The 72,089-nt window shown below is 42.3% G+C and overlaps 2 protein-coding genes across 2 annotated transcripts in view; both read right to left on the bottom strand.

The window, feature by feature from the left end:
- Positions 1-37,172: 37,172 nt before the first annotated feature.
- Positions 37,173-55,997, bottom strand: si:ch211-251b21.1 (uncharacterized protein LOC571720 homolog). Its single transcript, XM_031733300.2, has 10 exons — positions 55,837-55,997; positions 55,602-55,674; positions 53,612-53,643; positions 45,607-45,786; positions 44,819-45,042; positions 41,435-41,532; positions 40,082-40,299; positions 39,757-39,976; positions 37,698-37,948; positions 37,173-37,622 (listed from the first exon to the last, which is right to left on the bottom strand). Exons 2-10 carry the CDS (start codon positions 55,663-55,665, stop codon positions 37,524-37,526), a joined length of 1,386 nt encoding a protein of 461 aa, XP_031589160.1. The 5' UTR covers positions 55,666-55,674; positions 55,837-55,997; the 3' UTR covers positions 37,173-37,523.
- A 3,606-nt stretch (positions 55,998-59,603) lies between these two features.
- plch2a (phospholipase C, eta 2a) overlaps positions 59,604-72,089 on the bottom strand; it is a 75,225-nt gene continuing 62,739 nt past the window's right edge. Inside the window, exons 21-22 of the mRNA XM_039603910.1 lie at positions 70,196-70,553; positions 59,604-60,297 (exon numbers count right to left, since the gene is read on the bottom strand). Coding sequence (XP_039459844.1) covers positions 59,939-60,297; positions 70,196-70,553 — 717 coding nt within the window. The 3' untranslated portion in view covers positions 59,604-59,938. The remainder of the gene's footprint in view (positions 60,298-70,195; positions 70,554-72,089) is intronic.

The following is a 72,089-nucleotide window of genomic DNA, read 5'->3' on the forward strand; positions in this document are numbered from 1 at the left end:
CACACACACACACACACACACACACACACAAACAAAAGGTTGAGTTTGCTCTGTGCCCCCACTTTTATTTATAGACTAACAGTGTTAGAAGCTTCTCCAGTGGAGGCTTTTATCATGCGCGCAAACACATCTATACACATCAATAAGTAAGGCAGGGTGTCAAAAATGTCTTAGGGTCAGCTCTGTGGGGTGCCCCCAGTGTCAGCAGGGTCCCTCTAACACTGTCACAGCCTTTCACAAGGGTATCAGATAACAAATAGACCCTCTTCTTCTTTGTTTAACCATAGCTGTCAGTCAGTCTGTTAGTGGTGCAAGACAGGAGCAAGGGGCCTCTCTAGGACATGTATATTAGCAGGAGAGAGGGCCAGTAGCAGCTTCAGAACATTCTCATTAGGAGTACATCTTAGAATGGAGTTTAAAAGAATACATGACTGTAATGTATTCACATTTATAGACCACTTTCCTAGTTTTACTGACCACTTAAACACCCTACTTTGCATCAATGCTCAATTCAGAACCAACTAACTTAACATGTATGCCTTTGATACGTTTGAGTGAGCTAGGAAGTCAGAGCATCTTAGAAGGAAACACAGGCACAGGGAGAACATGCAAACTCCACATAGAACTGCACGAGCTGGGGTTAAAACCAGCTACATGCTATATGGTGACAGTGCTAACCACTCCACCACTGTGCTACCCAATGGAGTGGCTTTGTATATTTAAAAATGCTGATTGACACCCAAACAGAGGTCAAGAAAACTGTTTTGTGAAAAAAATAGAGTTCAAGTTCACACTCAAATTTAAAGTCATTATAATGAAATCTCAGCTTTGACTTATGTCTATAGTCTAAATGTGTGTGATAAATACATTATATAATACAAAATGTCACAAATTTTGCTTGTTGATAAAAGTAATTGCATGCTTTGGGGGTTAGAATCTTTTCCCATTTGATTCTAGTGTTAGCCATGTTAGCATGTTACGTTCAACAGGTGGTTTAGCTCTCCATTTCCCTTTGTAGTCTTCATATATCCATATTGGACAGAATGTCACGGTCCTGGGTCAGTGACCCAGTGTTTTGTGTATTGTTTTTGTAATTTGTTATTTCTATTGTTTAATATGAATTTAGTTCAGTGCCTTTGAGTTTTGGTTTATGGATTTCCTGTGTTATTTTGAAAGCCTGTGTCTTATGTCAATGTTTCTAGTTTTGTGTCTCCCTGTTAATTTGTATCAGCTGTGTTGTCAAAGGAGTTTGCAAAGAAAAGCGTCTGGACTTCTTTGAGTTGCTTGAAGACGTTTCACCTCTCATCCGAGAAGCTTCTTCAGTTCTAAGGTCAAATGGCCGAGAGTCCCAGATTTAAACCCAGTGGGAGTATCCCCCCAAGGAGGGACAAAGGACCCCCTGGTGATCCTCTAATCACATGCGCCAAGGTGTGAAAGTGGGTGTGGGTGTGGGACCTAATCAGCCAGGGTTTCGGGTGAGCTCGGGAGAAATGGGTAAAGAACTTTTCAGACCGGAATCTCACTGAACCTGAAAAGAAGGTTTTAGCCAAAGGACTCAATTTCGCCATTTCTCCGCAACAGTTGCCCATAGTGGACCTCATCACAGCCACAGAAACCGCCATACGGATTAATAAATTATCACAGACAGAAGCAGAGCAAATCAGGATGAAAGTCTCAGCCACCCTCTCCAGTGCCAAAGTCCCTCCGTCTAACCTCACACTACAAGAAAAGAAGGCCATCGCTTCCTGAGCAAAGACCACAACATCACTATATTACCAGCGGATAAGGGAAGGTGCACCGTGGTCCTAAACACAACAGATTACCACACAAAGATCACTACTCTCCTCAGTGACAACAACACCTCTGAAGCTTTAAAACGAGACCCCACAAGCAGCTACAAAAGAAAGTTATAGCTTGCCTTCAAGACCTTGAAAAGGACAAAATCATTGACCGCCTCACATATCACCGCCTTTATCCAGGGGATGCCATACCCTGCATTTATGGACTTCCTAAGATCCACAAGGAAGGGGTCCCACTCAGACCCATAGTCAGTAGCATAAACTCAGCCACTTATAACATTGCGAAACACCTTGCTACCATCCTGGCACCTCTCGTGGGACACACCCACACCACATCAAGAACTCCACCGACTTCACCGACAAGGTCCAGAAACTTACCCTGGATCCAGATGAAACCATGGTGTCCTTTGATGTAGTCTCTCTCTCACTTGCATACCCACCACGGAAGCAGTGGAGACTGTCAGAAAACGACTACAAGAAGACAGCTCCTTGGAAGACAGGACCAACTTCACACCCGATCAGATTTGCACACTGTTAGACCTCTGCCTTACCACAACATACTTCAAATACAACGAAGGCTTCTACAGACAAAAACATGGCTGTGCCATGGGCTCCCCGTGTCACCTATTGTAGCCAACCTTTACATGGAGGAAGTGGAAAGAAAGGCTCTTGGCTCTTTTAAAGGGAGAGTACCCAGCCACTGGTACAGATATGTAGATGACACCTGGGTCAAAATCAAGACACAAGAAGTGGAATCTTTCACTGCGCATGCTTAACGCCGTGGATAAAAACATCAAGTTCACCAGGGAAGACACTAAGGATAACTGTTTGCCTTTCCTGGACTGCGCTGTGCACATTGAAGAGAATGGCAACCTCAACATTGAAGTTTACCGGAAGCCCACACACACGGACCAGTACCTCCTCTTTGACTCCCATCACCCTCTGGAACACAAACTTGGAGTAATTAGGACCCTACACCACCGGGCAGAACATGTTCCTCTAAGCCTGAAGGGAAAAAGAAGGAACACACATGTAAAGGAAGCACTGAAAACATGTGGTTATCCTAACTGGGCGTTCATAAAGTCAGCAAAAGGCACAGAAAAGAAGATCAGACACCAGCGAGGGAGGATAAGAAAGACAGACGCAACAACGTTGTCATCCCCTATGTAGCCGGTGTATCAGAGAAACTCAGGAGAGTTTTCTCCAAGCACGACATCCCAGTGTACTTCAGACCCAGCAACACACTCAGACACAAACTGGTTCACCCGAAAGACAAAACTCCAAAACACAGACTGAACAACGTGGTGTATGCTGTACAGTGCAGCGAGGAATGCCCAGACCTCTACATTGGAGAGACCAAACAGCCACTTCACAAGCGCATGGCACAACATAGAAGAGCCACCTCCACAGGACAAGACTCAGCAGTCCATCTGCATCTTAAGGATAAAGGTCACTCTTTCGAGGATGCCAATGTTCACATTTTGGACAGAGAGGACAGATGGTTTGAAAGAGGAGTGAAAGAAGCCATCTATGTCCACTGTGAGCGACCATCTTTGAACAGAGGCGGTGGTTTACGACACCAACTGTCTGCCATCTATAATCCAGTTTTGAGTTCCCTCCCAGACGCCTTAACGCCCACTCACATCCTGGGCCATCTGACCTCAGGAAATCACATGATAGGGTGGGGCCAGGTTTCACAATGAGCTCACCCGAAACCCTGGCTGATTAGGTCCCACACCCACTTTCACACCTTGGCGCATGTGATTAGAGGATCACCAGGGGGTCCTTTGTCCCTCCTTGGGGGGATACCCCCACTGGGTTTAAATCTGGGACTCTCGGCCATTTGACCTTAGAACTGAAGAAGCTTCTCGGATGAGAGGTGAAACGTCTTCAAGCAACTCAAAGAAGTCCAGACGCTTTTCTTTGCAAACTCCTTTGACTACGATGACCTGGATGACTGAGAACCTTCACAGACATATCAGCTGTGTTCCTCACCTGATCCTCATTCCCATGTTTTCCTCTGGTATTTATTGTCTGCGTTTTTCTCTGTTCAGTGTCGCGGCATACCCTCATTCTGGCCTGTGTGTTTCAGTTTTTAGTTCAGTTTCATGCCCTCCTCGTTCTGTTCTGTTTCCTGATTTATGCCTGCAATAAAGCAATGGACTTTGAGTTTAAATTCCGCCTCCGCAAGTCTGCATCTTGCGTTCTTTTTCCTGCTTGCCAGCACACAGCCTTGACACAGAATGTGGATACCAATTCGGCGAAATGCCCTTTGTAAAAATACACACACACACACAACTTTTCCGGTTTCAGCTGAAATAACTTCAGTATTTCAAACCATATTCCAGGGTTTTTAGTTCACCATTTATGAGGTTTCAACAAGAAAATAAAAGACAAATTCAAAACTAAATTATCTTCAGTTACTTCACAGAAAACTCCACTGATTCCCCAAATAGAGAGAAACTCTTCAGTGTTAGACACCATTTTGTAATAAACAAACTCTACGTTTAAACGTGCAGCTACTAGCCCTTTAAACATAATTTCAGAATTAACAGATCCTGCCCGCTTCACTTTCTTCCTCCTTGTGAGCCATATACTCATCGTAGCCTGATCTATTAAAAAATTAATTAAGCAAACTTTCCTACGTGTACTGCAGAGTACCTCGGACCCAGGATAAAGAGACCCTCTTCTAAAACAATCCCAAGACCAGCAAGCCACTACCGCAGCAATGAAAAAAGGCCAGCTAGCCTAGGACAGCCAAGTAACAGTTGCTGCAGTGTTCCCTCGGTCCGACAGAAAAAACAGTGGCTCCCTGTTCTTAGATCTATATGTGCCACGTGTCTGTTCGTAGCCATGGACAGATGCACTATTCTCCAATGGAGATCCATACTGCGTTTCTCTATGGGAGGTTTGTAGAAGGACCTCCAGCTGCCCCTTGAGGATGACTCCGGAGCCAACACACCTGACCACCTCGACTCGGGAACACCAACCAATAATCTTCTTTTCAAGACTTTTATAGCCACCTCATATAGGTAGAGGTGGTCGCCCCATGATCGGAAGGTCGGGGGTTCGAATTCAATTCAATTCAATTCAATGTTATTTATATAGCACCAAATCACAACAAAAGTCGCCTCAAGGCGCTTCATAGATACAGAGAAAAACCCAACAATCATATGACCCCCTATGAGCAAGCACTTTGGTGACAGTGGGAAGGAAAAACTCCCTTTTAACAGGAAGAAACCTCCGGCAGAACCAGGCTCAGGGAGGGGCGGGGCCATCTGCTGCGACCGGTGGGGTGAGAGAAGGAAAACAGGATAAAGACATGCTGTGGAAGAGAGACAGAGGTTAATAACAGATATGATTCGATGCAGAGAGGTCTATTAACACATAGTGAGAAAGGTGACTGGAAAGGAAAAACTCAATGCATCATGGGAATCCCCGGCAGCCTACGTCTATTGCCGCATAACTAAGGGAGGATTCAGGGTCACCTGGTCCAGCCCTAACTATATGCTTTAGCAAAAAGGAAAGTTTGAAGCCTAATCTTAAAAGTAGAGATAGTGTCTGTCTCCTGAATCCAAACTGGAAGCTGGTTCCACAGAAGAGGGGCCTGAAAACTGAAGGCTCTGCCTCCCATTCTACTTTTAAATACTCTAGGAACAACAAGTAGGCCTGCAGTGTGAGAGCGAAGTGCTCTAATAGGGTGATATGGTACTACAAGATCATTAAGATAAGTTGGGGCCTGATTATTTAAGACCTTGTATGTGAGGAGCAGGATTTTGAATTCTGGATTTAACAGGAAGCCAATGAAGGGAAGCCAAAACAGGAGAAATCTGCTCTCTCTTTCTAGTCCCTGTCAGGACCCTTGCTGCAGCATTTTGGATTAACTGAAGACTTTTCAGGGAGTTTTTAGGACTTCCTGATAATAATGAATTACAGTAGTCCAGCCTGGAAGTAATAAATGCATGAACTAGTTTTTCAGCATCACTCTGAGACAGGATATTTCTAATTTTAGAGATGTTGCACAAATGGAAGAAAGCAGTCTTACATATTTGTTTAATATGTGCATTGAAGGACATGTCCTGGTCAAAAATGACTCAAGGTTCCTCACAGTGTTACTGGAGGCCAAGGTAATGCCATCCAGAGTAAGAATCTGCTTAGATACCATATTTCTAAGATTTTCAGGGCCGAGTACAATAACCTCAGTTTGATCTGAATTAAGAAGCAGAAAGTTAGCGGCCATCCAGGTCTTTATGTCTTTAAGACATTCCTGCAGTTTAACTAATTGGTGTGTGTTACCTGGCTTCATGGATAGATAGAGCTGGGTGTCATCTGCATAGCAGTGAAAATTTATGCTATGTCTTCTAATGATGCTGCCTAAGGGAAGCATGTATAATGTAAACAGAATTGGTCCTAGCACTGAACCCTGTGGAACACCATAATTGACCTTAGTGTGTGAAGAGGACTCTCCATTTACATGTACAAATTGGAGTCTATTAGATAGATATGATACAAACTACTGCAGTGCAGTACCTGTAATACCTACAGCATGTTCTAATCGCTCTAATAGGATATTATGGTCAACAGTATCAAACGCAGCACTGAGGTCTAGCAGGACAAGCACAGAGATGAGTCCACTGTCAGAGGCCATAAGAAGATCATTTGTAACCTTCACTAAAGCTGTTTCTGTGCTGTGATGAGCTCTGAAACCTGACTGAAACTCTTCAAATAAGCCATTCCTCTGCAGATGATCTGTTAGCTGTTTGACAACTACTCTTTCAAGGATGTTTGATATGAAAGGAAGGTTGGAGATTGGCCTATAATTAGCTAAGACAGCTGGGTCTAGAGATGCTTTTTAAGTAAAGGTTTAACTACAGCCACCTTGAAGGCCTGTGGTACATAGCTGATTATTAGAGATAGGTTGATCATATTTAAGATTGAAGCATTAATTAATGGCAGGACTTCTTTGAACAGTTTTGTAGGAATGGGGTCTAAAAGACACGTTGATGGTTTGGAGGAAGTAATTATTGAAGTTAACTCAGAAAGATCAATTGGAGAAAAGAGTTTAACTTAACATCGATGGTACTGAAAGTAGCTGTAGATAATATTACATCTGTGGGATGATTATTGGTAATTTTTTCTCTAATGATAAAAATTTTATTTGTGAAGAAGTTCATGAAGTCATTACTAGTTAACATTAAAGGGATTGTTGGCTCAGTAGAGCTCTGACTGTTTGTCAGCCTGGCTACAGTGCTGAAGAGAAACCTGGGGTTGTTCTTATTTTCTTCAATCAGTGACGAATAGTAAGATGTTCTGGCTTTCATGGAGGGCTTTCTTATAAAGTAGCAAACTATTTCTCCAGGCTAAATGATGATCCTCTAAATTTGTGACACGCCATTTCCTCCCAGCTTACGAGTTATCTGCTTTAGGCTACGTGTTTGAGAATTATACCACGGAGTCAGGTACTTCTGATTTGAGGCCTTAGTTTTCACAGGAGCTACAGTATCCAGAGTCGTGCGTAGTGAGGAGGTAAAATTATTAACAAGATAATCGACCTCTGTTGGAGTAGCGTTCAGATAGCTGCTCTGCTCTATGTTGGTACAGGGCATTGAAGATGATAACAGTGGGTGGATTATATTCTTAAACTTAGTTACAGCACTTTCAGAAAGACATCTACTGTGATAAAGTCTACTCTCCACTGCTGTGTAATCAATTATTGTAAATGTAAATGTTATCAGGAAATGATCAGACAGCAGAGGGTTTTCAGGAAACACTGTTAAATGTTCAGTTTCTATGCCATATGTTAAAACAAGATCTAGAGTGTGATTAAAGTGGTGGGTGGGTTCTTTTACATTTTGAGAGAAGCCAATTGAGTCTAATAACAGATTAAATGCCATGTTGAGGCTGTCATTTTTAGCATCTACATGGATGTTAAAATCACCCACAATAATGATTTTATCTGAGCTGAGCACTAAATCAGATAAAAGTCTGAGAAATCAGAGAGAAACTCTGTGTAAGGCCCAGGTGGACGATAGATGATAACAAGTAAGACTGGTTTCTGAGTTTTACAGCTGGGGTGGACGAGGCTAAGCATCAGGCTTTCAAATGAATTAAAAGTCTGTCTTGGTCTTTGGTTGATTAATAGGCTGGTGTGAAAAATTGCTGCCACACCGCCCCTCGGCCTGTGCTTCGAGGTTTCTGGTAGTTAGAATGACTCGGGGTGTTGATTCATTTAAACTAACATACTCATCCTGCTGCAACCAGGTTTCTGTAAGGCAGAGTAAATCGATTTGTTGATCAATTATTAAGTCATGTACTAACAGAGACTTGGAGGAGAGAGACCTAATATTTAATAATCCACATTTCACTGTTTTACTCTTTGGTTCAGATGTGGATACTGTATTGTTCTTTCTTTGTGATTTTTATGTTTAAGTTGTTTATTGCTGGTTTTAGTTTGTTTTTGTCTGTTTGGGAGCTGACACAGTCTCAGTGGAGATGGGTTTTTGGGGGGGTAGCAGGAGGAGAGAAGCTGCAGAGAGGCGTGTAGGACTGCAACTCTGCTGAGAGTCATATTTTGGGGGGGGTTAATAAATTGGTCCATATTTCTAGAAATGAGAGCTGCTCCATCCAAAGTGGGATGGATGCCGTCTCTCCTAACAAGACCAGGTTTCCTCCAGAAGGTTTGCCAATTATCTATGAAGCCCACATCGTTTCTGGGACACCACTCAGACAGCCACCAATTTAAGGAGAACATGCGGCTAAACATGTCACTCCTGGTCTGATTGGGGAGGGGAGTGGGAATCCACTGAACGGCTACCCTGAGGTACCCCTGAGCAAGGTACCGTCCCTACACACTGCTCCCCGGGCGCCTGCTTAGTGGCTGCCCACTACTTCACTGAGTGAATGGGTCAAATGCAGAGAAAAACAAGTAATTTCCCCACGCGGATCAATAAAGTATACATTATTATTATTATTATTATTATTTTTATTATTATTATTATTATTATTATTATATATAGCCTTCTTTGACACCTTTGACAGGTCACCCAGAACAGGTGTTTGAAAGCACAGAAGAGATCCTCCTTCCTCATCTTGCTCCCCAACTGCGGCACAAATAGACAGCGATGGAAAGTCAGATGACCTTGGCTGACTACCTGCAGAGTGAGTCCCCAACGCAGCCCTTAAGAGTCCAGGAAGACCACCCATGACCTCTTCCACCAGATTCTTCAGAAGGCGCAGAGATCTGACTCCAGTTTCCTGAGCCAGCTTGGTAGCAGTTTTCCACTGCCCTGCTGTCCTCAAGCCCGCCAGCTTGGTTAGGCCAGCATGTATGAAGAACCTCTGAACAATAGTAGTGCTGAGAATCCTACTTGGTATGAAAAGATTGTAAAATAGAGGCTCCTCACCAACATTACCATACAATTAAGAACAGTCTCTCTGTACTTTGAAAACAGTCTTCCAAGCATTCAAAACAGACTGGTCAAAACAGGAGGTCTGGAAAAGGTCTATGGCAGTTAGGTTTATGAGAAACAGGTGCTTGTCATATGCAAGGTCCTTTATTCTGTGAAGCAGCGTAGATGCAGTCTTGAACCAGGGTGGTGGTTGTTTTTGATAAAGATACCATTGTGCTGTCTGAAGACGGAATGCTGTGATGCGGCTGTGAAGGTCAATCAAATCCTGACCCCCCTCTGACACAGGTAGAGACAGCACAGCAGACCTGGTCCAGTGAAACCCTGCCCAAAAGACATTAACCAGTCTTTTTTTGTATCTCCTTGATAAGAGAGGCCGGAGGTTCAACAACAGTAGCACGGTGCCAGAGTAGAGATGCGGCCAAGTTGTTAACAACCAGAGTCCTTCTCCTGTAGGACAACTGTGGCTGGACCCAAGTCCATCGAGACAACCGGGCAGTAATTTTTTTCAACAACACCCTCCCAGTTCATCCCCTGAAAAGCATCAGTTCCCAAAAACACTCCCAAACACTTCAGTCCCTCCCTGTTCCACTGTATTCCTGCCGGTAACACCGGCTGCTATTTATCAACCCACCCTCCCAAAATGAAACCTTCACACTTTGACCAGTTAACCTTTGCGGAGGATGCTCGCTCATATAAGTCCAGTTTCTGTCTGAGTGTTTTAATATCACTTTGACTGGTTATGAAAACCGTAACATCATCAGCAAAAGCTGGCAATTTTACTGTGCTTCCTGCTTCTTCGAAGGTCAAACCTGAGAGTCCCTGTCTAAGATTGTGTAAAAGGGGTTCAATGGCCAGCGTATACAACATACCAGAAAGGGGGCACCCCTGCCTGATGCCTCTCTGAACTGGAACAGGCCGACTTAACCCTCCCCCCACCTTTAACATGACAGCAGCGCTTGAGTACAACAGTTTGATCCAAGAAAGAAGTTTTAAACAGATAGCGGTGATCAACTCCATCAAAAGCTTTTTCTTGATCCAGAGATAAAAACCCCATATCCAAGTCTCTGAGCTTGGCCAGATCAATAATGTCTTGAATTAAAAACAAGTTGTCCATTATAGTTCTTTCAGGAACACAGTATGCTTGGTCCACATCGACAATCATGTTGATACAGGTCTTCAACCTATTGGAAAGACATTTTGCAATAATCTTGTAGTCCGTACAAAGCAGAGAAACTGGTCTCCAATTTTTAAGCAAGCCCAGGACCCCTTTCTTTGGTAGTAAAGTCAAAACTGCCCTTGTGCAACTTGTTGGCAAGATCCCAGTGGTCATACAGTATGTTAAAACCTCATGTATGTCCTCTCCTAGCAGCGACCAGAATTTCTGATAAAATTCCGCAGGAAGACCATCAACTCCTGATGACCGACCACAGTTGAGTTGTTGAACCGCTGAAGACATCTCATCAAAAGAGATCTGTCCCACCTATAATCTTATCCTCTTGCATCTTGAGCTCTCGTTCTAAGTCCTCAAAGTGGTCTTTAACAGTGGCCGTTGCATGTGATGTGTATTGACAAAAAAGCTTAATCTGCATTTTCCCCACCTCCCACCATTGAGCCAAATTGCAAAAGTCAATTTTCCTTTGTTTCCAGAGGCACAAGAAGTCAGAAACAGCTCGACAGAACTCTTTGTCATGAATCAGCTGCACGTTAAAGTGCCAGTGCGAACAGATGTTAGAATGCATCAATAAAGAAATATCTGTAGTCACTAAATGATGATCAGAAAACCCAACAGGTGAAATCTCTGCTTTAACTAGTCTATTATTATACATCTGGTTGATATATAATCTATCAAGCCGAGCTGCCTTCACATTGCCCTCAGAAACTTTCACATACGTGTATTGTCTAGTTGTGGGATGGAGCTTTCTCCACACATCAGTCAGATCATTCTGAAGAAAGATTATGGATAAAAGCGAGCCCGAAGGTGGGTGAGGCTCTCCTGTGTTTCTGTCAACTGATGGGTGGGTTGTGCAATTCCAGTCCCCTCCCACCACCACTGTTGAACCACTATGTAATTTTGATAAGTTATCATTAATTTTACGAAATAACCGCACACGACCTGCAGCTGAGTTATGGGCGTATACATTCATAAAAGCAAAAGGTATTCCCTTGATGGTTGCTTGTAGAGATAAGATAAGATCAAACTTTATTAATCCCTCGGGTGGGTTCCTCTGGGAAATTCAGTTTCCAAAAGCACAGCACCGACAGAAGTTACAGAGCATGAGCAGAATATTATATATATATATACACACATATAAATACAGAGACATATATAAATAAAATATACGAAGGGGATAAATAGAATAAATAGGAATAAGAATACATGTGAATTGCACATTTCAAGTATTGAAGTCTATTGCACCGTTGACTATTAACAAAAAGTACTGCACAAAAAGTATTGCACAGTGAAGTGAAGAGGCACTACAGCTTAGTTGTCCCCCCTCCTTTGTCCTCCTGTCTCCCCTCCCTCTCCCCTCCAGAGAGGAGTTAAACAGTCTGATGGCGTGTGGGACAAAGGAGTTTTTAAGTCTGTTGGTTCTTGTCGTTGGGAGAAGCAACCTGTCACTGAACAGACTCCTCTGGTTGTTTATGGCCGTGTGCAGAGGATGCCCAGCATTGTCCATAATGTCCAGCAGTTTTTTTAGTCTCCTTTTCTCTGCCACTGACACCAGAGTGTCCAGCTTCATGCCGACCACAGAGCCAGCCTTCCTGATCAGTTTTTCCAGCCTGGATGATCCTTCTTTGCTGTGCTGCTCCCCCAGCACACCACAGCATAGAAAAGTACTCCAGCAACCACCGACTGATAAAACATCCTCAGGAGCTTCCTGCAGATGTTAAAAGACCTCAGCCTCCTGAGGAAGTACAGTCAGCTTCAGGAGGTCCAGAGAAGGTCCACTGCCGGTTCAGATAGAGGGGGAGGAGGTGGAGGTGGTCAACAAGTACAAGTACCTCGGGCTGCGGGTGGACAACAAACTGGACTGGTCATGCAACACAGAGCACCTGTATAAAAAAGCCCAAAGTCCACAACCAGTTCCTTGGTCTTTGTGGTGTTGAGTTGCAGGTGGTTTGTGTGACTCCATGTGACGAAGTTCTTCACCAGACTTCTGTACTCCTCTTCCTGATCATCCCAGATACACCCCATGATGGCTGTGTCGTCTGCAAACTTCTGAATATGGCATAATTCAGAGTTGTAGCAGAAGTCAGAGGTGTACAGGGTGAAGAGAAGGGGGGACAGCACAGTTCCCTGTGGTGCTCCTGTGCTGCTGACCACAGTGTCAGACGTGATGTCCTTCAGCCTGACGTACTGTGGTCTGTCAGTGAGGTAGTCGGAGATCCAAGCCACCAGGCAGGGGTCCACCAGCATCCTGTTCAGTTTTTCCTGGAGCACACAGGGCCGGATGGTATTCAAGGCACTGGAAAAGTCAAGAAACAGGATCCTGACCGTGCCTTTTCCCGCGTCCAGGTGTGAGTGGGCTCTGTGTAGGAGGTACAGGATGGCATCCTCCACTCCGACATCTGCCTTGTATGCGAACTGTAGTGGGTCCTGGGCATGTTGTACCTGTGGTCGGAGGAGGTTGAGGAAAAGACGCTCTAGAGTCTTCATAAGATGTGACGTCAGTGCCACCGGTCGGAAGTCATTCAGCTCATTGGGCCGGTTCCTTTTGGGGACCGGGACGATGCAGGATGTCTTCAGAGGGCGGGCACTCTCCCAGTCGCAGACTGAGATTGAAGACTCGTTGTAGCGGCTCCCCAAGTTCAGCAGCACACGCCTTTAGCATCCTAGGACACACCTTGTCTGGGCCTGCTGCCTTTCTGGGGTGAAGCTTCCTCAGTTGTCTCCTGACCTGATCCACTGTGACACTGGGAGATGATTGGAAGGAGGGGGGGGGGGAGATGTCCTGCTGTTGAGAGAGGGGTTGGAGAAGGAGGAGGGGGATGTCATAGTGTCAGGGAGGGGGGGGGGGGGAGCGAGGGAGGTAGGAGAGTAGGGAGAGGGCTCTGTAGTAAAGGTGAAGGTGAGGGTGGGGGGGTTGTGGGCTGGTCAAACCTCTTGAAGAAGTAGTTGAGTTCGTTTGCCTTCTCCACAGTCCCCCCCACTGTGCTGTTCTTGGTGTTGTGGCCTGTGATGGTTTTCACACCATTCCAGACCTCCCTCATATTGTTCCTCTCCAACTTCTGCTCCACCTTCCTCCTGTAGGTGTCCTTTGCTTCCCTCAGGCAGCGTTTCACCTCCCGCTGTGCTGCTTTCATCTCCTCCTTCACTTTGCTCCTGAAAGCCTTCTTCTTCATGTTGAGGACAGCTTTGACTTCCTGTGTTACCCACGGCTTGTTATTAGGATAACACCGTACCGTCTTAGCAGGGGCGACCGTGTCCACACAAAAGTTGAGGTAGTCTGTCAGACAGTGTGTCGCCCCCTCTATGTCCTCACCATGTGGGCTCAGAAGCACATCCCAGTCTGTGGTGTCGTAGCAGTCTCTCAGAGCATCCTCCTTTTCTGGGATCCATCTCCTGATGGAGCGTGTTGTGACAGGCTGCCTTTGGACGAGGGGTGTGTATTGTGGCTGTAGGTAAACCAGGTTTTGGTCTGACTTCCCTAATGGGGGGAGGGGGGTGCCTCTGTATGCATCTCTCACATTAGCATACAGTAGGTCAATTGTCCTGTTGCTCCTTGTGGGACAATTCACAAACTGGTGAAAAGCAGTCAGAGTAGAATCCAGTGTGGCATGATTAAAGTCTCCAGATATAATAATGAAAGCCTCTGGGTGTTGTGTCTGAAGTCTTGCTGTGACTGTGTGTATTTTCTCACAGGCAGCTGCTGCGTCGGCCCTCGGAGGGATGTAAACACACACACAGATCACATGACTGAACTCCCGAGGTAGGTAATATGGCCGCAAGCTAACAGCTAGCAGCTCCAGGTCCGGACGGCATACCGAAACTTTAACGGAGACGTGTCCAGGGTTGCAGTATCTGTTGTTAACGTAGACAATGAGTCCCCCACCTCTGCTTTTTCCACTGGCCTGCGTGTCCCTATCGGCTCTCACGGATGTGAAACCGCATAGGTCTAAGTTAGCCTGTGGCGTTAGCGTTACTACCTGTGCCCTTCCCTGCTCTATCTCACATACGGAGACAGGTGCCTAGAAAATAAAATTGCTACACCTGCACTGAGGTTAGTACCATGACTTAAAAATGTCCACTCCAACTCATTCCCCATTTCTGTCTCATTATCTACAGTACTATGTGTTTCCTGTAAAAAAAAAAAAGAACACATCAATGTTTTTGTTGATGTTTTTGTTCCACTAAGACTGCACGCCTTTCTCTATCCCTACCCCTGTTTATGTTGAGTGTACCTACTCTCAAGCTTGTCATATAAGACAGAGAGAAGAGGAAGAGAAAGAGAGAAAAGACAGTGAGACCCTTCCAGAAAGACACCCTTAATACTCTGAACATTTTACTACACTTTTAATGGAGTTTTTCCTCATTTTTCCCTCCTCAACTTAGTCAGGATCTTTTTCAAGCGGAATCTTTTCTGTTTGCTCAACTGTTCATAACCAACAACTCTTCTTATTTTCAGAACAGATTTTATAAACTGATCAACATCTGGAAAAAACTCTGTGACTTCCACAGACTGTCTGCCAAAATCTAAAAAGTGGTTTATGTCCTCCAAGGAATATGATTGCTGATGTTCATCTTGTGAAACAATATCAGAAAATTGTGACAGGGAATCATCTTCAAACAAGTCTTCTTCCTCATTTTCCGCGCTCAAAGAACCTGAAATTACATTTTCATTTCCTACCTCACTTGCCGCTGCTTCTGTCTGTCCACTGTCCTGATTTTTCTGTACACTTTTCTTTTCCTGTCTGTCATCACTTCCATCCTCCACCTCACTGGTCCCCTGTACTATCCCCTGTTCTTCTAGCGCAGCCTGTGGAGCACTGGCTGCGACCTCCATTCTGTCACCCAGCGCCGCTAGCGGCTCGCTGTTAACAGCGCTGCTCATAGCCGGCTGCTCGTCCGCACCGCTACTAGCGGGCTGTTCTCTCGAACCGGCATCTACAGCACGCTCCTGCTCACTTGCTCCACTAGCATGGGCTGCTGTTTACCTGTGTCATCGCGCACTTCCTGCTCTTCATGAGGGCAGGATGAGCGTTTATGGCCAACATCACCACACTCAAAGCACTTCATGCTACCTGCACTTCCGTAAAAAGTATACAAGCCGTTTTGGTATCTCACTTTAAACGACACTTCCAGTGTCTGTGAAGGATGGTTCAGGTACATGAAGGCCTGCCTTCTTAGTGACTGAACGTGCTGCAGTCTTTATAGCCAAGACGAACAACCCTGAACCCACTAGCAAACTTTCCAAAGCAGGTCAGTTCCTTTTCAAGAAGTTTATTTGGAATGAACGGCGGGACACCGGACACAGTGACCCGCGTAGATGGCACAAACAGTGGTGAAACAGCCACAAACAAATCATCCAAAATGATCCCCCTTCCAACTAACAGGTGAACCAAACGCTCCTCGCGGAGAAAGGCAACCACAGCCTTGTTCATCCGAGAGCCATGTTATCTTCTCATGGCCCACCTGTTTACCAACAGCTAGCAGAACCTGCTCCACGGTGTACTGTTGGGCAGCCACCACCCTGGCCCCATGTCTAATAGACAGGGGAGGTGAACCCTCATTAGGGAGGGACGCCATGACTCAACGTAAAAACGGCTAATTAACTAAAATTCTTCACTTTACACAACAATGAAATAAACATGCCTTACTTGTTAACCACCCATAAAGCCCAAAGTTTTCTGGAAAAAAACAGTCCAAACGTCCCAAACTCACTCAGCAGCTCCACGCACTCACCAAACACCTTCACACACCCATTCATTCACACTCCCGGCATGCATTGCAGGAAGGAGAGGAGAGGTGAAAATATAAGTTGGAACAGAGGTGGAGGATGACGAGGCTACATCAGGCAGTTGATACAAAATCAGGATTTAAAACCAAATCAAAACTACTTGTTTTTATGCTTAAGATGAATTATTCTTGAATGAAGACATCGATCGGATACACGCAAAATGTAGCCTATTGTGTTTTTTTGCCCCCCCCCCCCAACCTGTGTTCACGGAGATAATGAAGGAAATGAAAGGGGGGGAGAGTTGTACAGAAGAGGGTAAAGGCAAGGTAGAAGGAGGAAAAGAGGGAGGGAAGGGATAGGAAGAAGGAAAGAGACAGAGGGGAGAAAAGCCCAACAATCCCCTCTGAGGAAGCACTAGGCGACAGTGGGGAAGAAAAACTGCCTTTAAACAGACAGAAACCTTCAACAGAACCAGGCTCAGGAGGGGGCAGTCAACTGCCAGGACTGATTGGGGGGTGTGGGTGAAAAAAGACAAGGGATGAAGAAGGGAGGGGAGAGGTGTTAGGGGAGAAAGATGAGGCTACATCGGGTGAGGAAGTAGCAGTGTCCCTCCTCTGGAACAAGCGGAAGCGCTTTTTCTTCTTTTTCAGGCACTTTTCCATGAGTGCTTTTTTCCCCAGGATGAGGGTTCTCAACTCATCGATTTTTTCTGCATTTTTGTGCATCTCTTCTAACTGCTCATTTCTTCTCTGGATTTCTTGGAGCGTACGCTGCAGGTCTTCATGCATTTTCTCTTGTTGTTGCTTTTGTGCCTGCATTTCAGTGTGTTCACACCTCAAGTTGTTGAAGTTCAACAACATCCCATTAATGAGCTCTGAGTTGTTTCTCGCCATTCCATTGATCCTATGCTGCATCTCTGAGTATCATTTTTCCAGTTTTTCCTTCCCTCCTTCCAGTTCAGTTGTTTTGTCCTTCATTTCATTACAAAATTCTTGCAGTTTTACATTTTTCCTCTCAGAGTCCTGGAGAAGAAGTTTCTCTTCTTTCTGTCTTTCTTGCTGTTCTTTTTTTTCTTTTTTTTTTCTTTTTTTTGTCTGTCCCATTTGGTTCTTTAGCCGTCAGAATTGTTGTCTGAAGACCAACAAGGATACCAAATGGATTTATTTTGCCAAATGGATCATCATGGCATTGCCGTATTGGTCCATTTGATCAAACTTTGGTGTTATTATTTATTTTATTTTCAGTTGTTACAGATGGGACAGACATGACTGGGGGATAGGAAAGGGAGAAAGAAAGAGAGGAAGGAAAAGAAAAACAGAAGGGAAGAGGGACAGTGAGAAAGGGCACTTACAAAGACAAAGAGAAAGAGAAAAAAAAAATCTCCTGGATCACCTGTTGAGAGAAAAAGAAGAGAAGACAAGCAAAAAAACCAAACAAAGACAAAGCAACATACTAAACTCAACACCATCACGTTAATCTAGCTAAGTGTGAACAGCAGTAAATACTAAATATTGAAAGTTGTTGTGCAGCACGCAGGACAGACAGCGCACAATGTGCTTTGAAGTAGCAGCTAAGAAAGGTGTAGTTTATGTCTACGAACAGTGAACACCCGTGTGCACACCTGTGTGGATCAACGCGCTTGTATACAAAAGGTTTCCCCATGTAACGGTCTGCTAGAGGGTGTGGAGGCCCATAGCCCCGTCCCCCAGGGCATGAAGCAGGTATGGAGGAGATCCAGGCTCCAGACATCCAGAGGCCCCAGAGTGCGAGAGCCCAAGGAGCACCACCGGAGGGGCATTGTTCTTTTTTTTCTTGAAGAAACTTTTTCTTTTGGCGCAGTGTTTGATCAAGCTTTACTTCCAGCGCTCTGTAGTTTTCCTCCATGACTTTGAGTTTGCCCTGCCTCTCGGAGGATTTCTTTATTTTTTTCCAGCGCTTCATCGAGCTTTCTTTGGAGCGCCTGATTTCTTTGATGTATGTATTGGAGATCCCAATGTATCTTCTCAACAGTAGCTTTCCTGTCTTGAAGCTGGTTGGACATTCCTTGTAATTCAGCGCTCTTTTCCTCGTTCTCTTTAAACAGGAACATAATCTGTTTTTCTGCTTGACCAAACATTATATCCCAGCCCTCATTAATGATTTGAATGCCGGGCTGGCTTTGTCTTTCTTCCAGGTGTTTATTTTATGCTTCCATTTGTCTGCACTTCTCCTCTAGTTGGAGTTTCAAGTCTTTACTTTGTCTAATTTTGTTCTGTAGGTAGTACTTTTCCTTCCTAATTTCCTGTAATGCCCTTTGGATAGATAAGACGCCATCTGCGGAAATTGTCCGGCCACGCCAGGAAGGAGAGGCGGCATAATCTTTGTTGGTGTGTTCTTGGATACATATTGGAGTCTGTACACGGTGACTCTGAAAAGGTTTCAGAATGTTTCTCTCGTGAACGTTTGAAAGCTTCGAACACAACTGCTGCGAACAAACCGACTAAAAAATTGCTGCTTCTAAATCCTCTTTATGCAAAAACTTCAAAGGATTGATGATTCTAAAGGTGTCCTTATGACATCATCACCCTGTAAGCTGACGAGATTGTAACATGATATTTTAGAATGGGGATTTTTTTTTAAACCATTTTCAAATGTAACGTATTATTTAGGTGTTTCTTAGTTTCAGAGTAGTTGGTTAGTTTACTTTTCCCTCTGTTGTTTAGCCAATTAAGAAATTCCACGAACATCCGTAGTGTTATTTTTGAAAATAAAAGTGTTATTGCAATAACACACAACAGTATACTACATAATAGAGCTATAATAAATGCTGTTGTTTTTTTAAATTGTTGTACTTCTATAAAAGGGAAAGAACATGTATTTAATGTAAAAATCTCTATTCATCTAAAGGGTAAAACAAGAAGGGGTAAAGGAAACAACCTTTTTTTGCTTGATTTAATGAATAAAAATAACTGCAAGCAAAGTAGTGACAAAGATACTTGGGCAGGTTGTCATACTATAGAAAATAGAGACGCAGGCTGCCCAGGTGGAAGCCATGGCCGAATAAAGTACTGGAGCAATAGGAATGCAATCTCTAAAAGCTCTGTGCTCATCTGAGCCTCACAGTGTTATGAAACAGCTGTGTGCAGGCAGGAAAAGGAGCCAAACTGCAGACTCCAGAGACAAACATGAACTCAAACAGCTTTAATGCTAAACTCAAACAGAACAAAACTACGACTCCAAATAACTTACACAGGGATACAGAACACACAGCATCAATAAGGGTAGATAAGGCAGATCACAACACAGACCAAAGAGAACACAGGGCTAATATACACAGAGGGAACAATCAGGGAATGAGAGACAGGAGGGACACCTCAGACACTTCACACCTCCTCTATTCACCCTGCTCACTCCTCCCCACCCCCAACAACAGCATCCAATACACACTCAACACAAGGCTCCAGCCTGTCTCTCTCAACCACCCAGGTTAGGAGGGAACTGAGGAGGATTAAAGCCAAGAAGGTAGCGGGTCCAGATGGCATCAGCTCGAGGGTCGTCAGGTCCTGCGCGGACCAACTGTGTGGGGTGATGGAGCACCTCTTCAACCTGAGCCTGAGGCTGGGACGAGTCCCACAGCTCTGGAAAACCTCCTGTGTTGTACCAGTGCCAAAGACTTCACGCCCCAAGGACCTCAACAGCTACAGGCCGGTGGCTCTGACATCCCACCTGATGAAGACCCTGGAGCGGTTGGTCCTGGCTCAGCTTCGGCACCTGGTGAGCTCATCACTGGACCCACTTCAGTTTGCCTACCAGCCTGGCATTGGAGCGGATGATGCCGTAATTCACCTCCTACATCGTTCCCTCGCTCACCTGGAGACCGCTGGGAGCACTGTGAGAATCATGTTTTTTGATTTCTCCAGTGCCTTCAACACTATTCTTCCCTCGGTTCTGAAGGACAAGCTGGAGAACTCAGGAGTGGACCATCACCTCACTACCTGGATTTTGGACTACCTCACCGACCGACCACAGTATGTGAGGACTCAGGGCTGTGTGTCGGACAGGGTCGTCTGCAGTACGGGGGCCCCACAGGGAACGGTTCTGGCTCCGTTCCTCTTCACCATCTGCACTGCAGACTTCTCCCACAACTCCACCCAGTGCTTCCTGCAGAAGTTCTCTGATGACTCTGCAATAGTCGGCCTCATCACTGATGGGGACGACAAGGAGGACAGAGGACTGACTCAGGACTTTGTGGACTGGTGCCAGCTGAACTACCTCCAGATCAATGCCAGTAAAACCAAGGAGCTGGTGGTAGACTCCGCAGCAGCACAAACATCCTCCACTGCAACCACTGAACATCCAAGGTATGGACATCAAGGCTGTGGACAGCTACAGGTACCTTGGTGTTCATCTGAACAACAAACTGGACTGGACTCATAATTCAGACGCCCTCTACAGGAAAGGGCAGAGCAGGCTGTACCTGCTGCGGAGACTCAGGTCGTTTGGAGTGGAGGGCCCACTCCTGAAGACCTTCTATGACTCTGTGGTGGCCTCAGCCATCTTTTATGGTGTGGTCTGCTGGGCGGCAGCATCTCTGCTGGGGACAGGAAGAGACTGAACAGGCTGATCCGAAGGGCCAGCTCTGTTCTAGGATGCCCTCTGGACCCAGTGGAGGTGGTGAGTGACAGGAGAATGGTGGCTAAGCTGTCATCCCTGTTGGACAACATCTCCCACCCCATGTATGAGACTGTGACAGCACTGAGCAGCTCCTTCAGTGGGAGACTGCGGCACCCACGGTGTGGGACGGAGAGATTTCGCAGGTCTTTCCTCCCCACTGCTGTCAGACTCCACAACAAAGACTTTAACTGATCAAACACACACATCCACACATGTGCAATAACACTAATGTGCAATAATCTTTTCTGGCATCGTTGTATTTTTACTCAGTTGTATATAGCATTTGTATTCTATTTTCATCTCATTGTATATTTTATTCTATTTTATTCTACTGTATATAGTATTTTATTTTATTCTATTCTGTACAGTTGTGTACTGTATTTATTCTTATTTTATTTTATTCTAATTTTTGCTTCATAACTTTTGCACTGTCCACTTCCTGCTGTGACAAAACAAATTTCCCACGTGTGGGACTAATAAAGGTTATCTTATCTTAAATACAGCTGGGACAAATCAGGGCTGACGAGACAAAGGAAGCAAAACCAGACACATTAACATAAGACATGGACCTTCAAAGTAAAACAGGAAACATAACACAGAGATGCAGACTTGACACAGGGATACACCAACTATGGAACAGAACAGAAACCAGAAGGCACAACTCTGACAAAGAAACCAAAAGACTAGAAATGATAAATAAAGGCAAAAACCAAAGTACAATAATAATGAAAACTCTAAACTCTGGGTCAACGACCCAGGCACCCTAACACACAGCTAACTGAATTAAATGTACAGCTGAGTAGTATGCTCACCACTTTTATGTATTCAGTATGAGGGTTGGGGTGAAAGACAAATGATCAGGCATGACAATTGTTTAAAAAAAAATCAGATAAAACATTGCAAATAATTATTTCTGTTTTTTCCGCATTTGTGCCACTGAAATGAATTGAAAATGTGTATGCAATTAAAGTGTTTTAAAGATTTGGCCTTTTGGACAGAATAATCCTAAACATGATGACCTAAATAGTGACACACACACACGTATGAATTCGCTGGTTTCAGCTGAAATAATTTCAAAAGCCAAAACAAATGAAATAATCACACCATGTAATCACTTTAATCACATTTCTCTAATTAACCTACTCTGAGCTAATGCTGATTTTGAGAGGAAAGGAGGGGAGTGGGCATGCCTTGGCCACAGCACATTTATCTCTGTTCTGTGCAGATATAGTCCAACAGGAAAGCAGCAACCCTTGGAAATTCAATCCCCCAGGAATACAGTTGAAATCAAAATATTCTTAAAGATAACAGAAAACAGTGGAAATTCTCGGAAGCTGCATCCAGAAGGAAAGCAATGGAAATTCAAATCCACCTATATTTCCAAATAACACAAGAAAAATGAGCAGAAAAAAGCAAAAAAGGCGTATCTGCTGAAATTTCACAGAGTACAATAACCTCAGTTTGATCTGAATTAAGAAGCAGAAAGTTAGCGGCCATCCAGGTCTTTATGTCTTTAAGACATTCCTGCAGTTTAACTAACTGGTGTGTGTTACCTGGCTTCATGGATAGATAGAGCTGGGTGACATCTGCATAGCAGTGAATATGTATACTATGTCGCCTAAGGGAAGCATGTATAATGTAAACAGAATTGGTCCTAGCACTGAACCCTGTGGGGCTCCATAAATAACCTCAGTGTGTGAAGAGCTGCACTGCAACATTAAGTTAAGTTTCATTACTAAGATGGAAACAGAGGATTTAATGGGATCGAGTTGTTCATGTTTTCCTACACTATATTGCTGAAATTATTCACTCACACATCCAAATCATTGAATTCAGGTGTTCCAATCACTTTCATGGTCACAATTTTATAAAATCAAGCACCTAGGCATGCAGACTGCTTCTTCAAACATTAGTCAAAGAATGGGTCACTCTCAAGAGCTCAGTGAATTCCAGCGTGGTACCATGATAGGATGCCATCTGTGCAGTCAAGAAATTTCCTCACTACTAAATATTCCACAGTCAACTGTTAGTGGTATTATAACAAAGTGGAAGCAAATGACAGCAATTTAACCATGAGTGGTAGGCCATAAAAACTCAATGGATGCTGAGGTGCATAACACGCAGAGATTGCCAACTTTCTGCAGAGACAGTCACTACACACCTCCAAACTTCATTTGGCCTTCAGATTAGCTCAAGAACAGTGCACAGAGAGCTTCATGACATGGGTTTACTTTGCTGAGCAGATGCATCTACGCCTCAATCTGGCACCAAAATGTTATCAACAAATCCTTTAAGTTCTGTGTGTTGCAAGGTGGCGCCTTCATGGATTGGACATCCCACAAATGCTCGATTAGACTGAAATTTGGAGGCCAAGTAAACAAGTCAAACCATTCCTGAAACATTTCGCCTTTGTGGCTAGGCACATTATTCCTGCTGAAAAAGGCAATAGCCATTAGAAGAAAGGGTGTATGTGGTCTGCAGCAATGCTTAGGTACTTGATATGTGTCAAAGTAACATTCACATGGATGGCATGCCTCCCCATGTAAAACGTTGAGCCTTGGCTTCCCATAGTTGGTTCACCATTGTTCCTGCTTTGTAAAACTTTTGGAAGATACTGACCACTGCAGACCGGAAACACCCCAATAGATCTGCAGTTTTGGAGATGCTCTGACCCAGTCACATCAATTTGGTCCTGACTGTACACATTTTACTTTTCCTATTCATTCATGTTCATGGTACAGATATCAGTAAAGCTGCACTCCAGACAGGTCAGTATCTCTCTGAAATGAAAAAGGGAGTAAGCATTGCATAAACAGGAAAACAATTACATCACAAGAGTGACATAATTCAAATACAATGTTTCATCAATATCCCCAATTTTTTTTTAATAGTTTGAATCACAGCTCATCTTGCAAGCTAAACGTTGTAGTTATATTTAAATTCTGCTATGCCTGTGGTTACCATTATATATCACAACTGAGTCACTGTGCAAGATATGTTTTAATGAAAAAGTGTTTTGAGATTTACGAAAGATTAAATCAGATATGACAGCTGTAATTAGGTAAAAACAGTTTAAAATTTGGTAAACAAATGAGTTTGAAGGATACAGTGAATCAGTCAGAGACAATATAGAAACACTGGTGGTGCTCCCAGCCATGAAACAACATGTTCTTATATAGTGCTTTTCTACTCCACCTGAGCTCTCAAAGTGCTTTATACGTGCCTCATTCACACAAGTACTTTTTTTTCCATCCAATAGATTTATTGGAGAGCAATGTGGGCTTAGTCTCTTGCTGAAGGACATTTGCATGCAGACTGGAGCAGCCAGGGATTGAACCTTATTAGATTTTGTCAGCTTATCTCATTAATACGAATAAATAGAGGATATTTAGCTATGAACTCCTTTTAAATAATATGTTTACAGTATGTTTGAATTCGGGTCTCATTTAAAACAGTATAGTATGTAGACTTTTGAAGAAATAAAAAGAACATTAATCTCTCTCTCTTGTTTTCTACTGTGGCCAACATTCCACTGAACTTGGTCTGTCAGGCGTAGACCTGTCGATGCAATCTAAATTAGAAATTCTAATGCGCATATCACCTCTTTGAACTTCAGGCTTGAAGAAGTTTGAGTTTGGCACTCCCTTGGATATGCAGGCACAGTCTGTGCATTGATCCCTCTGAATTTGTTTGGCTTTGACAGGCTAGTTCTTTTCACTTTCTCCCTTGCTCCCTTCATTTGCTCACTGACTCGCTCATTCTCTTTCTTCTCTTCTTTCTGCAGAACACTTTTGACTCTTCCTGTTTAACATGAGCAGAAGTCAAAGATGTGAACACACACACAAACACACACACACACACACACACACACACACACACAGAACAAAAGATGCAGACTTCAGTAGTTTTACTGAAGTTGATAATGGAAGGGTGTGCATGATAACACGTTTATGCTAACACAAGCCAAAGAGGTGCGAAACAAATCTTTTCTACTGGTATTTCTAGATAATACGAAACAAGTCTCTAGTGCCAGGAGATGGTATGATACCAGAACTGGGTCATTAACGGGTAATTAGACTTGGATACATATTTGGATACATTTTTATAGTACCAGGTATACTGAGGTAAAATGCACAATTTATTTCTCAGTCATTACTTTGTTGTTTTATGAAACAACAGTATGAAGGTCTGAAAATAAAATGTGAACGTCACACCACAGTGATTCTGTCATTTAGTACAACATTATCCAGTAGTGCAATACCATCCTGTCTCTAAGACTCTAGCACCTGCTGCTACACCCCAATTAGGTGTTTTTGTTTGATGACATCATCCAGGCAAGTAGTAGTATATGCAGCATTGGGATGCAGCACCTGATTTGTGAGGAGCTGAAAGGTGGTTGGGTTACCAAACAACCTGTGTGGTGCTGTATGTGGCTAATGCAGCCTGGCAATCAAGAGAACACATCCTATGGGCAGCCCTGCAATTTGGCAATATCTGCCCTGAGATGGACATCATCTCAACGACCGGCTGAAAGGTTGTTTCACCATGCTCACCAGAGAGAAAAACTCTGCCTCCTTCCACAGTTTTCAGAGGTTGAGGTTGGTAAATCTGTGTTGCCTCTGTCAGTCCACACAATTTCATAGATGACATACCCCGCTCTGCACCTTCTTGACGTCAAAGGAATCTTACCACCTGATGAGTTGAGCCATTCAGGTGTAATTAGTAATACAGCATCAAACTTGTTTTTTTCCACTAAAAAACAGTCGCAGCACATTCATGGTTACAGCCAGGTCAGTGTCATAGTCAGAAATACACAGCGGCAGTACAGATTAAAATGTTTACAGTTTTACTACTGTTTGTGTTTACTGCCACCATCTTGGGTGGTTAACTCGGGGTTTCCACACAGGAGGGGGCATTCCAGGTTGTTTTTTTTATGCTCTAAAAACCACAAACATGTTCAGCGTTTTTTAAACAATAAAGTTATATACAACTATTTACCTAAAAACGCAGACAATGCCTCTGGCAATTATTTGTGCCACTCCAAAGAATAGTTTGTCTGCCAAAAGACAGAGAACATTGCAGGTGTAAAACCTGCAGGCCTAACAACGCGAGGTGTATCACTCCTCCTCTTTTTCACCTGAAGACAGTGTTTACACCGCAATCTGCCTTTGGTGGCTTTTTAGCAGCAACTGTGACATTCACTCATTTTTTGACACACAAAGTAAAACAAATGACAAGACAACACACTAACTACACACTCCAAACACACTAAATGTCTCACATCTGAAACCTCACCATGGATGTCTCTTTCTTGCCGTCGTCACTCCCAAAACTTTGCCCTTTTCCTGAACAACCAATTCCCACGTGTTGCCATATAAATCCACCAATGCTGTTTATTCTGCACTAAACATGTTGATACTATTCAGAAAAAAACATTGTGTATATTTCTTTAACAGAAGTTTGGTTTTGGTGGTGTTAGGGTTCAAATATTAAGGAGGGATATAGGAGGAAATCCAAATAACAACACTGATCCGGCCAGGTGGAGTCAAACGATGATTTTTAATGAACACGCGTGGGGAGATGTACACTGCAAAACATCAGCTGTAGATCTCCACCCAATAACTACACAGGAATGGTTTTATATCATCAGGGTATGTTTACCGACGCCCCCTCATACGTCATCTGATACAATACATGCATACGTCAAGTCAAAACCACAAACGTTCAGTTAACTTTTGACACAGTCTAAAAGAACATTTGCTTCATCTCCTCGCCAAGTGCTTCCTGTTGAACTTCCCACTTTCGCTTATGTCTGGAACAGCAGACGCACGTCCTAGAACAAACTGTCACTTATGCAAGCACAAAATGCAGTTACAAGTAAAATATGTTTGAACTCTTGCCTAGAAATGAGTCTACCGACTATGTGTGTGTGTGTGTGTGTGTGTGTGTCTCGACCTCAGATGCACTCTGTCTCACCTCCCCAACTAAACTTATGACCTCTCACCAAACAGAGAGACAGAAGCCACTCTCATATGTGTAATAACCGAACTGAAACTATGTATATGTAATCTATTAAATAAATGTTTTAATCAAGGACCTCTACTAAAAGCTTAATCAAAAGATATAAATGAATAGAAGACAATCATGAATAACCTAGTTATTCAAATAGCATCATCCAAAGAGCTCCTCAAAGTAACTTGCACTTAGATTCTGCTTTAGTTTCACTTTCACAAGCACGCTCAAAAGCCTGCACTTCCTGTCTACTTTGGCACAGAGTGTACTCAGAGTTAGGCCTTTCTTTTATAAGTAATGTAATCTGCATATAAACATTTAAGATTATAAATTCAACTCAACAGTTTAAAGTGGTTATAACTGGACCTGTAATAAAAGGTCAACATGATACCAGTATGTTTAAACATCTGAATGCGATATCAATGCAATGGTAATGATGATGATCACAAACAATAGCAGTAAAATATTTCCCTGATCCCCACAGTGGCCTATCAATACAACTTATAAACAGGTGTGTAGTTAGAATCTTTTTGCTATTTCATTTAAATCGGTCATGTTGGTGTTCATTCAAAACGTGCTATGGCACAGTCATAGGAGTCAGTTGCTACTGGCAACAAAAAAATCAAGCTCATCTGTGCTATGGGCTAAACCATAGATAGAGGATCAGACCAGAGCCTGGATCTCACCTGCCTCCTTTCCTTTCCTTTCTTGTTTGTTTGTTTGTTTGTTTGTTTGTTTGTTTGTTTGTTTGTTTGCGTGTGTGTGTGTGTGTGTGTGTGTGTGTGTGCGCGCGCGCCAGGGGGGGGTTATATGCAAAACCATATATTATACTCTCTATAATATCCCAGCGCTAGCTGTGCACCAGAGTGCACACACACGTTTTGATAGTGGAATGAAAAGTAGAGAGCTAGAGGTTGAGAGATCATATGATCACATGACCATGACAGCTAAAGGAAAAAAAAGTGTGTAAGTATTGTTTTGTGTGGTAATGTATTGTTAAAGCTAATTTTTTTAAGGGTTGGTAGTAATTTTATCTAATTTCCTGTAAAATACTTGTAATTTCAAATAAAGTACCTTGAAATTACATACCATTAAAGAGTAATTATGCCCTTAGTTGCAGGTTGTATTATAAAGTGTTACCTACAAAGCGCTTTTCTACTCTAACTGAGCACTCAAAGCACTTTACACAACTTGGATCATTCACATCAGGACCTTTTTTTCCTATGTTCTTTCTAACTTTTACACACATGCTCTGATGGATGGGGTTAGTACTTTGACATGCAGACTGGCGCAGACGGGGATCGAACCAATATATAAACATGTCAACCCTCATATAATCAAATAAACCAAACTAGAAAGTCAAAAGTCAAACACTCTGAATATAAAATGAAAATAAAGAAGAAAATATTAGACATTAAGAGAAATAATATTAAAAGAATGCGGGCTTAGTAAACAGTGCTAGAGGAGCTGGGGCTAGAAAAAAAGCCTCTCTCATCTTAACAGCTGTATTTTATTGACAATGACCTTGAGGAATATAATATGGTGGTTGCTGCCAATAGCTTGTAACTGTTCAACCAGATTTAACATGGAAAACTGATCCTGGGACAACAGAGAAAATCTACTTTAATAGAGAGAAACCAATATTCACCAATATTCCTCACAGCTGTAGACGAAAAACTAGAATGTTTTTCAAATTGTTAAGATATGTAATAAGAAATCTTTGGACTGTAATATCAATAAGAAAGTGGTTGAAAATTGTTGAGGGTATTTTAAAACCCTTGTTGCACTTCTGCATAAATCAACAATAAAAACTCTTCAGAAAATGAGGATTTCTCTCTTTAGTACCTCAATTCTCAAAAATGATTTGTAACCTGGACGTGTGTCTCTCTATCTATAAAGAGATGATCTATACTGCTCGCCCAAGTGCAATGTCTACAATATCTGAATCTAGGTTTGGGAAGGAGATTGGCGGTAGCAACTCTGTAAAAGCAGTAAGACTTCCAACCCACATAACACGCACGACCACAGGTTTGTGAAACAAAGTTTGCTTTATATATATTTTCTTTGGATCAGTTCCCTTTGCTCATTCTCAATGTAGGGATACCTTCAAATGCAGTAACCATCTCAAATGCATCACAAAAATAATTGAAACAATCAAAATAGATGTAAGACAAGAAAGAAAATACAATATTTCAACACCGCAAAGAAAAGGAAAAAGAAAAGAAAATGTGGTACCACTAGACTTTTACTGGTTGTCAACTGTCAGTTTTTATGATGTCAGTTCATTTAGTTACCAGTTTATTTGGGTTTGAGAACAAAAAACAACCTGAGTCCCAGGCGAAGAAAAAAGTAGCAAAAGAAAATGATAAAGTATCTCTCAGGTGGACTTCCTTTTGTTTTTTTCCCTACCACCCTCCTGGTACGGCAGGCATCAACGTGTCACGTCCTGACACACAGAAGGCCTCCACAGCAGCAACAGTGTCTTAGATCCACGATACCAGCTCCTCACTCAGCACACATGGAACTGTCCCTCAAAAAAAAAAACAGTCTGCACACAAACATGCAGAACATTAGATGTCCACATTCCTTAAATGTCCTCGGTTATTTTTAAATATTAAAATAAATTGCATCTTGTGACAGATTAAAAGTAAATACACTGGCATTACTATGCATCACCCGCAGTTACAGCTACAGCACACCTACTGCACGTGAACTGTGCATAACCATTTAGCTGGCCGCGGCGGAACTAGCAGGCCCAAGAAGGTAAAAACGCTAAACACTCATAATAAACAAAACTGTCACAACATCGCAATACTATGAAAACACATCTTAAACATCATTAAACAACATTTACTACTATTCTGACTGGTTAGTGTTTTTTTTAGTGCATTGAACTGCAATAGCGGTGCTAAGTGAGCTAGGCTAACTCACCAAAATAGTTCAAAAAGTTCGAAGAAACACTCCGACTCCTTCGAGGTAGGTACCCGTCTGTGGTTCACCGCTTACGACAGCTCTCTCACAAATGTTAATGGAACCTCTTTTCTCTCTTTCAACTGGAAAACTGTGCTTCACGGCAGCATGGAGTTTTTCCTTGCCGTCTTTTTGGATGGCATTACCTTGGCCTCCAGTAACACTGTGAGGAACCTTGGAGTCATTTTTGACCAGGACATGTCCTTCAATGCACATATTAAACAAATATGTAAGACTGCTTTCTTCCATTTGCGCAACATCTCTAAAATTAGAAATATCCTGTCTCAGAGTGATGCTGAAAAACTAGTTCATGCATTTATTACTTCCAGGCTGAACTACTGTAATTCATTATTATCAGGATGTCCTAAAAACTCCCTGAAAAGCCTTCAGCTAATCCAAAATGCTGCAGCAAGAGTCCTGACAGGGACTAGAAAGAGAGAGCAGATTTCTCCTGTTTTGGCTTCCCTTCATTGGCTTCCTGTTAAATCCAGAATTCAAAATCCTGCTCCTCACATACAAGGTCTTAAATAATCAGGCCCCATCTTATCTTAATGACCTTGTAGTACCATATCACCCTATTAGAGCACTTCGCTCTCACACTGCAGGCCTACTTGTTGTTCCTAGAGTATTTAAAAGTAGAATGGGAGGCAGAGCCTTCAGTTTTCAGGCCCCTCTTCTGTGGAACCAGCTTCCAGTTTGGATTCAGGAGACAGACACTATCTCTACTTTCAAGATTAGGCTTCAAACTTTCCTTTTTGCTAAAGCATATAGTTAGGGCTGGACCAGGTGACCCTGAATCCTCCCTTAGTTATGCTGCAATAGACGTAGGCTGCCGGGGATTCCCATGATGCACTGGGTGTCATCTTTTTAACTTACACTGTGTTAACAGACCTCTCTGCATCGAATCATATCTGTTATTAATCTCTGTCTCTCTTCCACAGCATGTCTTTATCCTGTCTTCCTTCTTTCACCCCAACCAATCACAGCAGATGGCCCCACCCCTCCCTGAGCCTGGTTCTGCCGGAGGTTTCTTCCTGTTAAAAGGGAGTTTTTCCTTCCCACTGTCGCCAAAGTGCTTGCTCATAGGGGGTCATATGATTGTTGGGTTTTTCTCTGTATTTATTATTGTGCTATCTACTGTACAATATAAAGCACCTTGAGGCAACTGTTGTTGTGATTTGGCGCTATATAAATAAAACTGAATTGAATTGAATCAAACATAATGAAATGGGGAGGAAGCAAAACTGAAAACATTAACACAAGACTTTCAAAGTAAAACAGACATTCACAAAGACACGGACTAGACACTGAGACATAGAGACATGACTGACTGGGGAGACAGAGGGAACATGGAGACAAGAGTGACTAGACATGGAAAGGGGGACACAGGAAAAGTACAGAGTAGACATGGGAACAGACACGAAACACAGGCTAACATAAATACTAAGGAACGAAGGACTCCAATCACTAAGAACATAAGAAATAAAGATAACCAAAACCAGGAATAACAGTAGTCATGGAATATTAAATCAGAATCTGAAACCCAAATACTGGCTCGCAGACCCAGTACAGTGACAGCAAGACACAGAATAGATTTGTTTGAGCCAAGAAACACAAAAAAATGGGCATTAGACAAGTCTAATCTGAGAATCCTTATTTGAGATCTTTGGTTCCACTCACCGTGTCTTTGTCCGTTGCAGAAAAAGTGAACTGATGGTCTCTACATGCATGGTTCCCACTGTGAAGCATGGAAGAGGAGGTGTGATGGTGTGGGGGGGCTTCGCTGGTGACACTGTTGGGGATTTATTCAAAATTGTACGCAAACTACACCAGCATGGCTACCACAGCATCCTGCAGCTCACGCCATCCCATTGATCACTCATTTTGAAGCAGCTGGATAATGTAGTGGTAAAACTACACATCTTTGGATTGGGAGTCATAAGTTCAATTCCTATCCAGTAAGGGTCCTGGCTAGACCTTCCCATGCTAAAAACCAAGCCCTAGAATGGTGCGGCCACATCTGCAGTCTGTCTGCAGCTCAGACACAAAACATTTCACTGCATGTTGTACTCTGTATGATTGTGTATGTGATGAATAAAGCTTGGGGGTGGGTGGGGGTATTTGGAAGACTCTGAAATATAAAACATGTTTTGAGTTATATTACACTTTTTGTAATATTGTACCCGTCTACAATACCTGACAACTATTTTGCATTTTTGCTCCATTGCAGTCCTTTCATTGAGCTTGTTTGTTCACTTGTTTTACCACTGATCTAACAAGAGGATAACAAGAAGGAAAAAAATGTTACATGCAAGGATTCAGTGTAATCATAGTAGAGCAAAAGATCCAATCCTATTCCCTGTCTTTGATACTGTCTTTACATACTGAGTTGCAGTTCTTTACTCCACCTCACAAAAGCATTGGAGTGCATGAGTCAAATCCTGCTGAGCTTCACAGCAAAAACAATCTTGTAGCACCTCCAAGTGGTCATATCAGCCCGCATCAGGTTGTGTACAAAAGAGTGAGGTGTGGGCAAACCAATTTAAATAATTTTACCTATGCTCAGTATGTGCAGACATTTCATAAAAGGTCAGGGATCCACAGGCTGATCTATGTTTACAGCACTTCTGTTTAACATTTTAAAGTTTCAACCTGTCAGTGTCCAAGTAACAAAACCTTTATTTTTGTCTGCTTCTGCAAATTCAATAATCACATTTACAGTTTTTTCTGATGGCTTGAGCACATTTTTGTTACTATTGGCTATTTTTGCAAAACTCTACACACAAATAAGAAAACTCTTCACCCAATCAGCAAAACATTGCAGTTTTCTTGTAAAAGCGAATAAACCTTGCTTAACTCTCCACACCTTTGTAAAAATGGTATTTTCGTATCCAACAGTTAATACAAGCCATCATATTAATAAGCACACAATGCACCAACTACACACTGATGGTATGAATAAAAAACACATCTGGCTTTTGCTTTCTCTGTGCACAAGGTAGGCTATGTCAGTTTGAGCTCATACTTTTGTCATAGATCCATAAGCATAGAGGGATCCAAACTTCAAGTACTGGTGTTTATTCACACACATCAAAACAAACACAAGTGTTTATTTCCAAGTCAAAACAAAATAGTAATTTCACTGAGGAAAAAAAAGAAATCAGTCTACATTGTGTCATCTCTGTGGATCTGGCCACAAAATTTCATCTACATCACATGAAATGTCCTCTAGTCCAAGGCGCCGGGGAAAATATCTCCTGGAATGGCGTATCCAGGCCTGACATGATGCCTGGTCAGTATCCCCACATGCCTCCTCCATTGCCTGTAAAAGGGCTATGCATTGAAGGGGATGACGGTCATAGACCTTCCAGCGCCAGGCAGAGAAGAACTCCTCGATGGGATTTAAGAATGGAGAGTATGGGGGGAGGATGAGTACAGTGAAGGATGGGTGGTCTGTAAACCAGTTGTGGACCAAAGCAGCCCTATGGAAACTAACATTGTCCCATATGATGAGATATCGGGTCTGCTCTGGTCTCTGAACAGTGAGCATGTCATGCAAGGTGTCCAGGAATGCAATAATGTGTGCAGTGTTGTATGGGCCTATGGTTGCATGATGGTGAACAACACCATTTTGGCTTATAGCTGCACACATGGTTATGTTACCACCACGTTGTCCTGGGACATTGATGATGGCACGGTGTCCAATAATGTTCCTGCCACGTCTCCTGAATTTACTGAGGTTAAAACCGGCCTCATCCACAAAAAGTAGCTCATGTCCCATTGCATCTGCTTCTAGTTCCATCACTCTCTGGACAAGACAAAACAAATGCAACACATCAGGCCCATGCACAGCACTACAGTATGCACTTCCACATTCAGAACCAATGACACTAGCTTACCTGCACATAGTCATATCGCAGTTGCTTTACACGTTCTGTGTTTCTCTCGAAAGGAACTCTGTAAATTTGCTTCATTCTTATTCTGTGACGCATAAGTACGACTCAGTGCAGAAATGCTTGCACTGTGTATATTTTGAAAGATGGTGTCATTATCAATTATGCACTGCTGTATTTCGCAGCAGTCTTATTGCATTATTGGCAATCACCATGTTCACTATATGGGTCTCTTGCTCTGGAGTGAACATTCTGCCTCTGCCCCCAACATCTGGACGTCTAGCAATTCTGTAAAGTAACAATTTCAGTATTTTTTTGCATGTATGGTACTGTTGTGTTTCTCATTAGAGTATGGCCGTGCTACAAAGTACTTACCGATTCTCATTTCGAAATGTCCTAATGATGCCTGCCACAGTGTAGCGGCTCAGTTTAGGCTGAACCCGTTGGCCAGCTTCCCTCAGGGTCATCCCATGGTTGATGACATGGTCTACTATTGTAGCTCTGATGTCATCAGTTATTCTGTTCCTTACTCTTCTTACCCTTCCTCTTTCCCCTCCTCGTCCTCTTCTTGCTCCTCCACATCCTCTTCCTCCAACTTCCTCTGATTCTCACTCTTCTCACTCTTGCTGCTCCTTCCATTGTACTCCACATAGACAGCAAAGTGGACTAATTATCTAAAACAGTTTTCACATGTGAAAGTGTGCCAGACAGTTGGCAAAATAGTGTTAATGATAGCCATACATGTGTATAGTTTTGCTAGGAGTTTGTTGGAAATTTGGTAATTGAGTGTAAAGCAGTGAGTTGTGTTTAAAGTTCTGCAAAAAGAGTGCTGTGCAGTGAATTGTAGCTACAGTTTTGTAAAGTGTGTGTTACAAAATGGCAAACTGAGTGCAAAGCAATGTTTGTGCTTTTAGTTTTGCAAACTCAGTGAGTGGTTTTGCTATAAGTATTAATAGTTTTAGAAATTGTGCTATAAGAATCACAGTTAGGGTTTAAGCATTCAGATTATACTATCTTAATTAATATTAATTAATTAATATATTATCTTAATTATACTATTAATACTTAACTTTCAGTGCTGAAAGTTAGAATTTTTAACTTTTTTCTACAGCAGTCTTTCACACACATATACAGACAGGCAAACTCAGTCCAGACTTTTCTTTTACAGATTTATGTTTAAAGTGATGTTGATAGATTTTACTTCTTTTTTCTTTGCTTTTCTGGCTCCATCAGTAAACAAACAGGATCATAAAATGTTAAATTAAAGTGTAATTTGTGTTCACAGACTTCCCTACTCAGCAAATAAATAAAAATAAAGATAAAAATATTGCACATTAAAGTCAATGTATAGTCAATTCTTAATTAAGTGAGAATGTTTTTTAAAGAATCCTTTTTTGTCACTACAACAGTTAATTTTTGTTTATTTTGTTTAATAAGTTTATTATTTACTTTAAAAAAAAAACTTTTAACAGGTTCTGTAGCTGTTTAATGCTCACTATGACTTTTCTAATGATTGGTACTGTGCAGGTAGTATCCAGTGTATTTAGAATATATTAAAGTGGGTTTCTTTACCTTGGATTATAAATTAGATAAAAGCCAGGACAGAATTTGGGCAAAGTTTTTAAGTAAATATAAAATACTTTGTTATCTTACTTTAGGTTTTTTGTTTAAGTATAGCAACAAAAGCAGAGCAGTAGGTAGAATAACTGTTTAGGTAATACAATACAAATATAAAACAAATGTTCTCCCTTTCACTCAGCTATTTGCTTTGGCTTTAAAAAAATACTTCAAACAAAACACCAAATAGTGAAGAACAGAGGTTTTGTTTAGAGGTTTTTGTTCAGGAACAGTATCATATTCACATTTTTCCTTTTTATTGCACGTCAGCTATGACTTAGTAACTGTCCTGAGGGAATTGTTGCTGCATTGTTTTTTCACCAAAGTAGTGCATCGTGATCTTGAGGAATTAGTTTCTCTTCTCAAAAGCTACACCATTCAGTTAGGAAACAGAATGTATTCTGATGTACCACTTCTCATTCTGGTCGGGAGCCCGCAGTGCCTCTGACTGGAAATCACTGCAGGCAGTGGTGAGGACAACAGCATAAATGATCGGGACTTCACTCTCTCCGATTAAGGACATTGCAATAAAGCACTACCTTACCAGGGCTCACAACATCATTAGGGTTAGATTTCTAACACTGCTACCCTTTGCTTTGTTGACAGCGATGCAAACCCTTGGCCACATAGTTCCAGTAGCAGACATCTCTACATCAGCTGTTCAGAGGAGACTGTGTGAATCAGGCCTTTATGGTCAAATAGCTGCTAAGAAACCACGACTGAGGAAAAGCAACAAGCAGAAGAGATTTGTTTGGGCCAAGAAACACAAAGAATGGACATTAGGCCAGTGGAAATCTGCGCTTTGGTCTGATGAGTCCAAATCTGAGATGTTTGGTTCCACAAAGGTGAACAGAGGGTCTCTGCATGCAGGGTTTCCACTGTGAAGCATGGAGGAGGAGGTGTGATGGTGTGGGGGGGCTTTGCTGGTGACACTGTTGGGGATTTATTCAAAACTGAAGCCACACTGAAGCATCATGGCTACCACAGCATCCTGCAGCAACATGCCATCCCATCATTGATTTTTCAACAGGACAATGACCCCAAACCCTCCAGGCTGTGTCAGGGCTATCTGACCAAGAAGGAGAGTGATGGAGTGCTGCACCAGATGGCCTGGCCTCCACAGTCACCTGACCTAAACCCAGTGGAGATGGTTTGGGATGAGATGGAGCGCAGAGTGAAGGCAAAGGGGCAACAGGTGCTCAGCATCTCTGGGAACTCCTTCAATACTGTTGGAAACCATTTCAGGTGTCGATTATTTCACACTACAATCAATTAGTATTTTATTATTTAATTTAGTTTAGTAGTTACTGATCTTACAGTCTTGGAGCGACTATGACCACATATCGTCCTCTGGCAGTAAAGGTTACACAGAAGTCTAAAATTTTACTTTTTGAGTCAGCTACAGTAACAAATGAGCCATTGCACTTATATGAACTAAAGTGAAATACAAATAAAATATCACTTTCACCCCTCTTATCGTCTTGGATGTCATCTGCTGTACTCTAAGGCCTCTGCCAGTGACCTCTGCCTCTGGGTCAGGTGTCGGGGTCTGTGGGGATTTCTCTCCTCCTCTCTCTCTGTTTTTGTAACTTGATGTTTTTGTGTTTGTACTAGTGGTGTGATGGTGTCCCAGGGTTTTATTTGTGGTGCTAGCCAACAGAAAAAATAAAATGCTCAGAATTTTTTCCCTTCTAGGTTCCCAAGCCTTATCGTGGTCATTTTTTTGACCGAGGTTCAAGGCTCAGGCTCTCTGTTTGTTTCATTTTCTTTTAATATTGCCTCTCATGTGCTGGATGAAGATGAGGAAAGGCTGGATGTCCTGGATGTCGTTAGTACAGGCCCTAGGTGTTGTTAATGTTTGCTCTAATAAATGAAACTCCTCTGTACAATGAACAATAAAGTTGTATACACTCAAAAACATAGCAGGCAGGATATTGGAGTATTTATTTGGAATATTCAAGCAAATGGTAAGACCAGGTTACAAGTGTGACAGAAGAACTTCAGGTGTTAGAAGTGAGATGTAAATATGTGATAATAAAACAACGCTAAACAGCTAACAAGACAGATTGATTATAATATTAAGTCTGAAATATACCCGTGGGTTTGGTGCTTAATATGCTGCTGCTGGTAGTTGTTCAAACTGGGCACCAAAGTATAAAACCCACTGAAATACAACACAATATGCGACTGTTACTATGGAAATACAGAAAGCTCTCAGCTTGTTCACTTCTCTAACACTATCTTATCAACTGACAACGTGGAGCTTCTTCTTTAGGCTTTGCTTTTGTCTGAGGTGTCGTGCTCTGTGCTCTCCCCTCCACTGCCAAACCTCCGGTTCAGCTCTGATGTCAACACCAAGCAGCAGGATTTCTGTCAAAGAACAGAAGAAATGTTACAGGATAAAAACATTCCATGCCATGATTACATTGTGATATTCTTTCCTACCTTGCCATCCTTAGCTTGGTTGTGGGCCCTTGATAAGAGCTCCAGCAGGGCTAGCAGGAGCCCGATGCCCAGACCCAGTCCCAGGAGGAGGAACAGGCCCCGTAAGTCATAAGGTTGCAGGGCCTCAGAGATGTGGGCTCCACCAGTGCCAACACAGCTGCTGGCCCACCACTTCTCACGCAGGTATGTTAGCTCACCAGACTCACTGAGCTGGAGGATGGCAACAGTTAGATTCTTCACCAGTGGGGATCCTAGCAGGAAATAAACATGCGATTTGAGTGAAGAAAGAGATTTCTGAATGTGTCACCCCATTACCATAAGTGTTTACCATTTCCCACAGTGGCACAACTCACCACCTTTACAGTTTAGTTTTTCTACTTATGACAGAGCTTGTGGCAGACAGGAACTACCTTTTGGAGTGGCACAAATCATTTGGGTGGAATCTTTTTGTGACACCTGATTGTTTTGTAAATAGTTATTTAAAAAATGCCATTGCCCGGTCTTTGTCTCCGCTGCAGGGGAGGGGTGGTGCAGCGGACTCGAGGGGCAGTGCCACTGAGGGTGAGGTCCAGGTGGAGGTAATCAGGCAAATGAACTTTTTTCCCTTTTTTAGTGATGCCTGGGACGGGAGAGGAGTGTGGAGGCAACTGGAAAGCTGATCACAGCAGAAACACTGGTGCCACATCGAGCTGCATTGTACATGTGGATATATTTGTATGTAAGTAAACGTGTCTCAACAGTTACCAGAGCACTGTGTCAGGTAACAATGTAATTATGGTATGAATTACAAAATCCTGTCACGTCCATTTAATGGCTGAAGGGAAAAAGATTTGTTAAACATGTTTGTGGTTTTCATAGTAAGAAATCAATCTTTTTTTGTTTGGTTTTTGTGTGATTTTTGGGTAATACACTATGTCAAAACCAAAACCTACCTATACAGTCAGTCAGTTCTTTAAGGTGAATTAATTTTAAAGGTATATCTATGACCCAGAGGGTTAAACTGTAAATGCTAATGGACCCAAAGCACTTCCATACATCATTCATCGATTCATACAAGCACTTTTTCTATGCTTAAGTGCTTTGTAAGAATCCACACATTCACACTGATCTTACCCGAGGATATTTGGCCTGCAGACCTGAGCAGCCAGGAATCAAACCACCAACCTTCCGATTAGCAGATGACCTGATCTACCTCAGCCACCTCTCTCTGTCAATACTGATTTTATTCAATCAGATAAAATTGTCTCAACTTTGAAACAAAACCCCCAAAAAACAAAGTGAAAACAAAGTGAAACTGTCGAGTATACACACTGACAATAAAATCTGCCATAAATGTTGCCATAAGACAGATGCAAGGAGTCGCTGTCCTATTTTTACTTGTGACTGAGCCAGTAGCTCCCTCTGAACTAGGAGGTAGCTTTGTAACGCTAGGTGTGTCCAATGTTTTTTCAGTTCAGTCAATTAAATGTGAATCTGCTCTGCTAAGATTGTCTAAGGAGGGAAGTAGTGATATGAACTCTCTTGTTTGTAGTATTCCCAGAGTATTTTAATGTATTTCATAAAATATCAACTTTTGGTGTCCCTGTATTGATACAATATCACCAAGCCAGATATTGCACTATGCTCTATCAGTTTCCCCCCACATCAACTATGAATTTTAACATGGTTCTACTGGGATTGATTGTTTTTGGAGCCAGTCTTCATTCTTTCTTTCATTTTTAAAATAATTTCTATTATTGGTGTTTGTAAGTAACCATGGTTTCGTTAGACCAGGTGCCCAATCGGAGCATACTGGATGATTTTTATAAGGGACTTAATTTTTAAAAATAAAAGTATGTTATATTGTAGTAGAGACCCCATCCCATCCTGCCTAAAATCTAATTTAGAACAATCAAATAAACATAAAAAGAAGACAGTAATTTTAAGTATGTTTTAATGTTTTAAAAAGGAAGTTCACATGCTTTTGGTTGAACTAACTTAACTTAAGAAAACAGGTTTAATAAACTGAGAAACTGAAAAATGAAAGAAAGCAGCATCCTGACAGATCCAAGCAACTCACCTAGAGGTGCTGCTATGGCGTAGGACCGCATAGAGATGACCTCTGGTGAACGGGTCAGTTTACAGTACCGAGCCACTGCCAAGTCCAAGGACACTGCTTCACCAATAAATGCAAAGTTTCCTTCCTGTGTGCGGCGTATACCCTCTTCCGCGTTGGACACATAGCTTTTCTTACGCTCCATGTGCTGGTAGATACGCCGGTACACAGGGTTGTTGGAATTCTGGGAAAGTAAAGTAAAATATTTATTATGTTTATTCAACCTTTCCCATATGTTATGTAGCAGCAGTAATGATTATGAATGCTAACTAGGAGTAACTGATCATGCCTTAAAGAAGAGCATAGTAGATCCAGATTCAATTGTGCCGTAATTGATTACATCCTGGTTAGCCAGGTCTGCAAAGCTCTTAATGGAGATGTGTTTGCTGTTGGAGTTCAACGCAGACTTTAAGTTGCAGAGGTAGCAGGCAAGCAGCAGTACAGAAAACAGCCACCAGATGGCACTGACTACACGTCCAGACAATGCCTTAGGGTGAGGACCGGCTCCTGAGAGGACAAAGAAAGTGGTCAAGCTGTCAGCAGGTGACAAACAAATCAACCAAGAAACAGAGTTGCAGTTTCAACAGAAAATAATGTATTTAAATTATTCAAACAGAGCCTACTCTTCATGTTCAGCTACTTGAAATATATATTTTCAACTGATATTTTTATGCTGTTTTACTCAATTCTCCCATATTTACAGCAGGGTTATTTTAAAAAGCGCAGCTTTTTCCTTTTGTCTTTACAGTAGTCAGTGTATATACACAGATTAGTCATGTGCACTGTATCTCTTCACTATTCACTACATAGCCAATCAAATAATTACTGAGAGCAACATGAAGAGTGAATGCTTGTGTGTAAAAAACTGAAAACTCCTTTTACAGACGAGATTCCAGAAGTCCAAATAAGGAAGTCGTGGAAATAGACAAAGAGAAAAGAAGTGTTAAAGCTACTGTGAAGTTTTTACATGTCAAATAAACTTGAGAAAAACAAGAAAAGGGGGCATCCAAACTACTCCTTTTAGTTATTCGTAAGCAGTTTATATGAAGACAGCTTTATTTTTCAATGCAAACTTTATTAATAAGAAACTGCAAATAAAATAACCCCAGCTCATTGTGGAAATGAAAAGTAGATGGTGAATTGACTGATTTTTTAGAGAGCACTTTTGTACTCAACTTATGCATCCAAAGCACTTCCAACAACTTGCCTCATTCACTCATTCATGCAAGCACATTTTTCTATCTAACTTGCCCAAGGATACTTTGGCACTCTGACTGGAGTAGCCAGGGATTAAACCACCAACCTTCTGATTAGTTGATGATGTGGTCTACCTCCTGCACTACAGCCATCACACATATACACATAATACTATCGAATTGTATCTTCTTTATTTTACTTGACATCCAGTTGTTGACTATATGCAGACATTGATACAAGTCTCAGTATACTACACTGAATTGTTATGCATGTGGAACTTGTCATTTTCATTTTCCTTATTTGATCTCTTTCTTTGGGTATTACACAATGATCGGTGTACAGTATTAAAAACATGTTACTACATATTTGTCTTAAGGCATGTAGAAAGTGGCAAGCAGCAGAAGAGTGCATTTCTGTGTTTTAATTTAGTGGACTGCTGCAATACCTTGCAGGGTGAGAGCTCCTGTGATGTACCAGAAGCTGTGCAGCAAAGTGAAACTGTGTTCTTCAGTGTCTGGCTCAGCCCATTCACTGGGACTGATCCTGCAGGATAAAACAAATGAAAGCTTTCATAACGTAATTCAAGATTCAATTGTATATACAACATTCAACCGCAACAACAAAATCATTGAGATGAACAAAACAACATGGACGATCCTGTTACAATGCAACATTGCAGTGTTCTGCTAGGATGTTCTGCTGGTATTTATGTAGGTCACATTATTTTTTATATATTTTACAGTTTGTTTTGCTGGTAACTTAGGATGGTTTTGGTTTTGTTCAATTCCTCATAGGGACAATAGTTGTCAAATTCAGGTTTGTAAAACAGGTACTTGTGAGTTGGCTAGGTGGTAGCTCTCTTATAGAAGTGTAATCATCCATGCATATTTTTGCTTAACCAACCATCATCATGATAACAGCAACACCTGACAACAGTGGCCTTCCCCAGCACCCCCAAGCACTCTGCAATATTAAAAACTTCCCAGGAATGGCCAAAGAAACATGATAAAGAGTCCAGGGCATTGTCAAGCCTCTAAATTTGGGGTCGCAATCATAGTGGGATGTAGCAAGAGAAGCCTGGTCCACAGAGGATGCCCTTTTAACCCACCACAGGATCTAAAGCTAATGTGCCAATGCAGAGTCAGAAGTTATCTATGCCTCAAGAGCAACATGAACAAGACCTACACATTATCAGGAAGGTAATGTTGTGGCTGATCCATGTTGCTTTTATTATAAGTCAGTCTGCATGCGTTTTGTGGACTTGGAGAAGGCATTCAACCATGTCCCTCGGAGTGCCCTGTGGGAGGTGTTCTGAGAGTATGGGGTGTTTGGCCCATTGCTACGGGCCATTCGATCCTTATACAACCGTTACAAGAGCCTGGTCCGCACAGCCGACAATAAGTTGGACTCATTCCTAGTGGGTGATGGGCTCCGCCAGGGCTACCTCTGTCACAGATTCTGTTCATTATCTTTATGGCCAAGTGGAGAAAAGCTTTCACTTGGGTGGTCTCAGAATCTCATCTCTGCTTTTCGTGGATGATGTGGTCCTGTTGGCTTCTTTGGGTGATGGCCTCCCTCTCACTAGAACGGTTCGCAGCAGAGTGTGAAGCGGTGGGAAAGAGAATCAGCATCTCCAAATCTTAGGCCATGGTCCTCAGCCGGAAATGGATGGAGTGCCCACTCCGGGTCAGGGACAAGACCCTGCCCCAAGTGGAGGAGTTTAAGTATCTCAGGGTCTTGTTCATGAGTGAAGGGAGAAGGGAGCGGGAGGTCAACAGACTGATTGGTACTGCGCCCGCAGTGATGCAGACGCTGTACCGGTCTGTTGTGTTGAAGAGAGAGCTGAGTGTAAAAGTGAATCCCATCCCTAGCTCACCTATGGTCACAAACTGTGGGTAGTGACCGAAAGAACGAGATCGCGGATACAAGCGGTGGAAATGGGCTTCCTCTGAAGGGTGGCTGGCCTCTCCCTTAGAGATGGGGTGAGAAGTTCAGTCATCCAAGAGGGGATCAGAGTAAAGTCACTGCTCCTTCACATCGAAAGGAGCCAGTTGAGGTAAGCTGACTGCACTCCATGAGCGTCTGGCAGCACAAATGAACCAGCTGCTAGTTGACGAGAGACACCCAGAATGGCTAACCCAAGCACGGACAGTCCTACCGACCAATAAACTGCCTCAGTACCACATGGAAGCTCCTGTCAGGCATCATAGGGGAATATTAGAGGCCAACTTCAAGCCAATAGCACAAGTTACCATCAAGTGCAGGGTCTACAAAGGAGAGTAGTCGGATGATGTAAAAGAGAGGTAAGGTAATAAGAACTTAGGGGATCGAACTACCAGAAGGCAACCTCAAGAGCTCGAGAAGATGTGGAGGGTGAAGGTGACGGTGGTCCCCGTGGTAATCGGAGCACTTGGTGCAGTGACTCCCAAGCTAGGCGAGTGGCTCCAGCAGATCCCAGGAACAACATCGGAGATCTCTGTCCAGCAGAGCCCAGTCCTGGGAACAGCTAAGATACTGCAGGACCCTCAAGCTCCCAGGCCTCTGGTAGAGGACCCGAGCTTGAAGGATTGACCGTCCACAGGGGCGAGCGGGGAATTGTTTTTTGTTTTTGATTTTTTAAGTATATATATATATATTTTTTTTTTACCCAGCACACCCCTGCGGGCGGTTTATCCTTCAAGCTCGGGTCCTCTACCAGAGGCCTGGGAGCTTGAGGGTCCTGCAGTATCTTAGCTGTTCCCAGGACTGCGCTCTTCTGACAGATATATATATATATATATATATATATATACATATATATATATATATATATATATATATATATATATATATATATATATATATATATATATATATATATATATATATATATATATATATATATATATATATATATATATATATATATATATATATATATATATATATATATATATATATATATATATATATATATATATATATATATATATATATATATATATATATATATATATATATATATATATATATATATATATATATATATATATATATATATATATATATATATATATATATATATATATATATATATATATATATATATATATATATATATATATATATATATATATATATATATATATATATATATATATATATATATATATATATATATATATATATATATATATATATATATATATATATATATATATATATATATATATATATATATATATATATATATATATATATATATATATATATATATATATATATATATATATATATATATATATATATATATATATATATATATATATATATATATATATATATATATATATATATATATATATATATATATATATATATATATATATATATATGTATGTATATATATATATATATATATATATATATATATATATATGTATGTATATATATATATATATATATATATATATATATATATATATATATATATATATATATACATACATACATACATACATACATACATACATACATACATACATACATACATACATACATACATACATACATATATATATATATATATATATATATATATATATATATATATATATATATATATATATATATATATATATATATATACATATATATATATATACACACACACATATATACATATATATACGTATATGTATAAAAATATACAGAGAGCGAGAGAGAGAGAGAGAAAGAGAGAGAGAGATGTGTATATATAACAAAACAGATAATGCAACCACTGTCCTCTTTGTGACAGCCTTATACAGTATCAGAAAATAGTGTTTTAGGGATGTTTTGTTGCACTGACCTGCCCACCAGGAATATGCAGAAACCCGTTAGCAGAAAAGCAATGATAATGCCAATCCACATGTCAGTGGAGAAGGGCGCCAGCAGGCTGAACGTGCTGTCTTCAGAATCTGTTGCTTTGCGCACAATGAAGCTGAGGCCAGTTTGAATGAAGGGGGTGGTCATGTCCACAAACCTCTCTCTGACTGCAGTGACAGTCAGCGGGGCCACAGCCAGGTCAGCCTCCTAAAGCAAAACATATGAAAAACCAGGGACACAATCAATGAAAAAAGTAAAGTTAAAACTCTGTACAATGTGAGTACAAATAGAAAGGAGTAACAATTTTAAATAATTTATGGTCAGCATTTGTTTGTAAGTAGCACAAAACATCATAACAAATGTTGAAATATATATAGAACCCTATGCTCACTGCTACACAAATAGGGTAACAGCTTATGTTCTTACCTTACAATGTAAAGTGCTTTGAGGCAATAGTTGTTATGATTTGGCACTGTATAAATTAAATTACTTTGACAATTTAAGAGTTATCTTGCCAATTAATGTAATTAATGTAAAATTGCAAAGAACATTATGGCTCTGATAATCTATAATGCATAATATTAGGTGGCATTAAATTTAAAGTGTACATTAATCAAAAAATCAAAAGGTCTGAGGTTGAACAGGAGGGTATCAAACTTAATTTAACAAGAGCAACAAAACACATTACACTGAAGACACATACTCCAGTGTTCACATACTGTAACACACTGAGGTAGAGTTGTTTCAGTGCACTATAACTCTATGACTCACCCCTCTGATGACTTCACCAATCATGCCATTCCAGTTGCCGCTGGAATCCACGGCGCCATAGCGGTTGTCTTTGACCAGATGCATGTTGTACTTGAAGCCTAGCTTCTTGGAGAGCTCTGAGATCAGATCAATGCAGTAGCCTTCTAGCTCAGAGCCCTTGCTCATGGCATATGGTTCATCCTGACAAAACATAAGGCAGCAAGAGGATCATTCATACTTTAAACTTAAAGGAAATCAACTTGCTCTTACAACTTGAAGTTTGTGTAAAGTTTTAAGTTCTGAATCCTAAAAATGTAGTATGTAAATGACTGTTTAAAGGAAACAGTGCTATGTGTAAGGCAGTCTCACTTTTTGCACCAAAATACTTGAGGACCTTTTCACTCTGAGTTTTGAACAGTCAGGTTCAAGAAGGTTAATCTGACATTTTTCACTCCTTTATGAACTGTGTGGAGTCAAGCACATCCTCAGTTTCCCTTAACTTCACCCTTAACCTTTTCTTTGACTTTAAGTATTTTATCACAATTGACGTGAGGCCTACTGGTCTATGTGCATTTAAAGTTTTTAAATAACTAGATTTAGGAACCAGAACTAAAAAAGTATCCTTCCAAACAATAGATACATCCTGTGCCTCTAAATCCTTATTAAAAATATAATGAAACACAGGAGTCAGTTGTTGAGCACAGGATTTGAGTAAACAACAGTAAATATAATCTGGTCCATGAGACTTGTACACACCTAATAGTGTTATGCCTTGGATTTTGTGTTTCACTTAAACTGGTTTTAGTCCCTCAAATGTGTTGGTTTGCATATACAATTTCAGTCATACAGAGAGGAGAGAGGGGTTTTCACACAACTTTTATTCTAACTTTGATAGACGTCAGTGACTCCTGAATGTTGACTGGGTGACAAGTGGGCCAGAATATGGACGGGAGATAAGGCGATTACAAGAGATTACCAGGAATGGGTGAATCATGAGAAAAAAAAGAAGAAAAAAAAAAGCATAGACAGTGGCTGTTGTGGACACTGTTCACTGTTTTTAATACTTGTTATCTTTTGAGCTATTTGTAGGTGATACATTTGCTCTTTATTTCTCAAGGCAGGCTGATGGACCAACAACAGCATAAACAAGAGGGGTCCAAAGACTGGTTGTGCGACATACTTTGTAAACTGCTTCCTGACAACAGAGCACTGTGCAGGCAGATGGCCCATCCCTGTACCAGTTCTACTTTATCCAAGGCTGTATGACTACCAGTGGTCATTAGAGCGACCACTGGTAGGTATGGTTTGCGTGACCTCTTCACACACTAAGGTTAATTATGGAGTTCCACAGGGTTCTGATTACATTATACCTGCTTCCCTTAGGCAGTATCATCAGAAGGTATAGCATGTATTTTCACATTCCTTCAATGCACATAATAAACAAATATGTAGGATTGCTTTCTTCCATTTGTGCAACATCTCTAAAATTAGCAATATCCTGTCTCAGAGTGATGCTGAAAAAATAGTTCATGCATTTATTACTTCTAGGCTGGACTACTGTAATTCATTATTATCAGGATGTTCTAAAACTCCATTTCCAGTGACAGAAATGGCAACCAGTGGGGAACAATGTGTGTGATCAACAGCAGGGCACAGGTGAACCTCTGTCTGCATTTGCAAGTACTGTTTTCCACTGTTGTCTGTCAGGTGCAGCCCTGTTGGGGGGGTCGCCATGGAGATTAGCCAGGCCAGCTTCACAGATGACACTTCAGGGAGGTGCCATGGGGAGAGCCATGGTTGCGGCAAGCCAGGGACTCAGTTGTGTGCTGTTGTGGGCCACAACTGGGTTGTGGTGCAACAAGCTCAATGGAGAGACAGAGTAACGAGAAAAGATTCCTTGTTCCCTGGGACTAGGCTGGCGCAGTTTCAGTACCAGAAGAGGAATTGTTTCCCTCTTAGCTATAAGGAACATTCTTCTTGGAGATTTTTTAAGACACTTTTATTCAGTCTTTGCTTTATAATTTAGTGTAAAAAGAACATTTTATTGCATAAGTTTTTAAAATGTTGTTTTATTCCTGCTTTCTTCCACTGGGAATAAACTTTTTCTGATTAGACCTGTTTAGTCTCTGTGCCTTGGGTTTCTGATTAACTTTCTCCCCCTTGTATTTAAAGAACCTCCTGGTATGACATTTTGGCACACCGGCTTTAGTGTCTACACAAGCACACACTCACACCCTACCACATATATATACCAAGGCCCAAGTGCAATGGAAGGAGGATCATTGAGTGCAAGAGGAACTGACCTGAAAGACAGGATCACGGCGAAGCTTGAAACCTGGATCCTCCGTAGCTGGTTACCAAGACTACGTGAAGTACCCTCAGAAGATCTACTGGATGATGTAAATGCAGCACTACGGACCATACCTACCACCACCATTACTGAGACTAACCAGGTGATCTACACTTTGGCAGCAGTGATCAGGGAGATGCTTGGCTACAAGTTGAACAGCCACAAGGAGCATTAACCTCCATGGAGAAGGAGACTAGAGGCTAAGATCAAGGTAGTACGGATGGAGGTTAGCCAACTATCAGACCTGCAGAAAGGTGCGACAAAGAAGGTGCCTAAGAAGTACAGAAAGCTGTCCATACCTGAGGCCTTGGAAACTGCCAAGCAACGACTCAGAGCCTTGGCCAGCCACTTGAAGAGGTATACCAGGGAGACTGAAGGTAGGAGAATAAAGCAGCTGTTCTCCATACAACCATCCAAGCGTCTGGGAGCACAAATGAACCAGCTGCTAGTCGAGACACCCAGAATGGCTAACACAAAGCCAGAAGGTTCTGATCCCCAAGGACTCCCAGAAGGGACCAGTCCCATCTAACTACTGGCCAATAACCTGCTGGAAGCTCCTGTCAGGCATCTGGCGGCTAAGATGAACAGGCACATGGGTCAATACATGAGCGGGGCACAGAAAGGAATTGGCAAGAATACCAGAGGAGCAAAAGACCAGCTACTGGTAGACCGAGCAGTCAGCCGAGACTGCAAGACCAGGCTGACAAACCTGTGCACTGCCTGGATTGATTACAAGAAGGCCTATGACTCAATGCCCCACACCTGGATCGTAGAATGCCCAGACCTATACAAGATCAACGGGACCCTAAGAGCCTTTATCAGGAACTCAATGTGGATGTGGCGAACCACTCTAGAGGCCAACTTCAAGACCATAGCATAAGTCACCATCAAGTGTGGGATCTACCAAGGAGATGCTCTGTCCCCACTGCTGTTCTGCACAGGCCTGAATCCCCTCAGTCAGATCATTGACAAGATTGGCTACAGATACCGACTATGTCAGCAATTGTCAGCCACCTCCTGTACATGGATGACATCCCGCTGTATGCCAAGAGAGAACGAGACATCGATCCATGTCACCAGGATATACAGCAATGACATCGAAATGTCATTCAGACTGGAGAAATGTAGTTGGGTGATATCAAAGAGAGAGAAGGTAGTCAGAACTGAGGGGATTGAACAACCAGAAGGTAACATTGTAGACATAGAAGACAGCTACAAGTACCTGGGGATCACACAGGCAAATGGGAACCATGAACAGGTTGGGAAAGTCCTGAGGAGTCAGCTGAACAGTAAGAACAAGATCCGCGCAATCAACACCTACGCCTTGCCCATGATCAGGTACCCTGCTGGGATAATAAGCTGGCCAAAGGAGGAGACAGAAGTCACTGACATAAAGACCAGGAAGCTCCTGACCATGCATGGAGAGTTTTACCCCAAGTCCAGCACCCTGAGGCTGTATGCTAAGCGGAAGGAAGGGGGGCCGGGGACTGGTGAGTGTCAGCACCACAGTCCAGGATGAGACAACGAACATCCATGAATACATCAGGAAGATGACCCCAACCGACCGCATGCTCAGTGAATAACTCAGGCAGCAGAAACCCAAGATAGAGGAGGAACCATCGTGGAAGGACAGGCCCCTGCACGGTATGTATCATCAGCAGATAGCAGAGGTGGCTGATATCCAGAAATCCTACCAGTGGCTGGACAAAGCTGGACTGAAAGACAGCACAGAGGCACTAATCATGGCGGCACAGGAACAAGCTCCAAGCACAAGATCCATAGAGGCTGGGGTCTATCACACTAGGCAAGACCCCAGGTGCAGGCTGTGTAAAGATGGCCCTGAGACAATCCAGCACATAACAACAGGGTGCAAGATGCTAGCAGGCAGGCATAGTATACAGAAACATCTGTGCCGAGTATGGCCCCGAAGTCCCGAGGTCAAAATGTGAAACGCCCCCTAGGGTGGTGGAGAATGACCGAGCCAAGATCCTGTGGGACTTCCAGATACAGACAGACAAAATAGTGGTGGCTAACCAACCGGACATAGTGGTGGTAGACAAGCGGAAGAAGACGGCCATAGTGATAGATGTAGCGGTTCAGAATGACATCAGGAAGAAGGAAGATGAGAAACTGGAGAAGTACCAAGGGCTCAGGGAAGAGTTGGAGAAGATGTGAATGGTGAAGGTAACAGTGGTAGGTGCTAGGTGTAATGACTCCCTCGCTCACAGACACATAACGGGTATGGTAGTCCATTCTCGCTGCAGCACGGACTACACTGCCCATCATGCTACATTCTTTAGGGCCATGCCTGTAGCATTCTGCCTTTTAGCTTAGCACAACAACAACAACAAAAAAGCGCTCTCTCACCCAGGAAACACGCAGAGAGAGAGCGCGTCACCCTGTAACCATGGCAACCGTAACGCTGCCGCCTGGAACAACAGAACATAGCTGTCAAACAAACCCAAACAGTCCTGACCCGCGACAATATGAAACAGGGAAGTACCGCCGTGTAATCCATTTATTTCAACAAAGTAACTGTATTCTGAATACCACCTTTTTAAACGGTAACTGTAACGGAATACAGTTACTCATATTTTGTATTCTAAATACGTAACGGCGGTACATGTATTCCGTTACTCCCCAACACTGACCACTAGGTATCTAAAACCTAAAACCCAACCATGGTTAAATAATGACACCAGGGAACGCAGACGGGCATGTAGGAAAGCGGAAAGAAAGTGGAAAAAGGACCGTCTCCAAGTGTCATTTGAGGCACTTAGAGAATCCCTGTTAAGTTACCAGAAAGCTGTAAGAGCAGCTAAGACAAAATACTTTTCCAAGATCGTGTCCAACAACTGTCATAAACCTCGGATTTTATTTGGTATTATAAACTCAGTTCTTAATCCTCCCACTGCTGATCCTCATATAGCAGTGAACATAACAAGTGAGAATCTAATGAAATTCTTCATAAATAAAATTGTAGATATTAGATCCCACATTATTCCTCCCATTTCTGACCCAGGTGTTTACACTCCAACCTTGGCTGTTTTTGATCACTTCGAGCCAGTATCCCTTTCATTATTTAATGTAGTAGTCAGAAACTTAACACTTTCAAAATGTACCCTGGATATCATTCCACCCAGGTTACTGAAAGATGTTTTTGACACTGTTGGTACATGTCTGCCTTCTAATTTCAATTGCAGTCTTCAGTCTGGGTCTGTTCCCTCTGATTTTAAACACGCTGTGGTGGAACCCATCCTTAAAAAGCAGAACCTGGACTCAACAGTTCTATCAAATTACCGCCCAATCTCTAAATTGTCCTTTTTGTCAAAAGTTCTGGAGAAAATTGTTCTTCCACAGCTCCAGACCTTTTTAGACCAACATGACATTGGTGAACTATTCCAATCTGGTTTTAAAACCCATCACAGCACTGAAACTGCTCTTTTAAAAGTTTCTAATGACCTTTTAACTTTTACCGACTCGGGAGATTCTGCTATTTTAATATTATTCGACCTCAGTGCTGCTTTTGACACAGTAGATCACAGGATTCTTATCTCTTGACTGGAATAATGTTCCGGAATAAAAGGGCTTGCTTTGGAATGGTTTAAATCCTACTTCTCTAATCGTACTTTCTCTGTTAGATTCAGAGATACATTGTCTCCAAAGACGACCCTGTTTTGCGGGGTCCCCCATGGGCTCTATCCTCGGTCCAGTCCTTTTTTCAATTCATATGCTCCCATTGGGATCTATTTTTTAAAAATATGGAATTTCGTTTCACTGATTTACCTTGCACGAAATTTAGGGGTGATTTTTGACAGCACTTTAACATTTGATAAACAGATAAATAATGTAGTCAAAACCAGTTTCTTTCATCTTCGCCTAATTACAAAAGTTAAGCCTTTTCTCTGTTTCAGAGATTTTGAGAAAGCGATCCATGCCTTCATCTCATCTCGCCTCGACTTCTGTAACAGTCTCTACTCTGGTGTCACCTCTTCATCAATTGGCCGACTGCAGCTAGTTCAAAACGCTGCAGCACAGCTTCTAACTGGCACACGCAAGCGAGATCATACATCTCCTATACTTGCATCACTACACTGGCTGCCAGTCAGCTTTCGAATTGACTTTGAGATCTTAACACTTGTTTTTAAGTCATTGCATGGCCAAGCCCTTATATATCTTGCTGATCACCTAACCTGGTATTCTCCCCCAAGATCCTTGAGGTCTGCAGACCAAATGCTTTTGGTTATCCCTACGTCCAGATTAAAACACAGAGGAAACCGGGCATTTGCTGTGACTGCCCCCAAACCTTGGAATATGTTGCCTTTGCATATCAGATCCTCCCCAACACTGGATACTTTTAAAAGTCTACTTTTTAAAAGACCTATTTTTTATTCTCTGGCTTTTGATTCATCATGAGTTTGTTACTATTATTCTTTTTTATGATTTTATTCTCTTCTAAAATACTTTTTTTTATGTTTATTGCCTTGTCCATTTTATTGTACAGTACTTTGGTCACCTGTTGTTTTAAAAGTGCTATATAAATAAATTTGAACTTGAACTCTGTCCAGCAGAGCGCGGTCCCAGGAACAGCAAAGATACTGCGCAGGACCCTCTCCCAGGCCTCTGGTAGAGGACCCTTGTTTGATGGATAAAGACTGCCTGCCTGACTGCCTTTTTTTTCTTTTTCTTTTTTTTGAAAGGTGGCAGATGCTGTGCTATGTTTTTTTTGTTTGTTTGTGTTTGCTTAATAAAAAAAATCTGTTTACTCATATTTTAATCAGACAGACTGTACAATACCTTATGTTAAGAGTACATGTATGTATGTATGTATGTATATATATATATATATATATATATATATATATATATATATATATATATATATATATATATATATATATATATATATATATATATATATATATATATATATATATATATATATATATATATATATATATATATATATATATATATATATATATATATATATATATATATATATATATATATATATATATATATATATATATATATATATATATATATATATATATATCTATATATCTATATATATATATATATATATATATATATATATATATATATATATATATATATATATATATATATATATATATATATATATATATATATATATATATATATATATATATATATATATATATATATATATATATATATATATATATATATATATAAGCTAACTTTGAACATATAAAGATAGACTTTAAAGCTTCCTTCGATATGAAAATTGTGAAGATGGCATATGGACTGTGTTTATTTGGTTTATTTCATACTTGACAGTGAAGTGTAAAGTGGGTCAGTAAGAATCATGGTGACTAGGACAGAAAACTCAGCTTTGCCAATATAAATGACAAGTGTTTATGTCTGTTTTTGAAACCAGAACACAATGTTTTAAACTATTAAACAGACAATGTGCAACTAGTGATAATTAGCTTGTTTGTTCAAGTTCAACAAGAGTAAGATCAATTCCCAGTGTTCCAAAATAATGTATTACATGATTTAAGAGCTATTCTGAACATACAATGAAGTTGTATATAAGAGGCATAAATTCTTATATTGTTGACTTGACGTTGTACCACAGCTGGAATTTAGCATTCTAGCCAGGAACAAGAGACAAAGAAAGAATACCTTTATGGTTGTGATGAATAACTCCTTGGCATCTAGAACAGAAAAAAAAAAGAAAAACAGCATTGAACTTTTGGGGAAAAAGTAATTAAGCATCAGATCAAAATGACAAGATTCAGTCTGATTAGTGGTTCAGTTTCAAGTCTACAGGCTTATGGAAAGTATGGCTTCAGAAAGCCTAATGAAGCATATTGTTCTGCTGAGTCCCCTTCATGTGTTTTTTTCTCTGAACCACAGCAATAAATCAGCCGAACAGCCAGTGAAGGACAATGACAGTCTTGTTTTCGGTTGTTCTTTAGAGGAGCTGAGAAGTTGGCTCCATGGTGAGGGGAGGTTGCAAGATACAATAGGTGGGGGGGACAAGGCTCATTTGAGGGGATCAAAGTGAGGTCTTAAAAGATGTGTTTTCCTGTTCTAATCTAACCATCCCCTCCCACCACCACTGACCAACTCCTTTTCACCATGTAATCAGGGGATAAAACCCCCAGCCTACCCCATCATTACTCATGACACTCACAGTTGTTTTCTTCTTGCTCTAACTGTGAGCAGTGGCATGCCAGGACTTAACATGCCCTGCCAACGTCTGTCAGAGAAGAGAAAATGATGGGAGGGAAGGGGTCGGGGATGTGGGGCATGCAGAGGTGCTAGGGGTGCAAGTTTTTCATAATTGCGTACCACAACAAAAGCAGCTCTGGTTGGGTAATATAAAGCTGATGACACCATGCCAGTCTCCTCTAGTGATGATGGCAGGACCTACAATCTGCGGAGATGCTTGTCACTTCACTGCCTGCCTGCTGAGTCCTCCTCTCACACAGTTAATTGATTCATCACAGTGCTTTCTGGAGCACAGTAGGGCAGTAGCCCCTCCACTGGTGAGAAATAGGAGTCTGTCAGTGTGGACTGGAACCCTGTCTGAAGTTTGATAGGCCTCCAAGCAGTCTAAATCTTGCCACAGAATTTTAGTTATAGCATACATTAAAGTTGTAATTTAATGCTAGTTAGAGTAAAATGCTAAGAGTCCAATCAGATAATGTTTTTCTTGAAGGTGTGGAGGTGTTTTCAATGCTTGTTTAAAATAAAACCTAATGAAGAAATGGATGATGGGGAACATCATGGTTAACAAAGTATCAAAAGTTGGCCCAGATCTTGATTTTTATTCTTTTGAAATTGTAAATGTTTATACCCAGTATTCATTTGTGGGGTGGGGCTGCAATAATTAAGGGACAGTTGGATGCATTTAAAACTTTTATTCAGTTCAGTTTTATTTATATAGTTGCCTCCAGGTACATTAAACTAATGAAAAACAATTGGAGATCTAAGACACAAACTCTGACTACGTGCCGATTAATCAGCCCATCAGTACCTCACCATTATTTCAACCTTGGCACAACAAAGACAATGCACTGACACTGATTATTAGCTCTGGAAGAAACTTCGTTGCACGTGACTCTAAGGGAAATATCTGTAAGTAACAGACCTCATCTTGTGTACCAGCTACTTTTTACCAAGCTTGGAAGAAAAATGTATAAATCTGACAAGAATGTAGTCAAGCATTTAAGAAACCCCCATGCACATGAAAATAACTTGAGCAAGAGGAGAGCAGATATTGAGCAATAACAAGTGCCCATGTACAATTCCCTGCTAGCTGAAGCGTTGTTTGTTCTTACTTAGAACATTTTGCCTCGTCAGAAAACATCCCTACACATCAAACAAGGGTTTGTAAAAGATCACATTAGTCAGTTACTGGACCTTTAACCAGGAGAGCTGGGTTTGTGTCCCACGTTAAACTGTCATTTTCAGACTTTGCTTTACTTTTGAGACTTTGTTTGGTTTGGTTCAGGTAACAAAACTTCTTTGTAAGAGTGAGGAAGAGATCATGGTTTCATGATCATAGGTAACATTATTAAAAAACTGCTTAGAAATCTAATGCAACTCATGAACTAATAGCAGATTCCACTAACTGCACATCTCTCAGATGTAGCATTATTCTTACCTGCAGTGAAGAACCATGCAGTCAGGGCTGCCACACAAACGAATAAAGCCAAGCAGACTTTCATGTTTCCGCCCTGTAAATGACACAGACTACTTCAAATTTCTGTGAAAACATGATCATGTTTATGACGAGCGATGTCTTTGATTTAACATTGAAATTATCTGCAGACACAACACTTTTAACCATGTTTTTTTGCAGTTGTTTTTACTTGGCACACGAAGAAAAAAATCCTTACCTCTTTCTTTACCTCTGCTCTGTCAGGCACAGTATGCAGAAGAAAATTGTGGACACGGGGGCGAGTCCAAGAAAATGGGCACGAAATTAAAAAAGTCTTGTGAGCGGGCCACTGAAAAGACTTAGTGTGGCTGAAAGTAGCGGAGGGTTTATATGGGAAACACAGAGAGGGAGGAGATAAGGGCTCACAGGGAGATAAACCCACAACTGCCGGGCCAAAAAAACTACAAAGTCTTGAGAGGTATCCAATTTCCTCGAGCTGGGTGTGTTTTTCTAAGGCAGAATCACTTTATGTCTTAGATTTTCAGACTTTTAAACAGTTACCATGTGTTTTTGCACGGTTACACAACAGGATCTTTGACAATGAAGGAGGGGGAGTATGGTTCAAGGGTTTGGGAGCTTAACAGTGTGGTGGTAGAGTAAGCTTTACATATGGATGGACTGGAATGTCCCAGTGGCTCAGAGGAAGGGGGATTTTGTTTTGGAGCACATTTTCTCTCACTCCTGACCAACCATGAGGGATTCATCATCATAAATTCAATCTCTCCTGCAAAACAGCAACAGAGGTGACTGTGAAGCTATGTCCTTTGTTTAATTTGCTAGGACAAATGTTTTATTAATCTTCAGCAGTTTGTTAAAACTATCCAAACACACACTCCCTACCACATTTCTTTGTCTCGAAAATGTCTACGTATAAGCTGCAAACCAAACTGATTTATTTGTACAAAACAGGCAGTGATTTCATCTTGAAAGGAAAGACTTCATTCATTCTGTGAGACAAAAACCATTCTCTCAGGCCTTAAGTGCTAGACAGGGCCTGGAGGTTTCAGTTGAGAGGCCAAAACTTGCCAAATTGTCGAGATAAATACAGCTTTAAGAGGGACTCAGTAGATCTCTTGGAATCCTAATGAAGCTGTCTTTTGTATTTGTGTGCTGGCTGGAGCAGAGTCTGCAGCGCTAAAATGAGCATGTCGAGCTACACAAAGTCTTACAGAGCTGAGAAAGAGGCCTAGCAGTGTCTGACAGCTCGCCAGAGGTGGCTGTCAGCTTTGGAAATCACAGTCCTGACAATGGACAAACCTTTGACTGACATGCCAGTGTCCTGAGAAACCATGAAAACAATGTGTGGATTCTCAGCTCTGGAGAGTCAAACCTTAACACTTTGAGATCCAAGTACACCAACTCGGCCCACGAACTTAAACTATTAGAATGCCATTTTTGGCATCCTGACATGGGAGTCGGGGACAAAACAAAGACAAACATTTGTTTCTAATCTTTAAAAATGGCAAGCAGAGTTGGTGTTTTGTAGGGTCTTAACCTTACCACAGAAAGCACGACCTTTTCCTAACTCACTGGCTAGCAACTTGTGACGAAAAAAGTTGTTTGTGACTGTGAAAATGCTACTCTCAATGCAACAGGCACAAATCCAAATTTAGGAAGTGTTTCAAACAGAAACTTTATGATCGTGTGCAAATGTATATTTTAGCCAAAAGTAAAATAACCTGAGTTAAACAACAACTCTATTCCAAAACCAGCCCAAAAGCACAGTATTGTCTCTTTTAAATATCTGATCTCTTAACAAGTTTGTCTCTCTTGTGAAGCTTCAAGGAACATTTTGTCTTCCTGCAGGGGGTCTAGTTCTTTTTTTCCCCTCCAAAGGTTGAAAGGGGTGATGGCTGGTAAACACAGACCCAAGCAGAGTCCATAATTAGAGAAGCCAGCACACTGCCAAAACCAAGGCCAAGGGCTTTTACATGTCACCTTGTGCAAGGCTGAATTAACCCAGCTAATGACTTTGTCAAAAAACTAAGACGGCTGCAGACAAGATTAAGTACAAAGTGTTCAGTATTATTAATTTAAGATTTATTCAGATCATTAATTCACAATGTCTAAATCAAACAAACAATACAGGATTTGATGAATAAACGTGCTTCGAAATGCATAATTTTCATCTTATTTTAGTATCACAAACTACTGGAAACACAGGGTTTCAGACATGATGCCATTTTGATCATCATTAGACGATAAAAACAGTCTTTAGAATATTAATTTTCATGTAAAATATATTTGCAAAAAAAAAAGATTCGGATAAAGGCTACAGTACATAAAAGACATGCAGTCAGCATAAAAGGGCTAAAACTTGGTACAGAGTAGTACAGCACTGCTTTAAAACACAGCATCTAAATGCTGCAGCATGCCACAGATGAGAATGTTAGCAAAACCTGGTCAAATTACACTGTAACTACTACACAAAGAGAAATGAAGAACTTTAAGAATCGTTCCTTTCTTCAACAAAAACATGAGATGAACCTTGGCTTTTAGCATTAAACTACACATCATCTTCCACAATGATATCATGCCATCAATTTAAAAAATATTGCTAGTGGATTAACGGGCTTATAAAAATGCATATAGTATCTAACTTTTACCACAGCCAAATTAAATTATTCCAGTTCAAGTAAACAAAAACAACATGTCTTTGAAAACCCCCTCACCTCCAGGTAGATCTATTGCTACTGTATTTGTAAAAAAAAACAAAAAACAACGAATAAACCCTTGAACATGAGAGCAAATGATAGCCAACGAAACCAACATTAAAAAAAAACAAAACTCCTGGTATTTGTCACTAAACACATTCTGGAAAATATCTAACATTTTGTGCAAACAGATTTCAGTATTTGTTGAACATTTTCAAGACGTTTCCTGATTGCACAAAAAAATGTAAATCATTGGTTCAAAATGTACAACATTTAAATGTCAATTGTTCATGGATTACTAATAAGTGGTAACACACCTTTCTTTAGACCAGTATTTTGCAAGATGTGCAGCTTTTTCTACCAGAAAGAAAATATTAATAATATAAATAAAATAAAAAGTTTTCTGCTGGAGCAAATTTATTCCAAACTAGTTTCAGGCTTTCTCTCTTACAATCAGTTTAAAGTCAGCCAGTTCTAAGAGTTTGAGCAAAAAACAAACTAATGTTTTCAGGGTCAGTGGAGGTTTGGGATTGTATAGGGGAGGCATGTGCTGACTCAGCAGGTCCAGGCATCTGCAAGGACTCTGGGACAAGGAGGATCCCAAGCTCCTCAATGGGGCTACTACCAGTGCTAAGAGTAAGCCTAAAGCTTGCACCTCTGTACTGGAACACTTTGAAGCTTCAGTCTTTCCTGGGCCTCCCTGGCCTGGTTTGTAATGTACCACACTCTGCTTTGGCTCCTGGAGGTAGTCCCTCGAACCAGGGTCTTATCACCTTGCTCTTCTGGGAATTCTTTAGCGAAATCTCCAGCACTCAGGGGCTCCACATCAGTCAGCAACTGTTCTGTAAAGTGACTGGCTGACTTCTGTGGGCTGCCATTTGGGAATTGGTCTTTGGTTTGCCTAATAGTGAAACTTCAGATGATGCTGTGGTACTTACTATCAAAGTTGCACCATATGTCATCAGAGGTCAGATCTCCATGTCTTTTTGGACAAAGAAGCTGTAGCTGTTGTGGATGTAGCTGGAGGGGATGAAGATTTCTTCAGTTCCTCTATGAAGAGCTGGCTCCAGGTGTGGCTCCTTTGAGTCAGTCTGCTGGCTCACTCCACCAGTGGTTCTGCAGAAGGCAGAGATTAAGCTGATCTCTGGGGCACTCATTTTGCTAAAGATTAAGGTTTGACTTGCTCTTGCATCGCCGCAGATGAACGCTGGGTGACAACAGCTGGCCCAGGAAGCGTCACAGGTATTGCTGGCTCGAGATAGACTGTTGAGACTCTTTCTGGCCAGGTTAGATAGATTTCAGTGGCAGTGTCACTTGAACAGATACTAGAGGAGGATGATATGCTGTCGTGGTGGTTGCCTGCCTCCCGTTTCCTCCAAAAACGATCACTCACGGTAGCATCTGCACAGATCTCTGGTACTGAGCCAAGCTAGCTGAGGTTACATCTCCTCGAGCATGGCCCTCACTTTTTGTTCTTCTTATTGGAGTGTGAGATGGCACATGGCTAAAAGAAGCTCTCCTAATCTGAGCTGGAGGGACTGCAGGGGTTCTAGCCGACACGGTTTCATGAGGAGGTAGCTCTGCTTGGTCATCAGACTTAAACTCTTGAATCACTTTTCGTTTCTGCTATAGTGTCCTGGTTTGGTTTGATTTGTGCTCCACGTAAAAATAGGTGTTTTTGTTGGTTTGGGGGTCTGTACTGTATCCTGATAGTAACATTTTCTCAACAGGGTTTGCCAGGAAGAGGGATGTGGTTTTGGAAACTGTAGAAGGTTTCATAGCATCTCCATTCACCACAATAGGACTGTGTACCATCCCATTTGAAGGAATGGTGTGCTGTGTTGAATGTACTGATGTAAATGAGGAGTGATGTGAATACTCTTCCTGAGTGGAGGCAGGACGGACAGAATGGATGCTCTCGGTGTCTTCTGAGTTTAGTGCAAGAAATGGAAGAGGGGCATCTGGTCTGTGTACTGTAGAACAATCTGTCAAAAAAAAGAAGGAACTCTATAAGCTTGATCACAATACTGACCTAGTGGCGATAAAACCTAATCAATTTGAAAACTACAGATCTTTTGATCTGATGTATTTGGTATCAGCTTGAATATTGACATGTTAATGATTTGTATATTGCATAATTTAATATTGGCTAAAATAAATGCTTTTGAAATCATACATAAGTCAGTACCATGAAGCTGATGAAATAATCTGGCATGCTACTCATTTCTGCTCAGAAATGATTTTACAAGCACTAAAGTTGTCAAACAACAATAACCAGGTAGTTGTATCTTAGCCGTGTGGCACAATGGCTTATTCTCAATGTTGCCAGTAAAATGACAGAAAGCTAAAGTTACAATCTCAGTATTAGCTAACACTAGCCAGAATAATGGCGTCCCAGTGTAAGACCTGAATTTTTGCACTGTTCTTTTGCCTGCTCCCTTTACGGTTCACCACAGTGGCTCCATCTCATCATGTCACTAGCATCATCTTTTGTCAAACAAACTCTCTGCATGACATCTGCCACTACACCCATGAACCCTGTCTGAGGTCTTCTTCTTTTCCTCCCCCCTGGCAGCCTCATATACAACATAATTTGGCCAAAATATCTGCTATCCTTCCTCTGCACATGTCCAAACCATCTCAACCTGTCCTCTCCAGCTTGGTCAACCTAAGCTGTCCCTTTGATGTACTCATTCTTAATCCTGATCATCCTGCTTCCTCTAGCTCTGCCTCCTGTCTTGTTGTTAGTGCTACTGCTGTGGTGGCAGGATTGGTCTATGGCTTAGCTGCAGGGGAGGGGCAGTGCCAGGGGAGGCTGGGAGATGCTTCTGTCAGTAGTTGTCTCTCATATTTATACAATAGTAGGGACCGATGTGTGGCACTGCTATGCAGTAGAAGAAATGGAACTGGCAGAAGAGGAGAGTGACCACAGCTGACGGGCAGTGATGTAAAGCAAACATTAGTACAAAATAAATTGTGTGAAAATAAAAGAGAAAGCACTGAACAACGACACAGTGTGTGAGGGTGCATGTATTGGGAGCTCCTGTAGCAGCAATTTGCTAGATTGGCACCCAACTTTCCCCCACATGAAGACGTTTGACCGACAGCCCGTGCAGCTGGTGCAGACATTGGTTCAGGTGGTGGCAGAACTGGCTTCGATGCACCGACAGTAGGAGGCAGTGCAGCTTAAGCAGCTGGAGAACCTGCAGGCCCAGGTCAAGTGTGAAACTCAGGTGCTGGACAACCTGGTGGCTTGATATGGGTCCACCCTTACAGCTCCCCACAGCACAAGCTATCATGCTGGACAAGATGGGAGACAGATTATCTGCATTCCTGGACATCTTCAAGGCCACAGCAGAATCATGGAGGTGTCCGGAGACTGGCTGGTCAGTGCAGCAGACAGTGGCGCACTGAATTATTGGGCATTAAGTCTATTCAGACAAGCATCTATCATCCCAGGACTCCACAAGATGTTATTCCTTTTAACTATTTGGCAGGGAGCCAGGGGGAGTGTTGGGAGTTTCTCATTCTGAAACTCACCCTGGCATGATGATGCGTTCACTGCCCTACAGATTAACTACAAACAAAGGCAAATATTTCAGAAGGATTTGGCTGATATGCTGGAGATGGGAGTAATAGAAGAGCCATATAGTGGATGATGTGGCCTCTTGGTTCTTGTGGTGAAAAGAGGATTCTGTAGAGTTCTGTGTAGACTAGCACAAGGTAAATGTGGTGTCACAGTTTGATGTGTATCCCATACTGCAGGTTGACAAACTGCTCAATTTTCCATAATACTTGATTTGACCAAGCACCACTGGCAGATTCCCTTGTCTCCAGAGTCTAAGGAATAAAACAGCCTTCTCTACTCCATATGGTTGTGTATGGAGCCATGGTCACATTCCAGTTCTTCTTGGCCCGGGTGATGCAGCAGCACACTGCATATATGCTGCCGCCTACCTGGATGATGTTATCATTCACAGTAACACCTGTGCAGAGCATGTGCAGCAGGTGGCTGCAGTCATTGAGTCTCTGCTCAGGGGAGGGGGGCTCATGGCCAACCTGAAAATGTTTGCAGTTGAAGGGAGGTACAGGATGAGGGTTACCACCTGAGAGGCAGACAGGTGCGCCCTCAGATGGCGAGGGCAACAGTCATTGCATCCTGTCTGTAACAAAACCAAAGAGGAGGTGAAGCAGTTTTGGGGCTGGCTGGTTCGTCCTGAACTTTGGGGAGCAGACCAGTCCCTTAACAGACCTCACCCAAAAAGTTGCCCCCAATTTGGTCCTGTGGATGCAGCAATGCCAGGTGGTGTTTCGTGTGAAACCCTGCTCCATACCTAACTTCTTCCCTCCCATTTTTTCTGAGGACTGATGCTGTGCACACAGGGCTGGGGGGTAGTTTTGTCGCAGCAGGAAAAAGGGCTGATCGCCCTGTGGTGTATTTCAGCTGAAAACTGTGAGTGTTAGACTTACTGTAGCACACCTGAAAAAGAGCGCTTGGCAATTCAGTGGGTGGTCGTCTCTCTTTATTCCTACGTCCTGGGGTGCTCATGGACCCTCTCCTCAAATCACGCCCCACTGCAGTGACTCTATTGCATTAAATATTCCAATCCCAGACCACCATTGGTATCTAGGTCTTACAGCCATATAAGTTCAAGGTGATCCATAGGAGAGATGATGATCACCTCTCCTCTTAACCTAGCTTCAATAACACTTTCCCATAGCTTGATGTTAATGCTCATCAACTTCACTATAACCTTAAAAGCTCCAGGAAATATATAAGGACTTTCAAATATTTTAGCCACTTACACTTTTTTTTAATGATAATTACAATCCAACTTAAATTTTTAATTTTTAAAGTTTTTGTACTACATCATGCAGGTCCTGTGACATTAGTTTAATGAATTATTTTTTCCACTTGTCCACACCAAGTCTCTATTTAAACCCCTAAACACAGATGAAGCTGAATTGGTGCATTGGTGAGGTACAGCATTTTTGAGAACAGGACGAGAACAACCAACTATGGTGAGAAAGAGAAACAAGTTGGTGATGGATGAATTTAAGAGGCTGCATGCATTTAACAAAGTTTACCTGACTTTGGTCATCCTCTCAATTCTGCACTAGGATGGAAAGAGAGCATGCAAAAAGGGACAGAGAGGGAAAAGGGTAATTTAGACAAATTGAGAAGAGAGAGACTGTAAGCAAGGAAACAGCTTTTTGGACAGAAGAAAAAACATCCTCACAAAAACTGGTCTCCATATCAGAACAAATCTCTCTCCATGTTAGACTGAAAAGGAAGTTAGTAGATAACGCTGCTAGAAAGGATTTATCTGCCAGCATCATATGACTTAACAGATGTCAGCTTGTAATCAAGCCAGAAAACTTGTAATTCGGCTCCCTACACAAACTTGCTTCCCCCATAAGGTTCATCAAACAGCGATGGCAATCACATGATGAACTGCAAAGGGCTCAAGGGGAGTCAGTTTATGTAGAACAGCTGGTGTTTATAAGGAAGTCAACTCCTCTGAAAAATGTAATGTGTGGCTCAAAGGGGGATTGTGTGGACAACTCAGACACCAGTACCTCATGACTCGCAGGACTCAGCCAGCTCTTGTCAATTATGTACCTATAATATTCTCGGTTTCAGGACTCAAGCTGAATATACGTTGATTGCTATTAAATGCAATGGTGAAGTAAAGGGCTTTATAAGATTCAATGCAAAATCCAGTATAAATCCAGTATCTGAAACAAATACCCATGAAACATTCCATGGATAGTTTTTCCGGTGGCAAATTCTTTGTATTTCTATATTTTGAATAGAAGAACACATCTCTGAAGCACCAGATGTCCTTGAACAACATTTTCTAACATGAATGTGGGCACTCCTTGCCCGATCAAAAAATAATTTCTTTCGCATCTACACAAACCATATTTTTCAGACCATAACGTGCACCGGATTATAAGGCGCATTAAACGAAACGGATAAGTCAGTTATGTCAAACTTTACTCATCTCATTCTTCTTGCTTCCTCCACTTCTGTACCATTGATTCATTAATGCTGTATTCCATCACAGCTGCTCTATTCCCATGTTGTTGCAGTATATTAATGACTAACCTTGTATTGTGGATGGATTATCTCAGTTGTTCTCCTGACTGAAGTTTGGTCCGTTTACAGCATCCTGCCATGCGATTGCATTTGTCCCTAACCATCGGGAACCTTCACGTTAACTTTTATCGAGTGGAAAAGTGTTAGCGTTCATCCTCCAGCTTCACTGTGTTTATGTTATGCTAACATAGCTGTGTCGCTAGCGATCACGTAGCATATCATTATATACCAGCTAGCCCAACTTCAGTAACCCTACAAACGTCACTGCTGTTTAGTTTCCTGTCTTCATTTATGTTGGAAGTGACAGCAGAGCTGTACGTTTGAATTGTTTCAGAAATCTCCCAGTCAGAACATGCTATATCATGTTTAGGTGGAAGCTAGCGACCTAACTTCCTGCTAACTTCTAACTCTGTTAAATTTCATAAATGTAATAAATTCTATTGTCATAGATGCCTGGATGTTAAACTTAATTGTTACACCTGGTAAAGTAGCAACGCTGATCATTTCATTAAAGATGAAAGAATTTAGACAATTTTTAACTCTCAGTGATTGACTTTGGGACCTGAAGCTGAGTTTAGGACCCAGATCACTCCGCGAGGCTCCTGACTATGGTAGCCGACAATGCTCCGACAATCCATTAACCTTCCTGTCGTGTTCGGGTCAAATCTGACCATTTACATATTAAAAAACTCATAAATATTGTGTTTTACATCCAATTGTCTCGAGTCCTTATGACATCCTCCACACTATGCACTTGAACATATAAAAGTCATGAGCACCTCTTTCGTTGAATTTTGAGTGTTTTAATCAACTTTGTTACATCTGTGGTGTTCCCAGTCAAAAGTGACCGCCATAGAAAATGAATGGGAATCCACCCCCCACCCCACCCCCTTTGGCCTCTGACCCCCTGAATGGCCCACTGAATGACAAAATGAAAGACCCACTTTTACGACCTACTGAACAACCCACTGAATGTCCCACTGAATGACCACTGAACGACCCACTGACCCACCCACTGAACTGAATTTGGTGGTGAAAAATGTTTCTTATGTTAATTTAAGAGCTGTTAAAACTGACCGGTCAATTTTGACCCGGAACAGTAAAGTAAGGGGGCGGGGGTGAACACAACCGGAGGGTTAAGCGGTGCGGCTTCGTAGCTTACCAAAGTAGTACTAAAACATTTTTTGACAGAGATTTCAGCACATAAAATCGGTTCTAGGTCAGTAAGCACAACCAGAATTCATACATAAGGTGCACCAGATTATAAGGAGCACTGTCGATTTTTGTGAAAATTAAAGGCTTTTATGTGCACCTTATAGTGCAAAAAATACGGTAGTCGAAAATCATGAAAAGTGATCTTTTTAAACTTTTATTGACCCTGTGCACGAGAAAATGCTAACTTCCTGGTTTGAGACCGGATGTAGGGTTGTACATTTCCGGTAGCTTTACTTTGCGGTCAATCGCTACTGCGAAGATATTCTCCAAAATCATGTCCAAAACTCGAAAACGGAAAGATCGCGTTAAGTTACAAAGAGGAGAAGGTGGGAACACTGGAAGATGCCCCACCTGGAGACTCTGTTGTCCTGCTGGGAGACTTCAATGCTCACGTTGGTAACGACAGCGAGACCTGGAGGGGCGTGATCGGGAGGAACGGCCTCCCTGATCTGAACCCGAGTGGTGTTTTGTTATTGGACTTCTGTGCAAATCACAGTTTGGCCATAACGAGCACCTTGTTCGAACATAAGAGTGTCCATAAGTGCACGTGGCACCAGGATGCTCTAGGCCGCAGGTCGATGATCGATTTTGTAATCGTATCACCAGACCTGCGACCATATGTTTTGGACACTCGGGTAAAGAGAGGGGCTGAGCTGTCAACTGATCACCACCTGGTGGTGAGTTGGATCAGGTGGCGGGGGAGGACGCTGGACAGACCCGGTGCACCTAAACGTGTAGTGAGGGTGTGCTGGGAACGTCTAGCAGAGGCCCCAGTCCACGAGATCTTCAACGCACACCTCCGGCAGAGCTTCAACAGCATTCCGAGGGAGACTGGGGACCTTGAGTCTGAATGGACCATGTTCAGCGTCTCCATCACCGAAGCTGCTGCATTGAGCTGCGGTCGCAAGGTGGTTGGTGCCTGCCGTGGTGGTAATCCCCGAACCAAATGGTGGACACCAGAGGTGAAGGGAGCCACCAGGCTGAAGAAGGAGTCCTATCGGGCTTGGTTAGCCTGTGGGACTCCGGAGGCAGCCGACAGGTATCGACAGGCCAAGCGGAATGCGGCTCAGGCAGTGGCTGAAGCAAAAACTCTGGTGTGGGAGGAGTTCGGAGAAGCCATGGAAAAAGACTTTCGGACTGCCTCGAAGAGATTCTGGCAAACCGTCAGGCGTCTCAGGAGGGGAAAGCGGTGCTCTACCTGCACTGTGTATAGTGCTGGCGGAGCGCTGCTGACGCCGACTGAGAAAATTGTCAGGCGGTGGAAGGAATACTTTCGGACCTCCTTAATCCCACTGACACGCCTTCCGAGGAGGAAGCAGAGTCTGGGGATGAGGGAATGACCCGCCAATTTCCGGGCGAGGTCACTGAGGCAGTTAAACAACTGCTTGGTGGCAGAGCCCCTGGTGTTGATGAGGTCCGCCCCGAGTTCCTGAAGGCTCTGGACGTTGTGGGGCTGTCTTGGTTGACACGCCTCTGCAATGTTGCATGGAGATCAGGGGCAGTACCCCTGGACTGGCAGACCGGGGTGGTGGTCCCCATCTTTAAGAAGGGAGACCGGAGGGTGTGTTCCAACCACAGGGGATCACACTCCTCAGCCTCCTGGGAAAGTCTATGCCAGGGTGCTGGAAAGGAGAGTTCGTCCGCTAGTCGAACCTCGGATAGAGGAGGAACAATGCGGTTTTCGTCCTGGTCGCGGAACACTGGACCAGCTCTTTAGCCTCTCAAGGATACTTGAGGGTGCATGGGAGTTTGCCCAACCAGTCTACATGTGTTTTGTGGACTTGGAGAAGGCATTCAACCGTGTCCCTCGGGTGTGTCCTGTGGGAGGTGTTATGGGAGTATGGGGTGTCTGGCCCATTGCTACGGGCCATTCGATCCCTATACAACCGCTGCAAGAGCTTGGTTCGCATTGCCGGCAATAAGTCGGACTCGCTTTCCGGTGGGTGATGGGCTCCGCCAGGGCTGCCCTTTGTCACCGGTTCTGTTCATAATTTTTATGGACAGGATTTCTAGGCGCAGCCAAGTGGCGGAGGGCTTTAACTTCGGTGGCCTCAGAATCTCATCTCTGCTTTTTGCAGATGATGTGGTTCTGTTGGCTTCATCGGGTGAAGGCCTCCAGCTCGCACTGGAACGGTTCGCAGCCGAGTGTGAAGCAGCGGGAATGAGGATCAGCACCTCGAAATCTGAGGCCATGGTTCTCAGCCGGAAAAGGGTGGAGTGCCCACTCCGGGTCGGGGATGAGTTCCTGCCCCAAGTGGAGGAGTTCAAGTATCTCGGGGTCTTGTTCGCGAGTGATGGGAGAAGGGAGCCGGAGATCGACAGACGGATTGGTGCTGCGGCTGCAGTGATGCGGACGCTGCACCGGTCCGTCGTGGTGAAGAGGGAGCTGAGTGTAAAAGCGAAGCTCTCAATTTACCGGTCGATCTATGTCCCTACCTCCACCTATGGCCACGAGCTGTGGGTAGTGACCGAAAGAACGAGATCGCGGATACAAGCGGCAGAAATGAGCTTCCTCCGAAGGGTGGCTGGCCTCTCCCTTAGAGATAGGGTGAGAAGTTCAGCCATCCGGGAGGGGCTCAGAGTAGAGCCGCTGCTCCTCCACATCGAAAGGAGCCAGTTGAGGTGGTTCGGGCATCTGACAAGGATGCCTCCTGGGCGCCTCCTGGGTGAGGTGTTCCGGGCATGTCCCACCGGGAGGAGGCCCCGGGGCAGACCGAGGACATGCTAGAGAGATTACATCTCTCGGCTGGCCTGGGAGCGCCTTGGTGTTCCCCCGGATAAGCTGGAGGAGGTGGCTGGGGAGAGGGAGGTCTGGGCTTCTCTGCTTAGGCTGCTGCCCCCGCGACCCGGCCTCGGATAAAGCGGATGAAGATGGATGGATGGATGGAACACCCGCGATAAACGAGGGACAGCTGAGAAATATAACATTTGAATCCCTTTTCTCTTTTGCTCTGAGGCGCGGGGGAAAAATATCGACAAGTCGATGAACATCATTTACAGATATATTGGGTAAATGCCCAAAACATCTATAGAAATGTAAATCGCCGCTTGATTCATTCATTTGCTTAACTTGTTTTGGACAGTAAACAAGGCGCAAATAGGACACCGGAAACAAAGCTCCCCACAGGAGTTTCCGCACCGGAAGTAGCATATGCTAACGTGTACATAGTCAATTAAGACTTTGCTGAAGCTAACCTTTCGAACATTAACCAAAGCATCCTACAGAGCAATTTTATGTAATTGAGAGATCTATTACCACATTTTGTCTTATCTTTAGAAATGTCTTGAACTGAACTAAATGCTTTAATATCCCTGAATTATTCTCTAAAAACAGTTTAGGACAAGCAGCTACTTGACAAATTGAAAGTGTCTACTTTGAGTTTTTTGTACTTTGTTCAAATTGAATGATTACTATTGTTTCTAGATAAAAACTTACCATTTTTCTCATCTGTCAAGCATGTGGGTAAAATAAGAGGATTTTAACGACATAAGCAAATTTGAAACAATTTCAATCGTGAGGCTTTAATGAAAGCTACAAAACTCAAAGCTGAACTTTAAGAAACCATTGATGGGGTTGGATATGACTTCATTTTATCAGAGGCATGTTGCACAACACAGATCTAACTTACGGCAAAAGGGAAAGCTGACAGCACGTGCTACCAATACAGCTACAGCACAGCATCTACCTGGTGAGTTCTACATCTGCCTCAGATACATCTTACCAGCAAAGAACATTGGAGACTTATGGCGCAACTCTTCCATTTTCTGGGCAAACAGGGCATTCATCTCTCTTTGAAGGGTACCCACAGCCCTCTTCCGGGTGTCGAGAATAGAACAAGGGGGCAGCGTAGGAAGAGACTCCAAACTGTTCAGACTGCCAAAGCTCTGGCAGCTACTACTGTCACTGAGCAAGAGACCTGAATTCATGTCACTGTATGTCAGTTTAGTGAGTACAGAGCAATAAACAGCACCATAGTCGGGTGGTGTCGCCTGCTGCCAACAGTGAGTGCTCCTGCAGTCTGGTGCGAGGCTTGGTGCTGGTGTAACAGCATTGGAGGATCGTCTGTGGGGAATGCTGCAGGAACGGGTATACCTCTGTGACGTACCAGGTCGATTGTGGATATACTGGGCACCCAGTGTTTGTCTGAACTTAGATCTGGGGAAAGGGATGGGTGAGTACTGAAATTGGGCCTCCATGCTAGTCTTGGGTTTGGCAGGAACCTGCTGTACGTTGGGCTGGGCACCTAGGGACTGGGGCATGGCAACAGGTTCTGACTGCACTTGTCTCTTTGATGAGGAGGAGTGGTTACTTTTCTTTGGTCTCTCCCCATCTGTCACCTTGGACTTTTGCTCAACCTGACCCTCTCTTTCAGCCTCTGGGCTCTCCTTTGAGCCAGTCACACATGTGATGCAGTTGGAGGACATCCCCACCCTGCCCGAGCTGCTAACAGCGAAACGGGCAAACACATTTGGCTTCATGTCCAGCGGATCATGAATGCGGAGCCGAATGGCCCGCTTGAGAGGTTCACTCATTGGTCGTCGCTGAGTGTAGAATGAGCGCTTACCTTTACCTTCCTTGGGATGAAAATTAGTTTCGGAATGGTTCCATGGTCCCTTGGTTTGTTGGGGTGCCAGTGAATCCCCATTGTGGTGCTGAGAGGTAGCAGCAGAGGCCTTTTCTCCCTCCCCGGTCTCTCGTTCCTCACTAGCTCCCTCTGAGCTGTAGTCTTTGGTGTCAATTGCAATGTCTGGTAAACCTTTCTTGATTTTGGATTGACCTTTGGTAGGTGCACTGGCTGTGCGGCGCAGGAGGTGGGCCCCAAACGGGTTCTTACGGCTGTGCTGTACAGCAGTGTGACTGTCCAGGGAAGCCTGCTTTGGGTTTCTGTGAAACAACCCTTTTATGCCGCTGGCTGCTCTTGCCTGACAAAAACACAACAGGACATCATTGCCAAACACAATTCACAAATAGGTTGAAGATATTGAAAAAAAATCTGCCATACTACACTAAATTCATTGCACCCAATGAATTTACTGCAGTAGTACATACACAGGATTAGTATAATGAGCATGCTTAAAATGAGGAAAGTAAATGAAATCCACATTTCCTACAGAAACGCACATGTGTGAATGATCTCTCATAGATCACACTGACATGATCATCCAGCTGCAACCATGCTGACTAGCTTTGAAATCCACTTGGATTCAAAGTGTTAGACATTTTAAGCAACCAGCTGAAGATCCTGTAGCAAAATATCAGTTACATGTATACATGCTTGAAGGTAACTGGCAAAGTTGAACGAAACCTTCTCAACACTGCATGGATGTTTTCACTAAAACAGAAGGTCAAAGGTTACAATGACTGGAACACAAGAAGGACACTGTGGCCGTGATGATTGTGAAACTCAGTGTCTCGGGGTCTTAATTAACTAAACTAACTAAAATTAACTTCCATTAAGATGGCTGTAAATTCAAAAACAGTCCCAGCCTAGAGATCATAATTTGTGAAGATCATTTTTAGACCACGGATTTAAGTGCTGAATATTGCTGACTAATCAAATTACTAGGACAGCACTGTATAACCATAGGAACAAAGACCATGTCAGCAGGCTAACTCAACTCATCTTTTCGGGACCTTGACTATTGTAGAAAAAGTTCTTAGTAAGGCAATTAATTCTTGGAGAGCTCGGAAAGAAAGCGACTGGGCTTCTTTAAGTTTCTGGAACTTCTAGTACATAGACACCTATACTGAAAGAATTTCACTGCCTAGACCAAAAACTGCAGAACCTGGGAAAAAAAGTGGGACCAGAACAATAGCATTCTGCCACCTTACAATTTTCAGTACTTTAATTTAATGGACAGTTGAACAATTTGAGGGGGTGTGCACTGAGGCGAATGATGCAGGGTGGTGGCTCATGCAAGATTCTGACTGGATCTCACTACACCCAAGTTTTGAGTGGCAGCTTCAGGACTCCTAAACATTGTCTGCTTCTATGTTGAGCATTTCATAAAAGAGAGGTCCACTGCAATCACAAACAGACATGGGGAGAGACTGGAAATCAGAGAGGAGAACGATAAAAGGAGAAAAAAATAGGTGGGCTGGGGCTAGGAGACATTCAAACAGGAGTCACACAGCAGCTCCAAGAAAGGCAACTTCAAAACAAGGACAATGTGGACAACAAAGTGGTCATTTAGTAAATGGGTACCGATAGCTGAGTGCATCGAAAATATGGGCTGAGGGAGGAATAACACTGAAGATAGTGTGATCTGCAAAAACAGGTGCAGTCAGTATATTCTTATGAACAGAAAACTGAAATTTACACTGAACTGAAGTTTAGAAGCAGAATAATATACAATAATAATAATAATAATAATGTATATATTTTACATCTGAATACGTCTGAATATGGCCTAGGTTACACAGTTCATAGTTCAGTTTTTGCTGAAATAACCACAAAA

This window comes from Oreochromis aureus, linkage group 20 (assembly GCF_013358895.1).
Source record: "Oreochromis aureus strain Israel breed Guangdong linkage group 20, ZZ_aureus, whole genome shotgun sequence".
Lineage (NCBI taxonomy): Eukaryota > Metazoa > Chordata > Actinopteri > Cichliformes > Cichlidae > Oreochromis > Oreochromis aureus.

Excerpts from the sequence above, each read along its gene's own strand:
- si:ch211-251b21.1 (XM_031733300.2), bottom strand. The coding sequence starts at position 55,665 with ATGAAAGTCTGCTTGGCTTTATTCGTTTGTGTGGCAGCCCTGACTGCA. Across the intron at positions 45,787-53,611 it reads TATTCATCACAACCATAAAG|GATGAACCATATGCCATGAG; the intron begins GTATTCTTTCTT and ends ATGTTTTGTCAG. Across the intron at positions 37,623-37,697 it reads ACCAAGCTAAGGATGGCAAG|AAATCCTGCTGCTTGGTGTT; the intron begins GTAGGAAAGAAT and ends GTTCTTTGACAG.